Below are 70,495 nucleotides of genomic sequence, written 5' to 3' on the forward strand. Positions count from 1 at the left end.
GAGGCTGTAAAGAAGTAGAGGCAGGTGATGGAGAGATAGGAGCAGGCCAGTGAGATAGAAAGAGAGAGAGAGAGAGAGAGAGAGAGAGAGAGAGACTTGTATAGACCAGAGAAAGCATGATTTCCTAGGGCCCTTAACCTCCTTTCGTCTCCCTGTAACTTTTCTCCCTTCAGCTTTGAACCCCCCTAGTCGAAACCCCATGGCTCCGAGGAAACTTGATTCTTCTTTACCTAATGTGACTTATTACATTTAAGCTTAGATTCACATAAATAGCACTAAATATTTCTATATACATACAAAAATATTAAAATACATCAATGAATCTGTCAATAATTATAAATATAGAAAACATACGTGTGTATATGTACACACACGTAGACTCTACAAACCCCCACCCAGCCAGGGCTCGTACAGAACGGACAGTGAGGCGTTACTGGTCTCGGATGCACACGTGGCCCATAACACACACCTCATCCGCTCTCTTTGTGTTTCCTGCCCCCTGTTGACCCGCTGGCTGGCTTCCCTTCCTGTGGCTTCACTGAGCCCTCAAGACCACGAGGATGGAGCCACCCAGGAGAAGGCCATGGCCATGGTTGGACTGAGGACAGGCATGGGGGAGAGTAGGGGTGGGAGTGTCGCGTTGAAAGCAGAGCCAGCAATGCTTGGTGATGGGAAGCTCCAGAGAGGACGGGAACGCCAGCCCGTGTGCTCTACTGTTCGCAGGTGCGCTGGGCGCGCGCAGCCCCTGGCCGCCCCTCTCCTGCTTCCTTAGGTCTTAGCACAACCATAGATGGCGTTGGGAGGCGGGAGTCTCTGGAAGGTGCCCCAGTTGACAGCTGGTGTTTGTCTCTCAGGGGAAGTGCCCAGGGGAGAAATATTTCCATGGAGATTTTCCTGCCTTTTGCTGCTGTGTTGCCTTCATGGCCACAAAGTGGAAATGGGCTTTTATTGATAAAACTACAGGAAAGAGAGAGGAAAGATAACTGTCGTTACACCTGGTGGGTCAAGCCTACCTCCAGCCTCTGTCTGGTCACTGCTTAGGGGCAGGGAGCATTCCTGAAAGACAAAGTGCACATGAGGTTGTCCCACCCATGCCCCAAACCAGATGTCCTGAGGAGGCAGGCCTTGCTGGTCTGGGCTGCGACCAGGGCACTCTCGGGCTGGTGGCCGTGGGACTTGTGAGAACCAAATTGAAGGTCTGGTTGACTGAACTCTACAATAACCGCTGGACGCGTTTCAATGGTGTGTGTCTGGGTTTCACTAGCATTGGCCTCTGGGGTGTAAAGTGCATAGTCATGTGGTCAAAAGTGTCCAAGTTTGTCAGACTTCCTAGAGGGACGTCCAGTAGTGACGTCAATATTTCTGTCTGGAGGAGCAGGCTTTTAGGGCACCAGTTGGAAGGGTTTTGTTTTGAAACCCTGTGCGTGTCGGTCTTGCTAAGGCTGAGACAACCTCAGTTGCCCGTATCAAAGAAAGATGGTGGTGGTTGTCAGTTTGTGGAGACTTGGGGTGTGTATGACTAAGGTACCTTAATTCTCTAGCCACCCTTGTTGCCAGGGGAGTCAGGCAACCTTCAATTCTGGGGAGATTCCTAATATCCAGATTTGGGGGACAAATCCCATGGTCAGTTTTAAGGAGAGGATTGTGGCCACTGTCTAGCTTCATTTGTAAAAAGTTCTGGCTCAAAGTTTTCTTTCTCTTCTCTCCTCTTTTCTACATTCTTTGGGATGTGACACTCATACCACCAGTGCTGTCCATTCTTCTGAATTTTCACCATAATCCGGCCAATGGCATTTGTTTTGACTCATTTTCTTCACACAAGACTGATGCTGATGGACAGAACACAGTCTTCTGCCAACTCTTGTCACCATCCTCGTGTCCTCAGCCACCACAGACAGCGACCCTCAGAGTCCTTTGTAACTCATCAGTAGTTTATTCTTGTCTGAGCTACTTCTAAACTGAAAATTCTTACCAGGTTCAACCTTTTCATTTTTATTTGGGGAAACTGCTTGTGAGGGAGGTTAGGTGACTTTCTCTCAGAAACACAGCCATTTAGGGAGGACAGCCTTTTATATTAATATAAGAAATTATATGACAATGTACTCTGGGACCTCATTATTTTCCATTACATGGAATGTGGTAAGAAGTGGGAAGTGGGCATGAGTTTGCCTGCCCAACCCCCTTTCCCTTTCTTGTGGTAGTGCTGCCCAGATTCCCTGGGGGGCTTCCCTTTTCCTCAGTGCACGCTGGTTTCTTGGGGCTGTCAATCACACTTCACACCCAATCCTGAACAAGGAATGGGTACATGATCTGGGCTGGGCTGTCAGACGCTCTTTGGGAACCCTGAATCCTGAGTGGGAGTGACACAAGAAGGAAAAGGGTTTGGGTTTCATACTTATCTCAGCAGCAGAGCCACGATGGATTGTTAATTACCCCCAGCCCCCCCAACTAGTCCAGAGTCTGGTTTCGACTTCCGGGTCTGATGCTTCAGCTCTGTGTTCCATCCTGCAAGCCAGCCAGTGTCTTCCCAACAGATCCCCGTTTTGTGCAAGAGAGGAAGTTTTGGTTGTTTGCACCAAGAACGCTAACTGGTACAGTGGTTACCCGAGGTAACGGACTTTTTAAATGAAGGGTTGTGTTTCGTCGTGGCATTCAAGGGCAAGGTGGCTGAACATGGAGAGAGCCTGATTCAAGGTCTGTGTCATGCATTCGAATATGCTGGGCTGTCCTGACTTCTTTCAGTACTTACTGTCTCTAAAGATAATGCTCTACCCAGCACCCCACTTTTAGCTAACACAGAGCCCGTGATGCATGAAAAAATGCCCAAGTTAATTTTCTCACCATCTACCTGTGGCTTCCTCAGATAGCAAAGCCATTCCCTGCTTTATAATTCCTTTAGCTAAATTTAAATTTCAGCTTTGATTTTGTTTGCTTCCACCCTTTTCTGGTCACTTGGTTAGGTAACTCAATCACTTACGGCTGAAAGCCCTCATTTGCCTGCTCAGAAGGCTTGGGATGAGGGGAGAGATGAATGAGTCCAGAAACAGTTTGTGACAGATATTAGACCTCTGAGCTGTGAGGTTTCACATTGTTCCGAGTAATACAAATGTGGCTGACTGGTCCAGAGGCAGCAGGGTAATCCTGACCTTCTGGAGTGGGGATTAATGACTCGGGAGGAGGCCTGGGTCTGGCAGCATAAGGCAGAGCTCGTGATCCTGGATGATTTTGTCAGTTGCCTGCTCCTGGGAATGCACCGAGGGGCATCTGCTCAAAATAATACCAGATTCAAGAAGCAAGGGACTGGAGAGAGGGCTTTATCCCACTTGCACCCTAATATGGAGACGCCCTCAGAAGCTACCTTGACTCTTCTCTCTTCTTCTTGAACCCACGAGAGATTGGTTGATGGCAGGGCTGGTCTTATCCCTGAGCCCCGTAGGGCAGGAGACCCTGCGAGTCCCGGGGGTCCCAGCCTGCTACCTTGGAGGGGTCAGACAGAAAAGGGAGTGCCAATATAAGTGACAGAAGGGTTCTGTGTGGGTAGTGGCCTTTGGGGACAGGTAGAATTCAGGCCCACCAAGAGAGGTGGGAAAAGTTATTCCAGACAGAGATGGATGCCGGCTAGTTATGTGGGTACTTAGTTGGACTGTCTCACGTTGTTCTTTCTAATTTTCTATATTCCTCAAAAATTTGAAGGCAGAGGACTCAGAATGACCCTTTCTCAGTGTCTTCCAGCGCGGTGATGAATATATAGAATATGCTAGATAAACATGTGGACATGATTGGCTGGGCTTCTCTGTATTCAGATGGTGAAACGTCCTTCCCTCTACTTATAATTCACCTTAACTTTGACCTGTAGGGACCAAGCTGCAGCCCGGAACACCGCTAATTGATTGCTTTTCACTCCAACAGCTCCTATGAGATGGGCCGGGAGCATTTGGCCTATTATAACCCAGTGTAGAATTCTGCTGCTTTTCAACTTCAGCCACTGAGCAGCTGTCAGGCACCACTGACTCTGAGCCTCTTTATTGGGTGAGTCGTTGGCGACCTCTGCGTGATTCCCAGTGAGCCAGCCACCTGGAACGTGATTTTTGAATTAAAAGTTCATGTGTTTCTTAAAAGGAACATGGCAGCTATTGGCATGGAGGCAGAGAGGGGGCAATGGTAGAGGCAGGCTTCTGGAAGCAGCCAGGGAGGGGCAGGAAACGGAAATATCTCCAGCTAGGTGGGAGAGCAAAGCTCAGAACATACATATTTGACTCCGATGATCGTCTAAGATCAAGCTGCAGCGTGGGCTCAGATTCTGCGATGAGCTAGCGGGCGGCTAGTACGCGCTTCAGTGTCGATGTGTTTGATTTAGAAGGGAGATGGAAACAAACCCTGCCGTGTTGTGGGCTGGTGGGCAGATCTGAGTCCTCCCCAAATCACCCTTGCGATTCACACATTTGCTGGGCCTCGTGCTTTGGGGCCCGGCACCAAGGAAACACAAACTTCTCCCGGAATGCAGAAATGCCCCTTATTGCAGATTCATTTCTTAAGGGTTGCCCTCTCTGGAAAGCCTCTCTGAGGAGACAGGAGGATTAAAGTTGTTATCAGTGCTTAGTATCTTCAAGTGAATGAACTTAAATCACTTTCAGTCCTTTGCCGGGCAGGGAGATGGTGGGAAGTGAGTGGAATGGAGGGAAATGAACGTTTGTAAAAGACCTCTGGCGGGCCAGGCGGTGTGCCAGGAATGGCACCCACAGAACTCACGTGACCCTCTCCACTGTGTGAAAGAACATTTTTGACCTCAGAAGCAGAGGACTGAGTTAATGACACGTCACTGTGGATCAGCACGATGTCCCTTTCCAGGGCCACCTACTTTTATATGCTTTTATCTTATTCTCTAGGTCCATTCCCCAGTCTTTCTAATGGCAATCATTCTGATACATCTGACACGTGTCCTTTCATTTGTATTTTTTGTGTTTGTACATTTTAAATTTACATAAATAGTATGGTAGATATCCTGTGTCCTTTTTTTTTTTCCACTCACCACTATTTTAAAAAGTTTATCATGCAAGGATTTTGAACATTTTCAAAAGTAGAGTGGTGTCATGAGCGCCAATGTACCCGTCACTCAAAGTCAAATGTAAACCGAAGGCCAGTGTTATCTCATCTGTACCCCCACCCATTCCCAGTCTTCACAGATTACTTTGCAGTAAGTCCCAGCATCATACTCTTTCATCAATCAATAATTTAGTATTCACCTCTAAAATATAAATCCTCTTTATTTAAAATACATAATCATATCACATTATCATACCTAAAAATTATACTCCCTTAATAACATCAACTGTTCTGTCAGTGCTTAAATTTTCCAAATTGTCTCATAACTTTTTCACTTGTTTGAATCAAGATTCAAATAAAATTCATACACTGGGATTGGTTGATATGTCTTCTAAGTCTCTTGTACCCTGTGGGTCTGTCCTCCATTCCTGTACATGGATTGAAGATCACATCATTATCTTCATGACGTTTTCCACAGTTTGGATTTTGCTGACCGTATTCCTGTGGTGTTAACATGTTTCTCTGCCCTCTGTGTTTCTGGTAAATGGAAGGCACAGGAAGAATGTATTTCAAGAAGGGGATCTCGCTCTACTGAGAGAGAGAGAGAGAGAGAGAGAGAGAGAGAGAGAGAGAGAGAGGTCAGGAAAGATGAGGAATGAACAATGTCCGTTACATTCAGCAATGTGGCATCATGACTAAGCTTAGAAATAACAGTTTCAGGGAAGCGACGGACCAGAGACCTGGTGGGGGTTAAGGAGACTGGGCAGTGAGGAGATAGAGACGTTGGGGGGCTTGTGGGAAGGTGCGTAGGGGGATGGATGATGGTGAGGCGTGTCCTTTTGCCTCCTCCTGCTTCCAGCGGGGAATTTGAATGTGATGGCTCACCCACAGCGTGACCACCTGGGGACCACGAGGAGGACCCTAACCTAGAAACCTCAGTCCTTGAGCCTCTGAACCAGTGTCAGCTATCACCCACCTCTGGATACTTCTTTACTCAGGAAAAATGTAACCTTACATGTTGTTTGCAGCTGAAGATAATTTGTATCTTCATGTAGTGTGTCTTACAATTTACTGCTAATGAACTTTTGCAAACTGTTACATTATAACATAGGACACACAAACTGCATGTTTCTGCAGCTGACTTGACACTAATGGCTACTTGCTGGTCACTTCTAGTCTGTTTTGCTTCTAGTGCCTTGTGCAGTGGGAGGACTCAGTTTCCCACGTTGGTCCCTGTACTCCGACTACTTCAAAGACCTGCATATGTGCTGTGCCTTTATGTCACAGAGCACACACCTGGACGCTCAAATCTTGCAGTAGCTCTCTTATAAAGGGTGACCAGATAATGTATAATAGTCATATTTTTGGTGACCTTCACATTGAAAATGCAAAGAAAAATAAATTCTCATGCAGAACCGGTGGATCCCTGAGATGTCGTCAGTAGACCCCCGTTTGAGAAACACTGGCTAGAAAATGAAACCATCTGCCCCCTTAGGAAAGACACAGATGAAGTGACCTCTTTCTTTTTCATGTCTCCAAATTCCCGAGAGACTATCAGGCTGTGAAGATTCTGACAGGAAGGAAGCAGCAGGAGCCTGTGTAAGGAGGGGAGGGTACCAGCCTGGATGGGTTAAGAGGAGCTAGGCGATACTTTCTCCCTTCAGGTCAGCTGAGACTCCTCTAGCTGTCGCCCTGAAGGCAAAGGGAGGGGGCAAAGGGAATTAAGCCCTTGCAGTTGACAATCGCTAGATTAGGGTGACTGTTTGGAAAGACCCAGTGCGGCAATTAAGAGCTGCAGAGCAACTAACCCAGGGCCCTAAGGCAGAGCTTCTCAACCTGGTTGCCTGTGAGAATCACCAGGGGAGCACTTTGAAGGAGCTGACGCACAGACCTATCTCTGGAGGTTGGAGTTAATCGGTCTGGGTTGGGCATCAGTCTTTGTAAAAGTTCCCTGGGGGTTTCTAATGTGTTGCCACAGTGGACGACCACTGTTTTAAGGGAAGCTTTCTCTATGATTTAAGGCCACCTGCATTATTCTGCGAGGGGAAGGGAACCAATCCTTATTGAATGCACTGTGCTCTTTAACTAATAACAATAAATATTGTTATTAGCAGCTAACATTTACTGAAAGCTTGTTATATGCCTGTTGTTATGTTAACCCCTTTCCATCCATTTACTCTTTACAATGTGTATGAAATAAATATGATTGTCTCCGTTTTACAAATGAGGAAATGGAGGCTCAGTGAGACCAACAAGTCTGCCTTAAATCCTTCTAGGAGAAACAGATACATACATAAGAGAAAGTAATAACTGCCCCCCAGGGTCAGACAGGAAGGACACAGGACGTGAACCATGGCCTTCAGCCGTCGTGATGAACACAGTGAGGAAATATGTATAGACTGCGGGCCATATGTATGCCTGACACTAGGTTGGAAGCTGGGGACGTGAAGATGAGCGAGGCAGGATTTCTGCTCTCCAGGCTTCTCAGAAAGCCAGCTAATTCCAGAACGATGTGGTCCGTACCGTTAGGGGGACCCAAACGCCCCTGCTCGCCCAGACTCCCTGGTTTTAGTGCTAAAATCCCACATTCTGGGCATCTCATCAGGCCTGGGGGAGCTGGGACAGTTCGTCACCCTGGCTGTTGCAGAGGAATGCGTGTGGGCAGGGGTAAGTGTACATGGGACGGCAGGGAGAGGTGGGGAGATCAGGAAAAACTTCACAAAGGAGCGCCTGTCTTACTTGTCTAAAGGTTAGGAATTCTTTAGGTGAAAAACGGAGCGAACTCTACAGGCAGAGTTCCTCCCTTAAGGGTTTTCTGCAAGGGAGTATTAAGTTTGTTTAGCATTTGAAAAGGCCACTCTGGTTAGGATAGTAGGGTGGGGATTGAGCTGAGGGGAGGAGTCTGGAGTCTAAGAGAACAGCTGGGAGGATGTGATAACACACAGGTGGCCCCAAGGACAGGAAGAATGAGGAAAACACCAATAATATGATAATATCTGACCCCTACTGATTACTTGATATGTACCCGGCACTGTGCTGAGCTCTTTACACGTATTATCGAATCCTAACAGATGAGGAGATTCAGACCTCGGTTAATTTAGTTAAAAAGTCACACAGAGAGGAAATAGAGTCAAGACGCAAGCTCTTGCCTTCTGACTTGAAATGTGTATGCTTAACCACTGTTGTTACCTGGTGTAAATTAGGCAGTGTGTCGTTTTCCACTCAGCTGAGAAGTTCATGAAGCACTGACTATGTGCCAGATACATTTCTAGCTGATGAGGACACAGTGATGAACAGCAGACGGAACGTCTGCCTTGATGGACATTGTGTGTGTGTGTGTGTGCGTGCGTGCGTGCTGGGAAGACGGATAAGCGAATGAATGTGGATGGCTCTGCATTCCATTTCAAGGGAGAAGAGCAAGGACTTGGCCATGTGGGAGTGAGGAGGGGAGGAGAATGGGGGACCCCCAGGTTTCTGGCTCTGCCACCTGGTGTGGGGCGGTCAGCAGAACAGGGAGCTCAGGAGGCAGAGCAGGTTTGGGGCGAGGACGAGAGTCCAGTGTTGGGTAGGTTGAGTTTGAGGTTCCTTGGGGATAGCCATGGGGCAACCTGAGGAAGTTACTGAAAGCTGTGCCTTGGTTGAGGGCCCAGGGAGAGGGGGCAGAGTGAGATGCGGTCTCAGGTGGCAATCCTGGGGACTGAGCTGCAGCTCTGGGCCAGCTCTGGAGAGGGAGACAGGTCGACGGGAGATGAGAAACTTGCAGAGAAAGAGGTCCGGACCCTCCAGGCGGCAGAGTTCCCAGCCAGGAAGCCCCAGCATTGTTAGATGCCGCCTAGCTATTCTGGGAAGGGGCAGCTAGAAATATTGGGGGCCAGGAGGGAGACACACAATGTTGAAGGGATTTTTTTTTTTTTTTTTTTTAAGTAATGAGAGACCAGAATGGGAAGTATCCAGGAGAGGATTGAAGGTACAGGAAAAAGAGGAAGCAAGTCATGGATCAAAGCCTTAGCGGAGCCTGGGGAGACAGATCCAGAGTGAGGGTGCAGGGCATGGTCCTGAACCAGAGGCACACCCCTGAGCCCAGAGGGGAACAAGGAAACGGGCAGGGAGGGGAAGATAGAAAGGTCTGGAGAGGGGCTAGGAGGCATCCACAGAAAGGTAAGGGTTTGGAATTCACACTGGGGGCGACGAGAGAACGGGCCACCTGGGGCCATCTGAAAAGTTATCATTTCTGTGTCCGAGTCCTTCAAAAAAATTCTGCTTAGAAATTTGAACATGAATTCGTGCAAATGTGGAAACCAAACTTGGGCCTTCTCTGAGAGGCTGGGGACACCATTTGTGGGAATCCCAGTGGGGCAGGCATGGAGGGGAAGCCCCTGGGCATGGGGGTGACTCGGCCTGGATCTGCAAACCCCGAAACATGCAGAGACAACAGCTGGCATGTCTTCATCAGGCAGGCAAGAGTCTGCCTCACAATTGCTATTTATTTTGCAAACAGCCACCCGGAGGGTGAATTGTACCCCCACCCTCAGCTTTTCTGGAGAAAGAAGTCTGTAGCCTGTTTAGTTCTGCCCAGCTGGTCTTTGCCTCTGAAAATCTGCATTTTGAGAAGAAAATGAATGTGACTTTGATATGTATGAGACCGCCTGCAAAAGGTTCTGGACAGCTGGTCCACTCGCAGCTCAGAGGTTGGGGCCCCCCTCACGTGATGCACTTGAGGATGCTGAGTCCTATTGAAAACCCAGCAAAGCTTTCTCTGTGGGAGGCACTTTTCGCTGCACTGTGATTGGCTGGGAGGGCTCTGTCAGCCAATATTATGTCATCCCCGGTTGTTGGCGGGCTCTCCTAGGGAACACTTGAGAAACTTTGATAGAAATATTTCTCTTTGGCAACAGCCCGCTGTTTCCATGGTTGAACAATACTAACCAGATGTGAAGTAGGCCAGCAGGGGAGGGGCCTGCCCTGGGGAGAGAAGACCCGTCACATGCTCATGTCCAACCCTGGGCCAGTCAGATAACCTCATGAGGTCTCCTTTTCCTAATCTTTGAACTGGAACAACAGTCTGAGCCCCATTCATCTTACGGTGTTGTGAGAATCGGAGTTCAAGAACTTGGCAAAATTTTGAGTTCTTTTGGTGAATTTCTGTCAAGTCCTTTGGAGGATACATCTCGGAAACGAATGAAATAACAAACAAAGCAGAACTTAAATGTAATGATGTTATTTCCACATAGGTCGAATAAACTATTATTTGCCATACTTGGAGCCCTACGAATTTAAATAAATAGTTCTCTCATCCGATACGGGCAGGACATTTTTAACCTATTTTTTTGAGCAGGTAATAAAGTTATATGGTTAAATATGCTAAATGTGTGAAAGGATATAGTCAACATTTTTTCCCGGCCTCTGTCCCAGCCATGCAGAGTCCCTCCCTGTATGCAGGGTGACCAATGGGTCCTGATTTTCTTGGGACTTGCTGGTTTAGCACTGCAAGTCCCACGTCCTGGGAAAAACCTCAGCCCCTAGAAGACTCGTTGGTTCCCCCACCTCATATAGAACCAACATTACAAATTTGCTGTGCATCCTTTTGGAGATGATTGGATAGAAGCAATCATAATATTTAAAAAATCATCACAAGTGATGAAGTAAAGGTCTCATAAAAAACTAGTGCATGACATGGGGGTCAGGGGACCCATAATAACACAGAGACCCACATCTGATTGTCTGACATTGTTTTTGCGTCTTTCCAGCTCTGGGATTGCTGTCCTTCTGTAAAAGAAATCTCACCGTCAGGCTTGGGGAAAAGTCATGTACGTGTTCACAAGCTGTGGTCCCATTTCCCACAGCCGTGCTTTCAGACTCCATTATCCTTTTGTGTATCATTTATTTTTGTAGAGTTAAAAAAAGCATTTGTGTACTGGGGGCTTGGAGTTCGTAGATGTGCTTATTTGCCAAGTTATCTTTTAGAGTTCCCTGTGCGAATGTAACTGATTTGGGAAAGCCCAGTTTCAGAGAAAGCATAACACTGCCCTTTATCAAGTGTGAACTGAGAAAGACATCGGAAAGCCTTTTCCAGGCTAAAAATAGACCTAGAACTCTGTGTATTTTAGCTCTGGGACGTTCACAAACTGCCTGGCAAACCGGCTGCATTATTATTTTATGAATCAGGCACCCATGTTCCTTTTAAATGTTCTAGCTTCAGGCTATTTTACTTTTGTGCAAAAAAAGATGAATTATTTATAAAAATAGGCATGAATATTATATGGTAATACCCTGGTTTCTAGCGGGGAGTAAAGTGAGCTGCAGCTGGTGCTCAGCAGCCGGGGAGCTGAGCAGGAGCAAGCTGAGGATGGGAGGGGGTGCACCCTGGGGGGGGGCTGGCACTGAGAGCAGCATGTGCTCTGGGAGGATGTTCAGGTCTCCCCTCGCTCATCCTCCCTCCCTCTCTTCTCTGGCAAACTTCAGGAAGCAGAGTCGGAGACCCTTTCTAAACTCCAGTGTGGGCTGCTTTTATGGAACTATTTGTACACAAGTTATTTAACCTCTAAGCCTCACTTCCTTCATCTATGGAAGGAGGTGATCACTGCATTTTCTTGCCGGGCCTGTGCTGAGGATTAAACGAGACAAGTATGTGAAGTACCTGGCACCGAGGGAGCACTTATAAACACTAGCTGTTATGAAAGCCTGTCGGCTGGGGCACACACGGGGGACGCACACATGGGCTGAGGGGGGACAAGAGCCAGAGGCCACATTACCTGAGCGCAGAGAGGTTGGCTGGGTAAGGGCACCCACTCTTCCGGCTTTGTCTGGGACTCGCCTGGTTTTCAAATGGGAAGTCCTGCATCCCGGGAACCCCGCTCAGACTCAGGCACATTGGAGGGCTGCTCACTCTTCTGAGTTAGACTGGCTTGAATTTGCCCTCCTCAGCCGGAGACTGAATTTCAAGCAAGCGATGCAATGTGAGGGCAGTTTAGAGGTTTGCTCTTTCAACAGGGCTGATGGCAGTGGCATCTCCGGTCCAAAGCCAGAGGAGGCAGTGGTGACTCTGGAGTCGGAAGAACATCTGCTGGACAGGGCCGCCGCTTAGTAGTTTCCTACCAGAAGCCTTCCTGGGTCTCATGTTGGCTTTGGTTCTAAAAGCCCAACCAGACTCAGCTCCCTATTTCCTGCCTGTTGGAGCGGAAGTTGTAGCCTATACAACATCCATTTTTTCCTTTCCTCCTCTCTAATAGAACCTGCCTTCTCCTTTAATTTTCCTCAGGGGGCTCCCCAAACCCTTTTCCAAGGCAGGTGCAGTCCAGTCAGTGTGTGGGGTGTTGGTCAGGATGGACCAGTCAGACTGAGAGGTGGGAAGACTTTTTCTCTCTCACCTGTTGTATGTGTACAAAAACGCGTACCACCCCGATTGCCACTGCAGTGATCCGGTCACCCTCCTACGGTTAAAGCCAAAGCTGCGGGCAGCAGAGCAGAGAGGTGGGAAGACCCAGGGTCCTCGACATCATGTAGCTGCTGAACCAGCCAACCCGGGGCCTCCCCACCTGGGCCTCCCTTCATGAGAGAGAAGAGGCGTCCTTTTCATTTAAGTCAATTCAAGTTGGGTTTTCTGTTTCCCATAGCAGAAAGTATCCTAATGGATTTGCTGCTTTTTTCCCCAAGCCTAATTCTCTAAGGTCAGCATTTTTCAAAGTACTTTTTAGTCTCAGGAACTTTTTGGTCTCTTTTTGATTTCCAGTCTTAAGAAAGATGGAGGACCTCAAAGAACTTTGTTTATGTGTGTATACCTGATTGATATTTATTGTATTCGAAATTTAAAATTTAAGCACAAAATAAGAAACACATTAACGTATTTAACATGAATAGCATACTGTTATGAAAAATAACTATATTTCCCCCCAAAATTAGAGAAAAGAGTAGCATTGTTTAGCATTTTTTTTTTTGCACATCTATTTAATGTCTGGCTTAATAGAAGATAGCTAGCTTTTCCTACCTGTTTTTGCATTCAGGGTGTTTGAGTTGTTGTTTTGGTTGAAGAATATGAAGAAAGTTCAGCCTCACCCAGATATTCATTCAGAAAAGGGAGGAGATTTTAAGAGTCTTTTCAGGTAGTGTGGGTATTCTTCTTTGATGCCACATGAAACCTTTCAAGTAGTAGTTTCTTAAAGATTAGTTGCAATGTAACATCTGGAACTATACCGATCAACTTTTGTTCTTTCTTTCTTTCTTTTTTTTTTTTTTTTTAGGGAGGGCACAACTCACAATGGCCCATGCGGGGATCAAGCTGGCAACCTTGGTGTTATTCTCACCGTGCTCTAACCAACTGAGCTAACCAGCTGCCCCCCCGATGAACTTTTGTACTTCGTTTCATCAAAAGCCATTTGTCTGTCTTGCACTTTAAATGGATCTTTTACCCAAGTGTGATTTTGTAACATTGTGCATTGGCCATTGGGAAAAATTTGTTTGTTGATTTATACAGATCTTCCAAATTTTATTATATTTTATTACACAATATCCAAACCCCACACTTTTAAGTATCACTATCAAGCTCATCAGAAAGGTCTTGAAGTATTAGAAAGCAGTCCAGCTCATGGCAGAAAGCATCCAAATTGACAGGTTGTCAAAAATTCAAATTTTCCCTTGAAGGTTTGAATTTTTTCATTGACTACAAAACTGTCAGTTGTTATCCTTGAATTGACAGGCTCATCTTGTGCATTTTTGAGAAAATGCCTGCCAAAGACCAGGTCTGAAGTTTGATAGGCACTCTTCTAATTAAAAATGGTGTTCCATGAAAAAAGGGGCGAGTTCAGTTTGCAACTCTAAGAGCTACACATGTGCTTGTTTTGGAGACAAGCATCACGCGTAGTGTGCCACAGAAGTGACTTATTCATGCTTCCCATTTCATCACATAAAATATTAAAATGATCTGCTGTTTTCAAGGGTCAAGATTTAATAATATCATGGATATATCAATGACATTCTAAAGTGAAACTGGCTCTTTTTCCCTTTTCTTTTTTAAATTTTCTGTAGTGTATGGTCATGAAGAGTACAGTTGCTGTGAGTACGGCCTGGCTTGACTTATGCTAAGGTGCAATCAGTTTTTCATCACTATTGCTTTTGCACCATCAGTGCAAATGTTAACTCAGTGAAAACATCAAATAACATCTTAGTATTATTACGGAATTAGTTTTGACTTTGTAGCTTCCTTGAAAGGGTCTCAGCGACCCCAGGAGTCCACAGACCACACTTAGAGAATTTCTGCTGTAACTTACAGTTGATTCCAGAAGCAACCCAACATGCTTCTGATAAACTCGCTTTTTCTGAAATCAGCCAGAATTGGTTTCTGTTGCCTGTCAACTGTGGTCCATGTCAAAAATGTCACTGTTTGTGGTTGGTTGAAACGAAATGTCTAAGGAACTCTAATTTAGGGCAATTTATAAGTAAGTCCTTTGTTGTGATAATTTGCACAGCAAATAATCAGGAAAAATGAAAGATTCTGAAGTTTCACTTTAAAAAGACAATCTAACATTTATGCCTTCTGCATTCTTGGTGTTAAGTTAGCATTACATTGTGAAACAAACCTGGGCCAGTCCATGACTGTGGCAAAGAAGGATAAGGACACTAATATTTTCTTCTTTCTTATGGATGCTTCCAGTGACCTTATTGAGCTAAATATTATTGTCCTCATCTTAGACATTAAAAAAAAACACAAAAAAAACAACACACAAAACCTTGGATTTGGTGGTCAAGTCTGTGGCCACGGCCTCAGTGTTCAGACTTCTCATCCTGGGTGAGGCTCCAAAGCCCAGGACCTCTTGGCTCTACCATGCAAGAATTTCTGAGAAGGGCAAAAATGTGCACCTATGATGTCTGAGGGTCACGCATGGAGGGCAGGGCTGCAAAATCATGGATGTTAGAGGTGGTTCTTTAAGGAATTTCTTTCGTAAATTCTATTATAATTATATAATAGGCTGGCTTTGTACCAAAGTGACATTTTTGACATAGCATACAGTGGTATTTTAGAGTTGGAAGCCACTTGAATCATGTGATCTGTCCAAATTTCTTACCACTGGTGTGACTGGAATAGTCATCATGCATTTCAAGTAGTGCTTCCTGGGTGATGACTTCTGATAACTTGATTACTGTTCATTCCATGAACTCGAAATGTGTCACACACAGTGGCAGAAATCTTTCTAGATGGCCTGAATAATCCTTATCTCCTGATATTCACACCCTTGTGTCATCCATCCCCTTGAGTGTGGACAAGATCTGTGACTTGCCTCTTACTAACAGAATATAGCAGGTGTTGGGATGTCACATCTGCGATTGGGTTTCAGAAGAATAGTGACGTCTGTCTTGCTAGCGCACTTTCTCTTTTGCCTTCTAGACTTGCACATCGGAAAAACCCACATGATAAGGAGCTGAGGAGAGCCTGTGGCCAACAGCCCACCATTGGGGAACTGAGGCGCTCCATCCCACAGCCGGTGAGGAGCTGAGTCTGCCCAACAACCACTGACTGGGCTTGCAAGCAGGTCCTTCCCCACTCCAGGCTTCAGGGGAGACCCCAGCCCCAGCTGGCTCCTTGACTGCACCCTTGTGAGAAACTCAGAGGAGCTCTGCTCAGAGTTCTGACCCACACACATTGTGAGAGAATATACATATGTGTGCTCTTCTAAGCTGCAAAGTTTTGGGGTAGTTTGTCAGACAACAATAGCTCACGAATAGACTCTCCTGTCTTTATTGGTCTGTCTCTTTTCTCTAGCAGGCCGCGGTGTGAGCTGTATAAGGTCACTGTGTCCTTGTCACGAGTGTTTATCTGTTTCCCCAACACTGGAGAGTTTCCTGCCAGAATGCATCCTCTAGGTGAAAGGAGGGACCGAGGCCTTCAGTGAACATGGTTCCTAGAGCTCCAGGAAAGCCCTCAGTGCCAAGTCCCGCCTTTGGGCCTCACACTGGACCCTCTGTAATTGTCTTTTCTCACTTACGCATCATTTATCTTGCAAAGCAGAGGCCTCAAGCCAGTTACTTCCTGGGGTTTGAAACTTCAGCCCAGGAGGGAGACTGTTAATCCCCGACTGCCTGCCGGCCACAGGGAAGTTGTGAATGCAGAGGCGCACATCCCAACCCAGTTCATGAGCAGAGGTGCAAAGATGTCTGAATAGTTGAAGCCATGAGACAAACTCTTTACAAGAGAAAGAGAGAAATTGGGGAAATATATGCAACGCACAGACAGTGGGCAGCCCATTTCACTGTAGAGGCTTCAGGTTCCCCATGTGTGAAATGGGGGTTTATTCCCAAATCCCATAGTCTTGGATTCTTAGTCTGGCACAATCTGGGCTGCTGAGAGCTGGCTCTCGGGGGCCTAAATCAACTGTTAAATGAGAATAACAGAAATACCTGTCCCCTAAGGGGCTTGCAGGATTCAATGAAATAAATAAAACGTGAACTCTACGGCACAGAACCCACACAAGAGTGAGCCTGGCCGTTTATTACTTCTTCAAGGGGGTCCCCTGGAGAATTGGGGCGGCGGAGAAGCGGAGCGCAGTCCGCAACCGGGGCTGGTGGCCTGCCCCGCCCACGTGGGGACGCGGCCCGTCGAATGACTCGGTGCAACGTGTTGGTGGCGGCGGTGGCGGCGGCGGCGGCGCGGGCTCTTCCGGGCGCCGCAGTTTCCTGCCAAGCACCGCGCAGCCGCCTGGGCCGCGGGATCCGCGGGTGCAGGCCTCAGCGCGGGTGCGGCCCCGGGGCTCCGCCGCGCTCCCTGTCCTGCCCCGCGCCGCCCGCCCGCACCATGCACGCCGCGCCGCTGCTGCAGCTGCTGCTGCTCGCGCTCCTGGCCGCGCCCGCTGCCCGCGCCAGCCGTGCCCAGTCCGCCGCGGCGCCGCGGCCCGAGCCCGAGCGCCCGCCGCCCGGCCCGGGGCCCGGGAACACCACCCGGACCGGGTCCGGGGAGGCGGTGGCGGGCAGCGGTAGCTTCAACAGCAGCGGCGACGCCCTGGTGACCCGCATCTCCAACCTGCTCCGAGACCTGCCCACCCTGAAGGCGGCCGTGATCGTGGCGTGCGCCTTCACCGCCTTCCTCATCGCCTGCCTGTTACTGCGGGTCTTCAGGTGAGTCCGGCCGCCCCTTTCCTCCCACCGCGGGTCCACCTGCACCGCCGACCTGCTGTCACCGCGCGGCCGCGCCACCTGCGCGCACAGATGCCCTGGGTGCGCGACTCTGCTCCCGGTCGGCGCCTCCGAGCGCTCCTGCCGGCCCCGCCGTTCGCTCCCCAGCCCCGCAGGGGTGCGCTTGCCTGGTTTTCCCTGGTAACACGGTAGGAATTTTCTCTCCTTTTAACTACATACGTATAAAATAAATACTGGATGCCCTTAAACTCTGTTATTGCTCAACATTAACAATAGCGCTCTGAATTTTGATAACTTTACACGAAATTTATTTTTATACCCACTTCGCAGAGGAGGAAAAGATTTCCAGCGAGGCACAGAGGCGTATCCCCACGGAGGAGGTAGAATTTGAACCCAGGTGGCTTTAACCTTAGCCGCATGACCACCCCTCCCTCCCTTCTGTGTGAGGCTCCCTCACACCCAACCGGCCTTTTTCTCATCTCCTCCCTTGTGCTTCAAAAAGCAGCAGTGTCTGGCGTGTGGGGGTGTCCCCAGGATGCCTGTGGGAGGGGCGCTTTGTGTCAGTGATTGGAGCTGGGCTCCAGGGTGCTTGGTGACTCTTGGTGGCCTCAGTGACTTTCGGTGAGTCGGGGACACAGATAACTGTCCTATGCCCATGTCTGAGCTGACCCCATGAAGATTCCAGGGATGGGAGGGGTTTTGGAGAGGCTTTTGTAGGTTGCTCAAGTTCCGGGAGAAAGTGTCTGGGAAACTAGCAAGTGGCAAGTGTCTGGCATCCCTGGAGTAGTGAGATGGAGAGAGCTGCAGTAGCTGCAAGGAGGACATTCTCCCCTAATGCCTGGGAAATCCTCTTTTTGCAAATATGTCCCGTTACGCAGGTGGGCGGTGGGGAAATATGTGTGTGTGTGGTGTGTGTGTGGTGTGTGTGTGGTCATCCACTGCTAATTCCTGCCCCTTCAAGTGCACAGGGTGTGTTTGGGTGTTTGATCAGCTGTTGGAGGTTTGGGGCCACGGGCTTGCTCTCCTGTGGCAGCAAACCAGATGTGGAAGGGCAGTGTGGGGAGTTACCTATAGGTTTGCTGCTGCTGTTTTGAGACTGAGTCAAGGTGTTTCCCTGTGGGTCTGTAGGATGAAATGCCAGTGGTGCTGAAAAAATGGGAAGGGGAATTGTGGCCCTCCGTTCACCACATGGTCGCCTTCCCTGGCTCAGGCCACGTCCTTCCTCACTGCACCGGTCCCCTCCATGTGGGAATTGAATTGCTCCCCCCTCACCCCGGTCTTCCCACTGCCCTCGCCCCTCTGCTTACAAGCTTCAGTGGCTCCCTGTAGCCATGTGGACATGGCAGGCGGGGCCCTTACAAACAGGCCCCAGTGCACCTTGCAGCCATCAGCTAGCCCTCTGCGCTTTCCCTCTGTCACTGGCTCCCCTTCTTACACGACATGGTGCTGTCTTATGCTTTCCCACTCCTAGGCAGCTTCTCGCTCCACACCTGCCCAGACTGCACGTGGCCACCGAAGCCCAGGCCCCATGCCCCTGCCCTGTGTCGTTTTCCTGGACACGGCGTGAGGCTGCGGCTTCCTTTCCGGCCTCCCATAGCCCTTCTCACGCTGTGCTCGGTGGCTGGGTATAGTGCCCACGTCCCACACACCATCACCAGTCCATTCCCGTGTCTCTGTGCCCGACACTGGCCTGGCGTTCAGTGGACACTCCATCATCCTTCACTGACTCCGGATGGGTCAGCTGGAGCGAACATTAATGCCTAGAGCAGCTCTGAGACTGGAGGTCTGAAACATTTAGCTCAAAATAGGCCGCTGAGCCCACAAGGCGGTGTACTTTTTAAAGAAGGTATTTGAACTATTTTGCCAGTCTGCTCCTTATTATCTAGGAGTAGGGGAGGAAAGCAGGCAGCATGCGGCCAGATGCGAGGGCCCTGAGCCACGTGTTTGGTGGGAGAGCCGGCCCTCAGGCCTGACAGGGTGGGTCCTCAGTGGCGTGGGTGTGGCGTGTTGCGAGAAGGTTCCAACTTCGTAGAGAAGCCTGTTATGAATTTGATCTGCCTCCTATTTCTGGGAAGGTGGTCTTGTTGGGGTGAGTTTCCAGGTGGACAGCTGTCCCCCTGGTTTCTGAGGGAGACAGGAACTTACGGCATTTTACAGCTGCCAAGGGCCTAAATGGTACCGTCCCCACGTGCTCCTTGGTAGAGGAGAAAGTTGCATCTCAGGGCGTGGTATGAGTCATCCACTCGATTCTAGAACATTGTACAAGTCTGCGGCTGGGGCAGCGCCAGCCCATCTCACTGCTTGGTGGTCTTACTGGAACTTTCCCCCTTTCCATGGTCTTCTGCAGGCTCAGTTCATCAGGTTCCCGAAGGCCTGCTGCTCTGGCTGGCGTCCTCCTTACCTTCTCCCTCTCCCAGCGCCTTAGCGGGCAGTTACCATGTCCACCCCAGCCATGCCACCCCGCAGTTTCCCTGAGGCTATCTCGTCTGCGCCCACAACCCTCTCACCACTGCAGCTTCTCCACTCTCCAGCTCTGTCCAGCCGACTCCATCCCTGGTCTCTGAGTCTCAGCAATAGCCTGCAGGCTGGTGCTTCTGCCACCAACCTCGTCCCTGCTCCCGCCAGCCTCCCTCCGGTCTCCCCATCCTGCTGCCCGTGCACGAGCTCCTCAGCAGGTGGGCTCTTCGTGGCCAGGGCCTGGCCTCCCCCTCCAGCCCCGCCGGACTTCCAGGCGTTCCCCACGTGTCATGGCCTTGGGCCTGCATGTCTTGCCCCACTTGGACCCTCTGCCGGGACTCCCTTTCGCTACCAAGAGCACACTTCCCACTCCTGTCTGTGTCACCTCCTCTGAGAAGCCCACCCCCCTCCAGGGGCCCCCAGGGCTCCCAGAGCACACGGGGATTTTGTGTGGAGTCCAGAGTGCCACTGAGCATGTCCCTTTGCCGTGCCAAGCTGAGAGTCCCCAAGAATAGGGCTGGGCCTTAGCTGCACGTCTCTAACACCTACTGTGGCTCCCAGCACAGGCTGGCATCTAACAAAGGTATTTTTAGCAAGTGAATGTTGAACTTCTAAGTGGTTTCCATGGCTGATGCTTCTCAGAATGCCCCCAGTGACTAGATGGTGATGCCGGAAACCTATGAGGGAGGAATTTGTTTGCATGGTGGCCCTCCATTTTCTTAACAATGCAGATGAGGCAGGAAGAGAGCAGTGTTATGGCTTATAAAGTGGCCGTCTTAACCCGTTTGTCTGTTTTCCCCGAAGGAGTCGCTTTGCCAGACAACAGAAAAAATGTGGATCCAAGGAAATTGTTAAAACCAAAAGCAAAGAATATATACTGTAGTGAAAAAAAAAACACAAAAAACACAACTATACATATATATGTATAGTTTTATATATATGTATCTACATATGTATATATGTGTATATATATATGCTTCTAATTTAATCAGAAGAAGCAAAGATACAGTGAAATTCAGAGCAGTTCTGTTTGGTAGCAAAAAGGTTTAAATAACCTAAGAATCCCACAGTGGGGCGTTGGTTAGTTCTGGTCATTCTTACAGTGCACTGAAACAGGTTGCAGAAAAGCATGTTTAGTAAGAGCTCATTTAAATACATATATGAACATGCAAGAAATCTGTGCACATGTGATTGTGGGTGATTATTGTGTATGTATTATTCATGATATATTTCTACATTGTCTGAATTGCCTTACGATGGTCGTTTATTTATTATTTCTCCCCCTGTCTGTGCACTCAGCTTCTTCCTTGGACACGTTTTCCTGAGGACCCGTGTAAGAGCACGTGGGGTGTTCCTCTAGGAGTGGGATTTCTGGGCCCAGGGGTACACATTCTTGATGTCCTCAAGTTTATCCTCCCACCTGCAATTCTGGCAAATCCTCAGGTCCTTCCATCATATCTTATTTTTAGCATTATCTGACTTTCTAATGTTTTCCAATCAAATGGGTATAATTTGGTATCTCTTTGTTCTGCATTTCTCCATTTTGTATTGAGGTTGAGTAGCTGTCTCTTCTCATACATACTGATCCGTCAGATATCCCCATCTGCAGAGTTATTTACACCTTTTTCATGTGTTTTAATCATTAAAGAAGACGATTTTAAGGTTGGAGACAGAATTGGAAAGAAGGAAAGGCATTTAGGAGGCAGAGCAGCCTCTGGCGAGGGGGTGTGTGTGTGTCCTGCACGTGCTGTTCTGCCCAGCTTGCAGGGGAGCCGTTCCTCGTGACACTTGACATACTTGTGAGAGCTGAAAGGGGATCGACGAAGAGGCTGTGCCTCAGAAGTAGGAAATTTGATGTTGGGAAGCATCTGCTGGGGTTGCAAGGATTTGGGCATGACACACACGGGCCCCAGGCCGTGATTCTCAGCACCTGTTGCCCCACGTGCTCTCTTAGGTCTAACTTTACCCACTGAGATGGGTGGGGGTCAGCTTTACTCTCTGGTGTCTTATGAGGAAGGAGGCGACAAGTCAGAAACTGCCACCTGAAACCACGACTTTCTTTTCCTCCGGGGGATCCTGTCCCCGTCCTGGCGAGTCCCCCAGCTCCCCTGTCCAGGCCACCTTCCTCCCGGATTTCGGTTGGCTGCATGCCCAGCCACCTCTTATTTCAAAAACTCTATAAAATCCTTTTATCTGAAAGGAGGGTTGGTTTTGGTGCTTCCTGGGGGGTGGGGAGGAAGATGAATTCTAGGAGATGTGACATCACCCAGCTGTCACACTTGCATCAGTAGCAAAGGTACATGCTGCCATGTCCTGAGATGTTGGGTCCGGAGAAGCTTAGTTAATCTATTCAACCAGATCTTTAAAAAGGAACAAAAACTTTCCTGCTTAGCCTGGAATTCCCAGATTTCCCATTGTCTGTGTACTGACATTTGTAAAAAGAATAAAAGTTAAGAGAAATAGAAAAGCTTAATCCTTGTAGGATTTAGGGAATGTTAACTGTTCTGAAATGTTCTTAGTTATGGCTCATTACTATATCAATATTAATTTAATAAGTTGGAGCGTTGGGCAGAGGCAGGGTTACAAGGGCCGGTGTCTTTTTATGACTGTGGTGTTTGTTTGACATTGTGAGGTCTTTTTTGATTATTCGACCAAAGTTTTGAATTGGGGGAAAAACTAGGTTAAGTGAAACATACTCATCTTAATTTACTTTAACATTTTTAGTGGATTTTCCTTTTCTTCAGGTTTACTGAGCTATAATTGACATGTAACACTGTATAAGTGTAAGGCATACAGCAGAATGACTTGACTTACATATATTGTGAAATAAGTTTAGTGAACATTCATCGTCTCCTATAGCTACAAAAAAGAAAGATTTTTGGGATGAGAACCTTCGGAATTTACTCCTAGCAACTTTCAAATACACCATACAGCACTGTAAGCTGTGGTCATCATGTTGTACCTTCCATCCCCAGTACTTAATTGTCTGACAGGTGGAAGTGTGTACCTTTTGACCCCCTTCATCCAATTCCCCCCTTGTTTAATTTTATGTGTCACAGTGAAAGGTGTTAAATAAATCAAATACAGCAAAAATCCAGAATTTAAAAAAAAGAAGTAGAGAGCTTGCCCTTGACGTAGCTCTCTACCAGGTTACAAAAACGTCACGGCTCATGGGAAGAACAAGGTCCCTTCACTGCTTCTCAGATGGGCAGGAATCGGCCCCCTTGGGATCATTTCACAGTGTGCGGGGACATTTTTGACGTGTCATGACTTGGGGAGGAGAATCCTGGCATCGTGTGTTCAGAGACTGGGGCCGCTCGCTGCTGAACACCCTGCCAGGTGGTCGGCCCCTTCCCAAGGCCGTCCCAACATGTCAGCAGAGCCGAGCTGGGGACGCGCTGGGAGTGCCAGCCGCTCAGCCTGAGGGTCAGCTGATGTGGGCCGGTTACGGAACCTTCCTGGGCATCCGTTTCCCATCACTAATTAGTACACGCTTCCTTCCAGGGGCGCTGGGATGGTCAGAGGGAGATGGAGTCACCCAAGTCCTGGGCTCCCCTCGAAGCAGCCAGATGTCCTCCTGTATTTAACAAAACGGATGCAATTTATACCCAACCTTTTGCTTGTAAATGAGGATACAGCCATATGGCCAAACTGCTTGGGAAGGTGTGTCAGCTTCTGAGCCGTGTTAGAAATGAAACTGGTGACTCAGTAGCCTGCCTGAGCCTCCTGGATGCGTAGGGCCCTGACTACTGAATTCCCAGGTGGAGGAGGTGCCTCATGGCTGCCCTTACCGACAGGCCTGTGAGGACTCAGGACCGGCACTGATTCCTTCTGTCAACTTGGAAAGGGAGGAAAATCCCTTTTTATTGTAACCCTGAGCCCTCAGCCTTATCTGGCTTTACCTGGACCCTCTTATGCCCACGTGCCCATTGCGATCAGGGACTTTGCAAATGTAGGTCCTCCTTGAGACACGAGGCACATCCAGGGAGAGGAGGGGGAAACCTAGTGTCGGTGTCTGCATAGCATTCCGGTATCTGGCACTGTGTCATGGGAGGGAATCCCTCCCGGATTTAAGCAGAGAAGGCTTCGTGGTTTGTGTCTGGTATTTTAGTTTTATGGCTGGTGTTTTGATTCTAACCATTTGCAAAGGGGATTTCTGGGACCATGAATTTAGAATCACATTGCCATGGTTGCACTTTAAAATGCTGTATTTAATCTAAGGGCGATCTGCCAGGGATCCAGACGTGATATTTATTTTCCTGGGCACAGAGGGAGGAGGAAATCCACCCTCATTGGCAGGTGTGGAGCAGAGGAGGGGCTGTGGCAAACAGCCCGAGGGCCTTGTAACCTCTCGGGTGTGGGATTTCCTCGCGTTCAGAGCTCCCCTGACTTTCTTCCCTCCACCCATGGTCCAAGTGAGGAAACTGAGCCCCAGAAGTGGGAAAGGTTTGTTAGCTCACCCAGTGAGTTTGTAGGAGAAAGCAGCATTTAAGCCCAGGGTTCTGAGGCTCAGCTCGGTCCTTTCTGGGACTCTTACGATGTGGCGGGTTGGGTTTTGAGCTGGTCCAGCGGGGTCTCTCCTACACCCAGCCATGTCCCAGGAGAAAACATGGCTGGATGGCTGGCTCTTCCCAGTGTATTTAATGAGACCTACTGTGAGCACAGAGGGTGCCGTGGTGAACACAGAGGCAAAGGAGCTTCCCGTTCAACCTGGGAGGTCGGGTGATGCCCTTGGATGCTGCTACTTGGCACATCGGAAGCAATCTGATTCAATAGAGGAGTGAGGTGTTAAAAGCCAGCCTTGGAAAGTTGCAGCAAGAAGGCCCTGGGCTTTGACCGGGGACAGAGTGGCCTGGGAAGGCAGGAGGAGGATCAGGACTTGAGAGGGTTGGAGGAGGAAGAGGTTCTTCCAGGACCCAGTGGGCCAAGCCGGTGAGGCTGTGGGTCGGGTTTGCAAAATTGATCTCTTGGAATCTTGATAATGTCAGTAACAATAGCAGCCACTATTTATTAAGCCCTTACTGTGTACCAGGCTCTGCGCTAAGCATTTTACCCATGTTTCCTCATTCCTCTGACAGGGGCGCTGTGGGAGTGCCCATTTCACAGATAAGTAAACCAAGGTACAGAGTGATGAAGTGTCTGGCTCAAGGCCAGAGTCTGACTTCCCATCCAATGTTCCCTGTCGCAGCCAGGTTTTGAAAGACTCGAGTTCCAGCTGGAGGATTTTGGGGTTTGTAGTGGGTCAGCGGAGCAAATGGAAAATTTGAATTCAGGAGTGAAATGATCAAAGGGCTGCTTTAGAAATGCTGACCTATATTAGATGCTTAATGAGTATTGGCTGAGTGATGGATGTAGTGGGGGCAGTGATGGCAAGGACTGACGTTCCCACGCTTCCCCTACCATGTGGCAGGGACAAGGGGATGATGAAAGGGTCACTTCTGATGCGTGTCTCAAAGCACAGAGTTTCCAGGCTACATTGGGTCCTCTAGGTCCACCCATGAGTCCTTCTTGGTCATCTTGCTGCTGCCCTTGAAACACTGGAGCTGCCCCCAGAGGCTGCCTTCCTTGCTTTAAGCCTCACTTCCCTCTGCTGGCACCTCCCATCAAAACGGACTGGACCCTGCCCTTGGCAAACACACTTGAGAGCTGGAGGAACAGGTCTTGGGGCATCTGCTGTTGCCATGTTTCATGGCTCCTCACACAGGTCAAACCCAGGGCACACTTATTTTGTCTTGGAAGAATGAGAGCTGGGTCTGTCCCCTGGGCATTGAGAGAGGGAAAGAGAAACATGGGCGGGGAGCAGATGGAGGCGAAACGCTGTCGTGTTATGAAGAAAAGCCCTCAGAATTGTAACTGAGCCCTTCGTGGTCACCTGGCCTGTGTTGTGTGACCCTATATGAAGCATAAGCCCCACGGGCACACTGTGTAGTGTGCCAGATGCAGGCGTCGGAATCAATCGGTGTAGGACGCCGTTGTTAATCCTGAGGGGACAGCGCCCCAGAGGGGAGGGAAGGAGCTGGGTTGTGTAAATCATGGCCGGTACCCCATGATCGTGATCGAACTGCTGGGGAACAGGTATCAGGGAGACCGCGGGTGAAGCTGTCTGTCATTCTCTCTGGGCTCATGACTTTTAGCTGAATTATTCACTGTCACTCATGACCAAACCATGTCCAGGGAACTGAGTCGGAGGTCGATAAGGTTTTTTTGGTTTTGTTTTGATCTGCACGGTGCTTTTTTAACAACTGAGGTAGTTGAGAACAATTAAAAGTTGAGAGTCTTTGTATCAAAATCTAGATGTCTTGCTTTCCATGACAGATGGGACCACCTGGAGATACAGGGCTTCTGTTCCATGGGGCCGTATGGGCGGGGGCTGCATGGCTGCTGCCCACTCTCTGGGTCTGCGAGCGCCAGTCACATGTTGTGTCTCCTTGACTCAAAGACAGAGCGATGGCTGCCACATGGTCAACTATCGGCCACGCTGGTTCTAATGTCTTTGTCCCACCCGGCCTGCTCCCCTGGTTTTCTATGCTTGTGGGGCTCTGGGGCGTTTGAGCTTTTGATGTGGTGCATTGAGTCACTGGCTTGACTGCTGCTGGTACTGGGCCCCGTGGTGTGGTGGGGAGGGACAGGGGGAGCCCCAGGACAGCCCCAAGACTGGCTACCTGTGGGGTGCATCTGGAAGGCTCTGGGGACCCGTGTGTTCAGTTAGGCTTGGCCAGAGCCGTGTTGGAGCTGGGCTGTTGTAGCTCTTGCTGCACTAGAGGGAAATGCTGGTGTCTCATGTAACTGAGTGTTGGTCTCAAGTCGCCTGTCTGGAGCGGAGGGAGACGAGATTCATGTGGCTTGTTTACACTGCTCTAGTAGGAGGGTGTTGAGTGGACGCAGGGACCCTGCCCAAGGCATGAAGGCTGGTACTTGGGAATGGTACCCTGGCCGCCTGCCTTGGCGGTAGGCAGTGGTGGCTTTGCCAGCTGAGCCCAGGGGACACACCAGCTTCCCTACCGGGGGAGGCTGGAAAGTGGGTCTGGAGTCGTGTTCTTTCTGTCTTTAAGCTTCCTTGGCTGTCTCGGGCAGGCTGTGATGCCTTATGTCCCGAGGAAGAATGTGCAGGGTGGGGCTCAGAGGTTACAAGTGGGAACCGTGTGTCCTCAGAGGATGCGAGATTTACTGGGTCTTGAGGCAGCCCGCAGACTCCCATCTAATCACAGCAGCTGCCTGGTGCTGTCCCTCCCCCACACTTCATTTTCATTTTCTGTATTAATTTTTCTAAATGTCAAAGGTAGGTAACACATACTCTTTGTAACAAGCAGTGTGGTTTTGGCAGGAAGCTGGTCTTGAGCTACTTAGTGGGCTTAGAAATGAAACTGGTGAAGGTGGAGGGGAGGTTTGAGGGGCTGCGTTTGGCTCCTGAGGTCCCCAGATGGGCAGAGGCAAAGCCACACCGAGGCAGTGACCAGCAGTCTCTGGGCAGAACCGGGAGGCCCAGGAGAAGGGTCTCCTTCCCGAGAGGCAGGTCTGTCTCACAGTTAGTCCATTTAAAACTTTATTAGAATTACTTACCTTGAATTTTATTTGTTTGTTTGTTTTAAAAATAGGTTATATGTTCACAGGATTCGCAATTCCTGAGCAGCCAAAGTGTGTAGTAACCAACCCTCACCCCTCAGCTGCCGGCTTCCTTCTCTGGATGCTGCCAATTTGTTGTGACTCTTTCCAGAGAGATTTTATAAGTATAGAAATGAAAGTAATATATACACGTACGTGTAGAAACATATACCCTTCCTTATTTTTATAATAGCTTTATATTCAGATATAATTCACATACCATACAATCTGCCCATTTAAAATGTCCAATTCATGGTTTTCAGTACATTTGCAGAGTTATGCGTCATCAACCCATTCAATTTCAGAAGATTTTCATCACCCCAGAAAGAAACCCTGAGCCCAGCAGTCACCCCCCCCCCATCTCCCTCCCAACGTCCAGCCTTAGGCAAACACTAATTAGGATCCGCTTCCCTTCATTACTCCTCTTTCCCAGAATTCTCCTGGCTATTCTTGCTGCCTTTCCCCACCCTTCTCTGAATTTGGAATCAACTTGTTTAGATTCCCCAACAAAAATCTGTCAGTATTTTACGGGATTTCATTAAACTTGTGGATTGATTTAGGAGACTTGACATCGTTATGGAGGTTGGAACTTTCTAGTCAGAAGTGCCGTGTGCCCTCCTTTTGTTGACACATTCATCCTTGTTGGAGCCAGAGGTGGCTGGCAACCAAAAGAACTTGTAGTGCATGAGAGGTTTCTGCTGCGAGCCGCTCCGAGGGCGTGGGGATACCAGATGTCCGAGGTGAGATTCCCGCCTCCTGGTCGGAGTGTGAAGAGCTCGGGAGTCTGATAGATCAGGATTTCAGTTCTGCTTACTTGGCAGGTGATGCTCTGTCTCCCGGTTCTGTTTCCTTGCCTCCATAATGCCCACTGGCTGAAGGCTGTGATGAGACCATGTATGCAGTGCCCGGCACGGAGGCCATGCCAGTGGGGCGATGGTGCAGGAGGGCCGCGTGTGTTTCCGAGTCCCCCCTCGACGCTGCCCTGGGGATGGAGATGACAGGAGTCTGAAGAAGGGGAGTCCTGGCCTGGCTGGGTGTCCGGGGAGGGCTGAGTCAGGGGAAACGGGAAGCTGTGGCCCCATGGAGTGCACAGGGTGGGAGGTACATGAGGCTCTATCACCAGCGTCCCAGCTAACCCGGCAAGCAGGAGAAGCGGACACGAAATTCAGGTTAAGGGTGAGTGATTTGCCCAGAGGCACATGGACGAAGGACTGCAGGGCTGAGATATGAGCCACCATCTCGGGATGTGCCCCCTATGGTGTGCCGTCACACGCCACACTGGACTTACGACAACAAACACCCTTTCGGGCTTGTTTTGCCTTGTTTCTCTCGTGGGGAGGGCAGGGAAGGAGGCCTCTCTCCCCATTGGTCAGCTGAGCCCGGCGCCCTCAGCCTCCGTGTTTGTGTGAGCCGTGTGGCCACTGTCCACCGGGAGCCGGCTGCTCACCGGCTGCCGAAAGGGCCTTGGAGTAGACAAGCCCTCCGGCTTTAGGATTGCATTTCAGAGTAAACGGATTTTGAATGCCTCCTCTGTCTTGTTAGAGATGTGTGTTTCGGCTCCCGTGGAAGGACCCTTTGTCTCTTCTAGAATGTCTCTGGTTGTGCCTGTTCCTGTGAAGCTCCACATGGACGTTTACTTAAAGCCGCCTCTTGCCCTCTCTTTGTTGAAGCTACTTGGATTAATGGGCCCTTGTTCCAGGAAAGAAAAATTGCGGCAAGGGGGCCGTGCTGTTGATTACGGCCCGAAATAGCTTTTCTCTTCTTTGTTTCCTGACTCTCCTTTTACTTTGGCAGGAAGTGCTGTGCCCATCAGTGTTGGAAAGCTGCTCTCCTGCTTGGTCCCCCCTCCTCCCCTTCTGTACAGCTGAGGGAACGGGCCTGTACTTGGAAATACTGGCTTATGAACCCAAGTCTGACTCTAAACCTGGGCTCTGTCTAGAACCCGGTGTTTCTCCCGCAAGCTGTGTGCATCTGTGAGTGAGGTGAGGACTCTGTCCACAAAGGTGACCCACTGTCCCCTGGAGAGACTCAGACGGCCATGCAGTCTTTGCCTTTTCCTCAGGCCGCTGTGCCCGTGGACAGGGCTGTGAGTGCAGCCAGCAGGATGTTTGTCTCCTTGGAGAAAACCTGCGCACGGGTCTCCCTGAGCAAAATGTTGATACCGTCACTGAGGTACTTTTATATGTTTGGTTCTTTGTTCGGAGAGCAGGGAAGACGTCGAGGGTTTTAAAGGGCTTGAGGAGATGGGAAACTTAATGTGGAAGGTTTACTATTAACATGTGGAAAAACCCCCAGATGGTGTTTATTACACGGTGGTGCTGCTCCTGCCGCTGCCGTTCCTCGGAGACCCTGTGGCACTTAGATTTCTTTAGGTCGTGTGTGACAGAAAAGCCGGCTCACACTGGCTTTGCTGAGAAAGAGAGTAGCTTTGTAGATGTCAAGGAAGGCTGGCTTCCTAGGAGGTTTGGACCTTAGTCCCTCTCTCTCTTTGGGCGTTCATGGGAGCTTTCTACGCCCTTGGGTTCACGGATTTCTCCTTTTCTGATGTTCCAGATGCTTGTTCCAGATGCGTGTTGGGGAAGCGTGGCCCCGGCACACAGTACGGTTAGCAGAAGGGCAGCTCCCACTGCTCTGCAATGCCAGGCGGAGGCTCCCTCCGAGCAGCTGTGAATCACCCGGGTGCGGAGATGGGCTGTTTTCCTGAGAAAGGTGTGGGGTGTGTGTCTGCGTGGTGGGGGAGTTTGACTCGCTTGAGGACGCGGGGATGGGTGCTTTTCCTTGTGGTTTTGTATGGGGCTCCTGGGGGCATGTGGAGCCGTTGCTGGGCTTAAATGTCCCCTATCTGGTATTGGAGATGGCATCGGTCAGGGCTTATAAATCATCTAGGGCTGGATGCAAGGGTTTATTTTACTCTTTTGGAGCAGATGGAGAGAAAACAAGACTCTGTTGTTGGTGAGAATGTGGGACCAACGGTGTCTATAAGGTTAGCGTTTACATCCCCGCACAAAACCTGCTTCCAAAATACTGTTGTCCCAGGGCCACTGAGGTGACTGGCTATACCCCTCTTATCGCCTACCACTAGGGTTGGCGTTGGCACCACGCTTCATCCCGTGTGCGAAATCTGAGCAGTCTCCCACCAGTGCCTGTGTTTGTGTGTGAGTGTGTGTGTGTGTGTGTGAGTGTGTGTGTGTACACCAGTGATGAAAGCAGGGGGGACAAATTGCTCTGTGATGACACTTGGCAATGATCAGGCTTTATAGCTGGTTTCTTCCTATCTCCCAAAGTCTCTCCCCAAAGAACGACGAGGGGCAGGTACTAGAGGTAGGACAGGTTGCTGTACGCCAAAGGTGCAGATAAATATGTGTATTTTCTACATGAATGACACTTCCACAAGTGACATTCTTGGTAAATCATACTAGATAAGACAAGAGTAAGTTGATGTTACTAAGAAACTTGCTAGGAGACTTTGAAAGTGAGTTTGTGTTATCATTGTTTTGCAAACTTATGAAAAAGTCTCTGTGTGCCAAGAACCAAGGGCTCTCACATGTGTCTTTGACATGAGCTCCCCCCTGTTCCGGCTTCCAGTCTTCAGGAAGAATGTTTAGAGAACATGATTCTTCAGTGCCCCATTTATGATTTTTGGGGGGGTTGGCTGGTTTCCCATAGACAGCACCAAGCATACTTAAAAAGGAGGGACACCAGAGAAGACAAAGCATTTGGGAAAGAGTTCAAGACAGTGGAGAAAAAAAACGCGAAGAGCATCGGTAGTCCTAGTAATAGCATGCTGACGGCATCGTGGACGCTCAGCCATGCCCTGAGAAATGTCACATCCTTCATGGAAGCTGACACCGGAGACCAAGGCTTGTCTCAGCACTTTCCCCATGGCCCACGGTGGCCTTTATTATTTCAGAGGTAAAAGCTTAGTGATATAACTCAGTAGCCTCATAAATCCTCGTGATGGATACAATATTGACTCATTTTTACAAGTCCTGCGTATACGACAGAGGCTAGAGCATTTCTATTTGCTTATTTTTTTGCTGACTGTCACTTTTGCCGAGAGCCTCCAGTGGGTAGGCTTGTTAAATGCACCGTCTCATGTCTTCCTCCCTCGCCTGTGAGGGACAAATGTTATTCTCATCCCGTTTTATTTATGAGGAGACAGGCTTACGGAGATGAACCACTTTCCTATGACCACACAGGTCGAGAGTGGCCAGGCCCTGACCCAGATGCCACCTGGTCAGCCACAGGGCAGTGCTTGGAGCGGTGACCATCCAACCCAACAGGGCCAGGACGAGGGCGAGCGGGTGTGGGCCGAGGGGACGCTGTGCGTCATGCCTGTGGAAGCGAAAGGCTGGGTCCTGTGCTCACTGAACATTTGATCTTTGCTCATCGTGTATTTTCTTGGCATTCATTTTGCTTTTTAAAAATGCTGCATTTGGGTATCACTTCCCTTGTCTCCCTTTCCCCTTGCCTGGGAACAATGGCTGCTAGCTCTGACTTTTCCCTCTCATCTAATTGGGAGAAAAGTCTTGAGAGTGATAAGAGTAAGCTCTCTCTGCTCAGCTCTGTGAAACAATTTCAGCATGTTATATATGTCCCTTAAAAGAGTTGCATACCTCACCTCAAGGACTTTCTGCTTCAGCTGTTTGAAGATCAACATAATTGGTTTGGGTTGTTTCTATAATGTGATAAGTGAGTCTCACAGACTGTGCCAGAAACACTGCTACTCCCTTGTATACTTATCAATGAAAACCTCTAGTTGGCTCAAATCTGGGCTCCAGTCTTTCAGAACTGTGAGACCCCTGGCCTTCTGAGATTTAACTGCGTTAAGTCTCTGTATGTTTCTTTCTTAAAAACTTAACCCAAAGCCGCCCTTTGTCGCACCCTCACTGCCCGTGTTGCGCTGGACGCGACAGCGTGGCTTGCCTCAGTGGAGATTGTGGGGTTCTCAGGAATGTGCTTCTTCCAGGTCGGGAAAGAGGTTGAAGAAGACCCGGAAGTATGACATCATCACCACTCCTGCTGAGCGAGTGGAAATGGCCCCGCTGAATGAAGAGGATGAGGAAGATGAGGACTCCACAGTATTTGACATCAAATACAGGTACGGGTGGGGAGGGCAGCTCCTCCTGGGCTCCGGGGCTTGGGGTGCTGGGGCGGTTCACCTCGGAAAACCCCATGAGGCCAGGTGTGGATTTTTGACCTTTGGCCACGTGTTTGACCTTGGGGGGAAATGCTCTGATTTCTTCCCAGAGCACACAACACCAAAAAAGCCAGCAGGGAGATCCTTGCAGAGAAATGGTTAGTCCCTACTTTTCCTTCATGTGAACGCTGAGAAGTCAGCTTACAGGAGGAAAAGGAGGGTTGCGTTTCAGACAAGGAGTCTCTTAGGCCCTGGCTGTGGGGATCTGGGCCAGGCAACCTCATCTGCCATGCACTGTGCACACAAATGGACCCTTCTCTTTCGCTTGTTTTCAATTGATTCCTGAGAACATGGGGTGGGAATCAGGGTTGCTCCTTGGATGGAATTTACTGATGATCTCCCAAGCCAGGTGCGTTTCCTCAAGGTAGCCTGTAGGAAAGTCAGAATGGTGTTGGGACTTCAGGAGTGTAGTGTGGTTTTTACATCCTTTTGGGATGGACTTCAGATATGTGGGATTCTGTGTGAGGGCTGGAAGTGAACGTAGAGATGAGGGCTCGGCGGCCCAGAGACGGGATGTTTCTTGCCCAAGGTCCCAGTTATTAATTGCAAAGTTGAGACGCAAATCCAGGCTGGACCCAATCCTGAGCTTCCCCCCACCCCCCACCAGGCTCTCCAGAGAAACGGACCAATAGGATGCATATCAATACACAGAAAGTGAGTTATTGGAAAGGTCCACATCTGAAGGCCTGAGAACCAGGAGAGCCGATGGTCTAAGTTCTAGTCCCAGGGCAGGAGAAGACCAATGTCCCGGCTCAAAAAGAGGCAAAAAGAGCGAATTCTCCCTTACTCAGCTTGTTGTTCTGTTCAGACCTCCCACGGATTAGGTGAGGCCCACCCACCTTGGGGAGGGCAGTCTGCTTCACAGGCTACTGATATAATTGTTAATCTCATCCAAATCTCATGCCCCACAGGCATGCCCAGAACAGTGTTTGACCAAATAATCTGGGCACCGTGTGACCCAGTCAAGCTGCCACGTAAGATTGCCCATCGCGCACAGCTTTTCCATAGCTGGGAAGGCAGGTTTTCCACACCTCCCTGACTCGTTCTGTTCCAGCACAGCCCTTCGTCTTTCTATGTAAATCAGTAGTCAGATTCAGCAAAATAGTACATGGGATTTTCATTAGAAATGCATGGACTCTGTCCGTCAATTTAGGGAGAATCAGCCCCTTTATGTTGACTTTTCCAGTGTATGAACATGAAGTGACTTCCCGTTTTTTAGATATCTTCAAAAATATCCTTCAGTTCTTTCAAAAATTTCTCCAAAAATGTATTATATATTTTGGTTAGATATATGCCCAGGTATTTTATGTTTTGAGATACATATGCTGTAACAATACTATTTTATTTATACCCATGTCTGGGGGAAAAATGGCTGTATTATCATATTTACATATATTACCGATATTGCAAACAGAGTTTGTTAGTGAATCACACCTACATTTTATAAAGAAGACAAAAAACATGAAAGCACATATTTGCTATAGATAGCAGAATGGGGGACAAAATCATTAGCTGTAATTTGCATTTTTGGTGAAGAGCAGCACCCTTCAAAAAGAATCAAAACAATTAGTAATATTCATCCATCCTGCAAGATGACATACATGCAAGCAAGTTCGCGATTGTACTGATTTTATTGCTAAGCTATTTTATCTGAGTCGCATTCAGGGCACAGAAATATAACGTGACATGAAGAAAATGATGTCCTCTTCATCACAATAAAAGGGGTTTGCTGCGTCTCACAGGCCTGGGGGTGTTGTGTGATAGAGCACTTGATGGCTTAAGTGGATCAACGTACTGTTTTGATTCTGAGCCACTGAATAGAATTTCATCCATATTTGGTGACCAAAATACCTCCTTGGGAACTGCGATACATTGAACCACTTTGCGGTAGACTCACATCTCACTAAATAAGAAAAGACCCTCAACAAAGAGATATAACCATCAGCCTGTCCGGAAACTCTATCCATTGGCTGTTTCTTGAACACTTGGATACAAGTATTACTGTTGTCTAAAGACTGCTGGATTAATATTGTGTCTGGTATAATGAAGACTCTATTGAAACCACTGTCAGATTATACAACTTCCACAACTAGTTTCAATTCTTCAAGTAATGGGGCACGTTCCTTTGGTAGGCTGACAATTAGTGCTGTATCGGCATTGCTGCTTGTTATGAAACTCACCACCAAAGGCAAATGCATTTTTGAAAAAAAATTTTCAGCTTGATTGAGATATAATTGACCTACATTACTATATAAGTTTAAGGTGTACAGCGTAATAACTTGACATACATATATTGTGAAATGATCACCACAATAAGTTTAGTTAACATTCATTATCTCATGTAGCTATGAAAAATGTTTTTCCTTATGATAACTTTTAAGATCTACTCTCTTCACAACTTTCAAATACACCATACAACACTTAACTATAGTCAGCATATTGTTCATTACATCTTCAGTTCTTATTTATGTCATAACTGGGAGTTTGTACGTTTTGACCCTCTTTACCCCATGCCCCCACCCTCAAACCCCCACCCCTGGTAACCACAAACCTGATTACTTTATCTATGAGTTCAGTCTTTTTAGATTCCACATACGTGAGACCATACAGTATTTTTCTTTTCAGTCTGACTTAATTCATTTAGGGCAAATGCCCTCAAAGTTTTCCTTCTTTCTCATGGCAGAGTAATATTTCATTGTGTTTAGGTATACACACCACATTTTCTTTTTCTTTTACCACATTTTCTTTATCCATTCAACTCTCGATGACAGTTTGTTTCCATGTCATGGCTATTGTGAATAGTGCTGCAGTGAAAATGGGGGTGCCGATATCTCTTCGAAATAGTGATTTTGTTGCCAAAGGCAAACGAATACGTTGAACCACCTGGTAGGTGTTAAGGTAACAGATAATACGTTTGTTTTTGAAAGTCTGATTTTGCTCCCTGGTCACTCGCAAGGGCAAAAGCAGGTGAGAAGCCAGTTCTTAGAGCACGCTCTGGAGCGTTTTCCTCGGCCACTTTGATAACAGGCGAGGACTCCATCTCTGGCTCACAAGGGCTGGAAGTCTTCCGCACGCGGTCATTTTTAATACGGGAATCACATGAGACCCCCGAGGCCCCTCTGTGTCTCTCGTCCCCCCGCATTCAGGACCCCGCAAATCCACTTGTCTTAGTCTTCCACCCCAGGTCATCCGCCATAATGAACCCCGTGTCCTGCAGGTCAGCTTCCATGCCTGGTTTCTGCTCCCAGGGATTCCAGCTTCTCTCTGTTGTCGCTTTGGGAATAGCTTCACAAGCCGCCATCATGTGATTCAAGACCTTGTCTCTGATATCTTTTTTTTCTTTTTCTGATATCTTTTTAAAAACATACTTTGTCACTTTTTTTCATGATCTCTAAAAATGCAATTGATTTTTTAAGAATATTGATGTTTTGAAATCCCGCAACCTTGCTAAACTCTTAATAATTCTAGTAGTATAAATAGGGATTTGGGGGCTTTTCTATGTAGGTATATCATCCGAGACTAATAAGAGATCCCCTTTCGCCAAGTCCTTCAACATTTTATCTCTCTTTTTTCCTTTTTGTCCTCATATTTGGACTTTTTGATCTTGTAGGGCTTGCTGTATCGACCACTTAGAGAACTGTTTGCTGTAGGGTTTTGTAGAATTTTTTTTTTCTCAGGAAGTTTCCCTCTATTCCTAGTTTGCTAATGTCAAATTTTATTGAATGCTTTTTCCAGCTCTGTTGAGAAGATCATAGTTTTTCCTTTAATCTGTTAAGGTGGTGAAATTATATTCATTGATTTTTCTAATATTAAACCAACTTTGAGTTCCTGAGATAAAACAAGCTTGTTCATGGTCATATTATCTTTTTATAAGCATTGCTGCATTCAGCTTGCTGATTATTTTGTTCAGGACTGTCTTGTTTCTCTTAGCAACTAAGATTGGTTTGTCATTTTCCTACTTTGTAATATCCTTGTCAGGCTTTGGTGAAAGTTTGACTAGCCTCAAAAAACAAGATGGGGTGTGTTCCTTATTTTCCTTTTCTTTGAAATAGTTTGTGTCAGATTAGAATTATTTGTTTCCTGAATGTTTAATAGAATGTGCCAAAACTGGCTTGATGCTTCCTTTGTGCAAGGATTTCAAAAAACTATTGATGTTCAATTCTTTGAACAATTATAGGACTATCTAGTATTGATTTCTTCTTGGTCAGTTTTGATGGGTTGTATTTTCCTGGGATTTTGTCCATGTCATCTTAAGTTTTCAAACGTATTGTCCTAAAATGGTTCACAACATTCTCTTAGTGTCAGCTTTTTAAATCTTTGTAACGTGTGTAGTCATAGTCTTTTCATCTTTAATATTGATTATGTTTCCCTTTTCTCTTTTTTCTTGATCCATCTTGCTGGAAGTTTTATTAGTCTACACAAAGAACTAACTTTGGCTTCTTTGATCCTCTTTATTATATTATCATTATCATTTTTAATTTCAATTGATTTCTGCTTCTCTCCCTTAAGCTTTCTTTGAGTGTGTTCTGTTCTTTTTTTCCTAATGTCTATTGAATATTAAGCTCATTCATTTTCAGCCTTCTTCCTTGGACTAAGTGTTCACTCTGCAACTTTATCTACTTCAGCTACCTCCCACAGGCTTTCCCTGTCATCGCCGGGCGCTGGCCTTCTGGGGAGAACTGGACTTCACATAGCTCATGTTAGAAGTTTGTGCTGTTCATGGTCAAAATAATATCAGGATGTGAGTGAACTTGGAGGTGAATCACTAGACCAAGACCATTCCAGCCTTCAGGCTCAAAGACGACTGACGATTTAGAGAGCTTTCCTTATTACAGGTGTAATATATGGTATAGAAATTACAGAATAGAAAAAGGGAACATGACCTGTAATCTCACTAGTTCACGATAACCACTAGAGTGTGTGTGAGTACATATGTGGAATTTTCCTTTGTACAGAAATAGGACCATGTGACACAAGCTGTTTTGGAACATTTTCCACCTGAACAACATCTCACGAACAACTTTTCAGGTCAATACGTTAAAAAAGAACAAGGACTTTAGGGCCAATTTCATGTTTGGTTTAGCGTTTTTGAGAACTTGTCTGGCTGCATGTGACAATCTTTTCACAGGTGCTTGTCTTTTCTGTTTAGACATAGCTCAACTACATTTTTTGGTTCCCTCTGGGAAACAGTACATTTAAATCAGATGCGGCTGGATCGTGTCCTTGGGTCATTTTCTGAGTGAGCGCAAATCGGAAAATCATGTTTTTGGTGTCAGGGCAGTAAGGCAAAAAGCTGGCGCTTACTATGAATGCTTGTGGTTCTGATAACGTTTGCAGCATGGATCCGGCATACATCAGCCAGGCAGGGCGAGGCTTCTGCGGACAGCCCTCTTTTTAGGCTCCCATGCAACTGGGATGTTATAATCCATGAGGTAAGACCTCCAATCTGTAGGGCCAGATGTGGGGGAAAGGGGAGAAAACGTCTGTAGAAATGACATTCCTAGTCTGTACTTAAAAAGGCTAATTAGAAGACAGAAATGATGGTTAAACGGAGTGCAGAGAAGCCTGGAGCTTTGAAATGATTCCATATTTGAAAAGGCGTTTGAATCCTGGTTGCATGTGTTTTGAGCTTGGTCGGCCTCACGTGCAATTGTGGCTGCTGTTTTGGGCTTCTATGCATCCCTGGTTTATTGCAGGAGACTTTTGTGACACCCTCTGGGCGTCCCCCAAGGCGAGGCAGATGCCGCTCTTCCTCCCGTTTTTCTGGTAGGCGGCACTGGCAGCTGTGACACATGCAGCTCAAAGGTTTGCTGCTGGGAGAACATGCTGCTCTGCCAGCCCTGCCTCCCCCAAGAGGGACGGCTCTGTTCCTCTGCTTCTTAGGTTTGGAAAAGATGTGGCCTGTGGGGGTGCAGGCATGTTCTAGAATGGCCTGCCCCCCACCCTCTTGTGGATAGCGTTTCCTGTGGGAATTTAATTAGAAACAGATGAAATTTCTGCTGCAATGCTGGGGGCCATGCCTGGCATCTTGTCTTTGGAACAAAGGGCATTTGATGGCTGTTCACAGCAAGGAGACCCTGGAAGCTGGGCTGGGAGTAGGAGACAACAGACTTGCCCTGCTCAGTGTTCCCATGAATGCCCTCTGGCAGCTGCTAAACACACTCAGGGCAGTGCCTTTGTGAGTGGTTACCCACCCCATGCTTCCTCATCTTCTGAGGAGGAGGAGCGATGCTGTTCAGAGCGTCAGTGTGTGGCCAGTGTGGAGGCAGTGGATATCATGAGCGTCCATGGCCTGGAAGGAATTGGAGGGGGACCTGATTACCTGCGGGCTCCCTGCGGATTCTGGAGCATTCTACCTGAGCCTGAAACAGCATCCGGGCTCATCCCCATACCAGTCTGAAAAAGGCTCTGCCAGCCCTCTTTCCTTGCAGAGTGCGGAGCTTATTTGTTAAAAGTGGGCATCTCACGAGGCATTTCTGTCTCTCTGAAAAGCAATGTTGGCATTCTGGGGGTTCTCAGGTATGGTAGCGTGTGCATGAAGACTATCTGGGTTTTACATCGATGAGGAGGGAGCTTATGGGAACAGGAATTTGCGTGGCAATGGAAATTTACTACTAAGCGGAACTGACTTACTTAGTTTCCTGCCTACATACATGTGCTTTCACCCTACAGCAGCAGGTTGAATTGAAAATACTTCTGTGGACTGTTACAGACAAATTTTGCTGAGACCCATTGTAAACACCTGGAGGAGTGCTAGGACGGAGGGATACAAGGGAAAAAGAGGTTGTGGACGGGTGGCCCTGCAAGCGGAGCTCGGATAGGATCCTAACCTGGGAGCTGAGGGAAGGGAAGGAGTTGCCTGGAGGAGTGGAGTGTGCCTTCCAGGCAGCAGCATGTTCAAAGGCCCTGTGGTTGGGGAATGTGGCCCACAGGAGGGAGACTATTAGGGCGGGCTCAGCGTGGGTGTGGGGCTCTGCCAGAAGGCACTGACTTGCTCTTCCTTTTTTTTTTTTTGCTTTTTTAGGTAAAGCCTGTTTTCCAGCATGTTGACGTCCTGTGGAAAGTTGGTCAGCTGCAGCCTGGGGTGTGAAGGATCTGGAAGCCGTCTTGTCCGAGGTGTTGAAACCAAAACAAACATTATTTATGAAACCCTGGCACATTTGTGTGTGTCGAACATCTGCTCAGAATGTCACTGCAAGAGAGTCATGTCTCCCACCTCTTGGATGCCCCTTTACACTGTCATTCCTTCTTTCTCCTCAAGCGGGCTATTGCTTTGCTAAGGGGCAAAGGGTAGAACCATGTTGGTTTAAAAAGTGATAATTTGAAATCAGCTGTTGACAAAAGTAAACGTGATCAGAAGTTATCAAGAACCTGAAAAAAGCCTGAAGGATATCCATCTGTATATTTAGGATCTGACATGCTACTCTTCTGGATCTGTGACGTTCTAGACGTCTGACCCTTTGGTGGTCTTTTGGGCTTGGTCAAGTTCTGGCGCTATGTTGGTGATGGCTGTGTGAAAGTTCAAAGCGAGGGCGCTTAGAGCTGGTCAGCCCCTAGTGGAAATATACACAGTTGTCACTCCATTTTTTCCCCTTTCTCAAAAAGGGTTCAGTGGAATTAGGCATGGCTAGCTCACAAAGAATTTTGAATATCAGGGAAAAATCTGTGTGTGCGTGTGCGTGCGTGTGTGTGTGTGTGTGTGTGTGTGTGTGTACATATAAAATAGTTTCTCCTCCTCTAAAGGAAAAAGAAAGCACTAGGCAGCCTTTGGTTAGTAACATCCTTTGTGTGTTTCTCTGCCTTGTCATAATTCTTACATTGTTGTCCTAGAAATCTAATTTTAAAATATCACTGTGGTAATTTAAATGAGTGGTGATTTGGTTGGCTGAAAAAGAACAGCAACAGGGACTGTGTTTGAAATTGATGTAGGCCAGGCTGGACTGGAAACCCACGGGGCCAAGGAGTGTGCTGTGCGGAGGCCCCTCCATAGGTGTGGGACAGGGGGCTTCTGGACACAGGACTTGGGCTGCCTTCTCAGGGTGACAGATGCCCATTTCACTGTTTCTTCAGGGTCGATACTTCTGCTAAATTCCACTCGTAGTACCTTTGGGGCCCTGTTCTCTTTCAAAGGCGTTTTTTATCTCCTCTTTTCTTTTCTGTCTTTCTGCAGGGTTTGTGTATCTGCCTGTTAATTGTCTGCACCGTTGCTCTGGATGAAAACTCTAGCCTTTCCCGACACACTCCTATTTTCAGATTCTTCAGGTTCCTGAGAAGGAACCAGAGCTGCAGGGTACCCCATTCCCGAGGACCCCCGGGCCTAGGTGCTCTGTGACCCTGGCTGTGAGGAAGATGCGATGGCTGCTGCAGGAAAGAGGGGGCCCCTGGGGAGACCATGCTGAGAGGAACGCTGAATGGAGCACTCACCCTGCCTACTCCTCCTTGATTTCACTTCCTTTGTTGACTTTCCTTTTCCTTTTCTCTGTCCTGTTTGCCAGAAGGGTGGGTCTGCTTTATCTCTCCCCTCCACAGTGTCCTCATGGGCCAGACTGGTGACTAAACGGGACTGGCCACCTAGCAGCTGTGTGGCCTCTGAACCTTTGAACTGGAACTGCGGGCTCACACTTGCCTTTTCGACAACTGCCGCTGAATGATCTATGGGAAAGCTGGATTCCTCCGCCTTACACGTAAACACCAGCTCCTGTCTCCAGGTGCTCACTGCTGGGCCTGGCAGAAGCGGCCAAGAATGACCTTCCAAATTCTGGAGCTTCAACACTATAGGCTCTTAAATTAAAACGAAAAACAAAACCCTTTGGCATGAACCATGTATGTATTGGTTTGGATGTTTTTTGAGATGGAAGCCAGTGAGGTGCCTTTTGGTGATCAGCGATGCTAGGAGGCAGAGGTGGGGCCAAGTGGGAGGTGCCTGGACCTGGGGGTTTAGAGAAAAGCTGAGAAATGAAATGGCCCTTGGTGGAGAGGGAGGACAAACTGTTTTTCCGTGTACACTCTAGGCCCCTCTCGTCATTTCCTGGAGGCTGCCTCTTTGGTTGGGAAGTAATGAGCCCTCATTGTTTTTGGAGAATCTAGGGGCTTCTCCAAGAATAGAGAACCAATCACGTCAAAAACTGCAGGCTTATTTTTATTTTAAAGGGATTGTTATTTCCAGGTGACAAATGAGGAAACCGAGGCCTTGGGATATTGAAGTCACTTGCATAAGGTCTCACCTTGAAGAACTGAAGTGGGGATTCAAACACAGGTCCAGCTGACAGGCCCTGGATTCCTTCTGATCCCCTAGGCCGGACCCCCCCAAGCCACCTCCTAAAAACTGCTGGCTTGTTATCGCCTCCTACCTGGCTTGGCTTAAAAAGCTTTCTAGGAGTGGGGATGATACGTTCAGACTGGGTTAAGGCGCCAATGTGTAACCTCCAGAAAGAAAAGCTTGTTGGCTTCTATCCTAAGCTGGGGGCCTTGGAAGTTATTGAGGAGCTGGTGGATGAGATCTGCCTCCAGAGTTGTGTGTTGGGGGGTTTTTTGTTGTTTTTAGGCTGTTTTTATAGTTGCCCTCTGTGCCTTTCTTCTTCTCTTGACCTCTTCCCTTATGGTTTGCTGTGTGTGTGTTTTGTTTAGGTTCCTTTCTCTTTGTTCTTTGTATATCTTTTGCAGGTTTTTGGTTTGTGGTTACTGTGAGGTTTACATATATCATTCTTTATCTATAGCAGTCTATTTTAAGCTGATAGGCATTTAAGGTCTAATATATTCTATAAGGACTACATTTTCACTCCTCCCTCCATGCTTTATGTTACGGATGTCATAGATCGTTTTGTGTTGTGTATCTCCTAACTACTGACTGTAGTTTGAGTTTGATACTTTTTTCTTTTAACCTTTGTAGTAACTTTTTAATGTCTGATTTGTTGTATTTATTGAACATTTGGCTTTAACTGTGAGGTTTTCCCCTTACTCATATTATTTCTGGGCATAGCCTTTCCTTTTCTACTTAAAGAAGACCCTTTAACATTTCTTATAAAGCTGGTTTAATGGTGATGAAGTCCTTTAGTTTTTGTTTGTCCAGGAAACTCTGTATCTCTCCTTCAATTCTAAATAATAACCTTGCTGGGTAAATTAGTCTAGGTTATAAGATTTTTTTTCTTTCAACACTTTAAAAGATGTCCTGCCACTCCTTTCTGGCTGTAAGGTTGCTGATGAGAAATCAGCTGAGAGCCTATGGGATTTGCTTTGTATGTAACTTGTTTTTCTCTTGCTTCCTTCAAGAGTGTCTCTTTAACTTTTGTCATTTCAACTACAATATGTCTTGGTGTTGGTCTCTTTGGGGGGGGTTCATCTTGTTTGTAACTCTCTGTGCTTCCTGAACTTGGATGCCTGTTTCCTTTACCAGGTTAGGAAAGTTTTCAGCCATTATTTCTTTAAACAAAATTTCTGTTCCTTTCTCTCTTTCTTCTCCTTCTGGGATCGCTATAAGGCAAATATTTGAGTGCTTGATGTTATTTCAGAAGTCCCTTAAACTATCCTTGGTTTTAATTTTTTTTTTAATTCTTTTTTTTCTTTCTGGTGTTCTTTTTTTTTGTATTTTTTTCCCATCTGTATTGAGATGTAATTGACATAACATTGTGTACGTTTAAGGTGTACAATGTATTGATTTGATACATTTATATATTGCAAAATGATTACCACCATAGCTAGCTAACACCTCCATCACATTACAAATTACCATTTCTTTACTTTTTGGTGTTCTGATGGGTTGATTTCCACTAGTCTTATCTCTAGGTCACTGCTCTATTCTTCTGTATTAACTAATCTGCTGTTGATTCCTTCTAATATGTTTTTCATTTCAGTTATTGTGTTACATTCTTTAGGCTTGGCTCTTATACTTCCTCTTTGTTCAAGTTTTCCCTAAGTTCCTCTATTCCACTCTCAAGTTTGGTGGGGATCCTTATGACTGTTTCTTTGAATTATTTATCAGGCAGATTACTTATTTCCATTTCCTTAGGATTTTTTTCCTGTGGATATATATTTTTTCCATTTGAGAGATATTCTCCTGTCTTGTCATTTTGACTTTCTATGTTTATAGGAATTAGACGAAATAGCTGTATCTGCCAGTCTTGGAGAAGTGGCCTGATGTAGAAGCGGGCTGTGTGTGGGCTGTGTGTGCAGGTGGTTTGGGGAGGCCGGTGGGAGCCAAGCAGGGGCCTAAGGCCTCCGGGGCACCGCCTACGAGCAGGAGCAGCCCCCGGTGGGAGGCCAGGTGTGTGCGGCAATGCCCTGTTGGTCCTGCTTGCTCCCTTAGTCCGGGCCGAAATGGGCTCAGGCGATGTGTCCGGAACACACTGCAGTGGCCTTGCAGGCAGGCCCGAGCCGCTGGGTAGAGCCCCCATTTGCCCTTTCGAGGTGGGAAGGGTGCAAACGGCCTCCTCCGGCTGCAGAGAGCTCCCACGGCCCCTTGTAAGGCCCCGCAGCTCCCCAGCCTTCTGTCTCCCCGGTGTGTTGCACCCACAGCGGCCCGTGTAGACGGGACCTCGGTGCGGCTCTAAGTGCCAGGTGGTTGCAGCAGCCGCTGGGCTCCGAGCATGCGCTCAGGGCGCCCGGCGCGCTGCCTGCCGGGAGGAGCCGCTCTCCTCAGGGCGCCCAGGTGCCTGAGGTGACGCCCTGCGCTTCCCGCATCTCCCTGTGTGTGGAGGCCACAGGCGCCGGGCCATGGCGCTGGGACCGCCCCGTGGGGACCTGGCAGGTAGGCCGAAGCCCCAGTAGCGCGCCCGCCGCCGCACGGAGGTGGAGGGGACGTGAGGCCTCCTCAGGCCCCGGAGAGCTCCCGCCGTCCTGGGGTTCCCGCCGCTCCCCAGCCTTCTCTCCTCGGCCTCCTTCTCTTGTTTGTTGTCAGAAGCCGGGCGTTCGGGCTCGGTTGTCGCGCAGGAGTCACTGCTGCCTGCAGGCCTGTGTATGTGGCTTTGCTCCGTGAGGGGCGAGCGGCGGCCTCCTATGCTGCTGCCGTCTTCTTTACCCCTTCTGCATTTTTTCATGCAGAAAATGGCTATTCTCACACTGCGTGGGCGTGGGGGGAGATTGGGGATGTTGTTAAAATGATGTTTTATAAAGACATTGGCACATTATCCCCCAAAAGGATTTTGGTTCTCTCCTTGGGATTCCTTTGTTTGGATACCATGTTAATGGAATCAGGAGGCCATAACCCAGAGGAGCAGGACCTGGGGGGTGGGGTGCACCAGTGTCCCAGACTTGCTAGTGAGAGACTCCAGCAACCATAGCCGTTCAAGAGAAGACAAGGGGAGGAAGGGGAAGCATCAGCAAAGAGGATTATGAGTCAGTCCCACAGAGGCAGCCTCACCACCATTCTCTGCTGTGCAGACTGGGCCTTCCTCACCCACCTGCCCTCCCTGCACTCGTCGTCCTGGAGCAGAGGCATGAATCCGCACGTCCCGATAGTGCTTGCATTTCTCGCCACTGACAGTTTCCTGGGCCTTCTGAGGATATTGGGGTTAGGTCCTGTCTTATGCAATTAGATGGTTTCATCCTTTGAAGGTGAGGGGTGAGCGAGCTCTGAGAACCTGGTGAGGTATCTGCTGCAGCCCACCAGTGCAGAAAACGGTCTGCCCCAGTGAGACCCCAGCCTGCTCCCAGGAGATGGGGAGACAGGTGGGAGCCAGCACTTCCTTTGGGCCTGGCAGTGCTGGCATCTTAAAACATCCCTGTAGATTCCAGAACGCTTGATGTGGACGTACTGTGTACAGCACACAGCTTGTGAAAGCACGGTTTACTTGCATTATTATTGGGAACCAGATAGACACGAACATTCCAGGTGGTTGTCATGAGCCACACCTGACATTGCTAACTGAGTCCTTGGTCCACAAAGTACTTGGCGTGACTCTCCTTGTAAAGTGCCTGAAAACATACCACTAGTTCACGTTCCGTCTTCTCCAGGTTTAGCTCGTTGGCTTATCGGCAACTGTTTTCCCAGGGTGGGTGTTTTGATGAGCCAAGTTGATGTGGCTGGGAACACAGGGGGCTGTGGTGCATCTGTGGGCAAAGCAGGGGGCCCACAGTGTCATGTAAATATTTAGCTGGCTGCTGTGGCGGGGGCTGCTGTGAGGGCGTCCCGCTGCAGGCAGGTAAGAGGGTGGTGAGCCAGTTAATACTGGAGCCAGCCGTGCTGAGCCTGGTGGGCACACCCTCTGTGATTCCTGGCCCCAGTGCTCACGAGCTGTGTGGGCTTGGCCTCACTTTTCTCACCTGTGATATGGGAGCAAATTTACCTCTTGGTTATTGGGATCATTAAAAGGAATAAACTAGCAAAGTAGAAACTGCCCGTGCCTGGTGTGGGGTCACTCAGGAAATTGTCACCTCTGCCACCTCCCCCACTGGTAACTTTCGAGTCCCTCCTAGGTGGCAGGTGCTTTTGCATCCACTTTCTTATTCAGTCCTTGGGAAGGTCCTTCAAGTAGGTGTCATTCCTGCATCCGGCTCAGAGTTCTGCCATCATTTCCACAGGATCTGGGCTGTTTCCAACGAGAACGGCATTGCTCTTCTGGGTTCCCCATCAGATAACAGATCTCACAGTAACGCCATCTGCGTCCCACCAACAACGTGACCACAATAGTAATTGCTTCATTTTGTACTTAGAGGACCAGGACTGGGATGGTCTCGTCACTGTGCAGTGACTCCTGGCCTGTGAGTTTCCTGTCCTCGTCAGCACTTTCCCCAGATGGGGAGGCAGGGGGCTTCCCTTCTGAGACCATAGCAACTCACTCATGGATGGTACAAGGTGTCGGAACTCCGGGTCCGTGGCGCTGAAGATCACATGTCCCGACTGGCACCCCACACTCTAGAGGGCCCCTCTCTGGCTGTGGTCTCAGGACGGGGAGGAGAATCAGCAGGAGAGAGGGGATGTGGCCCTTGCAGCCTGTGCTGTCCCTGTCCTGATCGCACCCTAGAATTCTCCGCCCGCATGGCCCCGACCTGGCTCCCAGGGCATCCTGCCGAGGGCTGCTCGTGTGCCCACACCTCGGCCAAGAGTGTCCAGCTGTCACTGGGACAGCATGTGCAGGCTGGAGTGTCCCTCGTCATGCAGACCAGGCTGGGCTGGCAGGAGAAGGGGAACGGGCTGCAGGCCAGGGGCACAGCAAACATGGGGAGCGGGTCGGCTTGCCTGGGACCTGACTAGCTGTGCAAGCGGGAAAATAGTGCCTTTGCTATCACTTTTAGCTCTGATCTCATCAGTATCATTGTACAACGGTAGAACCAAGAGCAGGCGGATAAGGAGACGCACACACGCCATGAAGAGCCCGCTCGTGTCTGTGAGGTTAGGATGGACCATTTGGCAAATTGGAGTCTGGTTCCGGCGGATTTTCCGTGTCCCCTGTTTTTCTCACAGATATGGGAGGGACGCGCTTTGAGATTGTCAGTGTTCTGAGATCGGATTGTTTTTCTTTGTATTGATTCTGTCTCTCACATTATAAGATTTTGAGACCAGTATTGATTCAGCTGGCCTTGATGTCGACCCCCATTTTCTGAGGCTTTTGCTCTCCCCTTCCTAATTCCCTGGAGGTTTTGGTGAGCGTCAGTGTACTTTTCTCTCCTTACTTTACTTGGAATCACTATCCACGGACAGTAATTAGGGGAAATGTTCTGGAATGGAAAGTGATGAACAACAGCGTTGTATACGCACCACATAAAGTAACTAATGAAATGGAATAATCTCCTTTTCGTTTGAAAGCTACCCCAGGGCACATTACACCACCTGGAGAATCAGTCGCCCTTTGTTGGAGACGCCCAGCTCAGCTACTTCCTGGCTGGGTTCCCTTGGCCCAGTGGCTGAAATTCTCAGCTGCCCACAAGGCGTGTGTGTGTTGAATGAGATAAGGTGCACCTGGTGGGCCCTCGACAAATGGGATCGTTGCATCTCACACCCAGCAGGCATTCAGGGAACCACAAGGCATGATGGGAATAGGTCAGGCACGCCTCTGCCTTCTGAGGCTGTTGGGCGTGGGGGGAGAGGAGGTCTGCAAACACAGCTCCATCAGGGCCATCCTCTGCTTTACTGAGGCATCAGCTGGTATTTGTGCTTTAAATAGTTTCCAGACACCATCCTAACGAGCTCAGGCTCTAAAGCCCAGGCTCGAATCCCGGTTCTACCATTTACTTCCTGTTGGACCTTGGGCACAGCTCCCAACCTCTCTGCGAGCCCCTCTGCTCACCTGTAAAAGGGGACTAAAAGCAGCACCCTCCTGCTCTGGGCATTGAGAACTGGATGCGTCAGTATCTTTAAAGCAAACCACCGCCAGGCACAGAGCTCTGCTCTGTTAGTGCGTCCGGCGACACTCTAAAGTAGCTTCTGGTGTCATCTCTGCTTTACAAGGAGGAAACCCAGGTTTTGCTAATGGACCCTGGCAGGCCCACAGCCCAGGGTGCTGTGCACAGTGCCGCCCAGTGCTGGGGCTCGGTCCAAGCTCGGAGGCCAGGTCCCAACCAGGCCTCTCTGCCTCTAGGCCCTGCCCGAGCTACAAAGTTCACTGGGATTCCAGGGGTGCAGAGAGAGTGCTGGGGTGTGTGGACTCCCTTGAGGCAGTTGTTTGCCCCTGGGTGAGGTGTTTGTGGCGACTGGTGCTCGGGGGAGTGGGCTCTAGGGATGTAGAAGGGCCTTCCTTTACCTGGATAGTCCAGCTCCTCTTCTGGGAAGACAAGATCCATATGAGTTCCTCCCCAGGGAAGCAAAGTGGGGCTGGACGGAGTATCGGACCTGGTAGGGTATCTGTCTCCTTTACGTCTCCCTCTTTCCACCCTTATTACGGACCTTTTAGAGGGGCCAACTTCAGGTGAATTGGGCCCACTGTCCGAAGGGTTTCCACACCCCCAGCAGTACTGCCTTCCTCCTTAAGTGGGGTGCCTGTTCCTCAGATGTGGGAGTCTTGCTCGGATTGGTGGGCACCCTGATTCCAAACACTGGGTTCCATTTCTTTCACGAGCATTTAGGAACCTGTCAGATGATGTGTCCCAATATTGGCTCTGGTAGATGTGACCACTACATATAGACATGATCTAAGAAAAGACGAAATTATGAGAAAACATTTCAGACTGGTTTAAATAGCAGAATTTTGGTAAAAAGTGAATTTATTATAAAAGCAATTTTTCATCGGTGAAATTTTAGAAGATAATTATAAAGAAGATAAAATAAATTATCTAGATATTAATAACCCTTAACATTTTGATGTGTTTCCCCCTGAACTCACTCCCTCCCTCCCTTCCTCCCTCCGCCCTCTCTCCCTTCCTCCCTTCCTTCTTACTTTCTTCCTTCTTTCCCCTTCCTTCCTTCCTTCCTTCCTCCCTCCGTCCCTCCTCCCCCCCCCCCCCCCGTCATTTATCCACTCATTATTTGCAAACACTTATTGAATGTCCTCTTGTGCCAGGCGTTGTGTTAATTTATAGGCTCAAGAAGTTGAGTCTTGGGGAGGGTCAGACACATGACTTCCAGGAATGACAGAGAATACAGGTCTGTGACAGTGACACGGGAGCCTCCGAAGCCCTGACAAGGGAGGGACTAGCTCTGCTTGGACGATGAGCTAGCCCTGCACTTCTAAGTGGATTTCCATGTTTTTCTCTACAAAATGGGGTTATATACCCTGTCTTTCACTTCCTATTATGAGCGTTTCCTGATGTCCATAACATTTAAAACAGTTTTTTCAAAGAGAGCCTTAGAACTGTATCTTGTGGGATCACATCACTGAGTGGCCCCATCTCTAACCCTGTTGGCAAAAGCTATGGGTATGAGAGGCCTCCTGGTACAGGACAGGGAGTGAGGCCCCCAGGGTCTGAACTGGCCCCAACTGGAGCTCAGATACCCGTTAGTTTCCTTTCCTCCTCCTTCCTCCACCCTTATGCCCTTCTCAGTCTTTCAGTCTGAAACCTGGAGAAGGAGGAAGGCTGCCTGAGTGCAGATCTCAGCGCACCAGGATCCATAGTTACCTCCGTGCGACCAGGGCGCTTCTGCTCGCTGCCGGGCTCAGCCGTCACCACACGGCTGTGTGCACTGCTGACCCTCTGCTGTCACGTCTTTGGCAGAGCAGCTCAGTGACCATCTGCCTGTCGTTGAGTAGAGCCCACGAGTGGCAGCTGTTCCTTGTAGAACCTGTCCAGTGAGTGCTTACCTGACGCTGCTCGCCCCGGGCAGACCCATCAAAGCCTGAGTCCAGCCCCTGTGGGCATCGCGGCCCTGAGACCCCGGGGGTCCCAATGTGTGGAGAGGATTCAGAACCACTGCTCGCCCTGCGTCCAGTCCCTGAAGCCGCTGTCATGGGAGGTGTGGATTCAGCTTGATTTCTTCTCAGATGGCCATCCACTGTCGTGGTACCACTGACTTGAGATGCTACTTCTATCATATACTGAGTTCTGTATCAGAGTTTTATGTTTAAAGCTTCTGCATCTTATCTTTACAGCTTTGTCAGTTATCCTTGGGACTAGTTTCTAGAGCCCGGGAAGTTCCAACACAAAGTCCGTACCTGAGGGCTGGGCGCTTTGGAGCAGGACGACCCGCGGGACTTGTGTGTCTGTGTTCAGGCTGGAGGGGCACTTGGGGGATCACGGAACCCAGTGTCCTCATTCTACCCTGGAGAAAATGCACGGTCACAGAGTTTATGGAAATCTGCACTTTCCTCCTCAGGAGGCTAAGTTCCCTCAGGGGGGCCCGTGTGTGTGTGTGTGTGTGTGTGTGTGTGTGTGTGTGTGTGTACACCCAGAGCCCTAAGCAAGACTCAGCTGGAGGCCTGTGGCTTCCGCTTCCTCCAGTTCTCCCTTCTACCCCGTGCCTCGTGGCTTCCCTGCCCTGCTCAAGGGACGGTTCTGAGGGGTGTGTCAGGGGCGCCCCTTGCCCAGGTCCAGACTGAAGAGCGTGTGACCACACGTGGGGCAGAGAATGGATTTGGACCTATCTATAAAGCAGTATCAGCTCCGACTGAAGGCGAGCCCTATAAGGTATTTCCCCAAAGCAGTCAGCTCAGTGACCGAGGGACTCAGGAATCTGAAAGCCGGGGACTTCACTGACAGGGACCAGAAAGCTCTAGGATGAGTGGTGACCCCAACTCTTTGGCCGTGGCAAACTTCAACTTCTGTTGCTGGGGCTTCAGCTGCGTGTTTCTCAGTCTGGAGGCCATGCCAGAACGTCCCTGGGCGGGGTGAGGGGTGCCAGGGTTGGGTGTTCTGTGAGGGGGTGCTGGGGCCCGGCAGGAGGAGGCAGCACCCAGGCCTTGGAGCGCCCAGAGGCAGGAGCCCGGTCCCCCCCACCCCGGGGCTCAGTGTGAGACCCACTCAGGCCCAGGCCACATGGGAAGACGCAGGAAGACTCCCCACAGGAGCCCAGGTAGATTCCGCTGGCTGATGGCCTGAGACTCTGCATTTCCAACAAGCTCCCAGGAGGCCCGTGCTCCTGGTCCAGGGAACCACATCTTGAAGAGCCCGACTTGAGGTGCCTTCTTCTTGTACCCCGCTTTTGTCACCACTCCTTGGCTTTCTGCATCCTAGCCCCAGAGGTTTAGGCCACAGCCTCACGGTCACTGCTGACCCGTCCCCCCTTTTTGCCACAGCCCTCAGATACCATGACACCTCTTGGATGTCCTGCCCCAAAAGTGACACGTGGTGACTCCATAGAGCACCCCACATAGCTGCGGCCAGGAGGCCAGGATGAGGCTATCACTTGTGCCCTGGAGGACAGTGGGGAGCAGGGACTTGGATGGGGTGACAGTTCCCTCCCTGTGCCCAAGAGAACCACCCTGTTGGGAAGATCAGGGTTTCCAGGATGGCTGGTGCCGGGGAGAAGGCTGTGATGTCTAAGGAAGGGCCAGTCTGCCTGATGGGAAGACTGGTTGTCCACCTGCGAGGGTATCTGCTTCGTCCTGGTTAGCAGAAAAGACTTCAAAAAGCGCCGCAGAGTTTCCTTTCCTTCTCAGCAACCTACGGATTAACAAACTCCGAGAGGGTCCAGTCCTTGATGTCCCCTGCAGGCCAGGCTGTCTGGAAATCTTGTGGTGCTGTGTCAGCTGGTGTCCTCGTGCCCTCCAAGTGCAGCAGGGGCAGGCCCCAGGTGACACAGGCCACGCCTGGGACCCCCAGTAATTAGCACAGCACGGACAGACCAGAGCTCTGGGTGGTGGTGGTGGTAGGGGGACAGGTAAACTAGGGTTCACGGTGTGGGAGTTCATTCTGAGGTTAGAGAAAGATGGACGTGGTGCAATTATCGGGTCGTAGGCCGAAGAGTCATGTCTCAGCGCTGATTAGCGTGCAGACCGGAAACACAGCAAGGTCTTTGGAAACTAGCCAAGCAGTGAGGCCGATTGGCCTGAGGAAGAAACAATGCAGGGGAGAGAACGAGAAAACACCCCAGAACCTTTGATTACAACATGCAAGAAATGTCAAGTTCAGACTTTGCAAGTAGAAAGAAGGAACATGTAGGTGGGACATTTTAAGTGTCTTGAAGAATTTCAGACATTTGCTCATGGGATACTTCTAATATGTTCAGGGCTTTTAACATTTTTTTATTATTTTTGTACAGGAGGGTCTACATGGTGTAAGAGACAAAGCTAGTGGGTGGACGGGTGGTTGTGTGTGTGTACTCAGAGAAGAGACAGAAGGACAACCGGGGTTGGTCGTTTGGCCTGACTTCCAGAGCAGCAGGCAGAGAGGACCCGTGGCCCCTGAGAGCTGTCTTGCTAAGGCTCACTTGTCACCGCTGTACTCAGGGCTGTGTGAATGGCTGCCTGGTGGGTGTTTTGGAGTGGCATGTTTCTCTGCCCAGTGAGACAGCGATGCCTCTCTTAGTACAAGGCAAGATGGTGCGAAGCTTCTGCACACTTGAGAAGACAGAGGAAATTTGCATTTGAGAAAAGTAGCGTGAAAGTAAAAAAGTTCTCTCACCTCCCCCCCCAAATGAGCTCATCTGGCCTATTTCCCAGTGGGTGCGCCCTGAGCCCCACCTGCCTCTTTCCAGGGCCCCCTGGGGTCCCCACCCTTCTCCCAGGCACACTGTCATCCACGCCCTCCTTGGCCCAATGTCTGTCCTCCTCGTCTCCCATCCCTACGTCTAAGCAGCTGCTCACCAGCTCTTGTCATTTCTCCAGCCACCATAAGCCTCAGCGCCTCCTTCCCCGCAGCCCCTGCTCCTGTCCCGGCCCTCCCGCCAGCCTGACCCTCTGCAGCTTCCCAGCTGGTCTCTGGTCGCCAAGCGGCTCCGGGCGCTGGCCCAGGGCCATCAGGGGCGTCATCTCAAGGACTCTGACCCAGGTGCCCCTTTGGTCAGTAAGCTTTCAGTGGCTCCCCATTGCCAACAGATTAAAAGTCCAAACTCTTTAACTTAGCTTAGGGGGGCTCTGTGTAGCCTGCGCCTGGCTTCTCCTGCCTCTTCCTCCACTGGGGGCCGGCGTAGCCCTTTTGTTCGTGTCCAGCTCATCTCCTCAGTTGTTCCTGGACACGACACATACCATCCCTGTCAAGATCCAGTTAGAGCCCCACTTTTATGTGGTGACGTGTCTCCCACTAGGACCGTGGCGACCCTCTCCAGAGGGGTTCATTCTCCATGGTTGCCAGGCCCCGTGGAGATTTGAGATCTGGGGATCTCAGATGCAGTCCCACTCTGTGCGGTGGCCTCGGAGGCCTGGGGGCTTTTGACCGTTAGGTCATCTAGGCCCCCTGCTTCCTGCCTCTGTCCGTCTGCTCTCCCTGTTTACCAAGTCACTTGGGTATGAGATGCAAGCAAAACCCAATCACGTGATGTGTTTGGGGACAGTCTTCTGACTTACGTGGGGAGGCCTAAGCTTGGGTACTGCAAACACACGCGCACACACTTTGACAGGGGGCCTTAGACTGTACTGTTTCCACACATTCTTTCGGCCCCCTTGCCGCTGGAATGTTCCTCTGGCCCCAGGTCAGCGTCCAGCCTCACACTCTTGCGGGCTCCTCTTTTTGCCCACCCTCTCTTGCCTCAGCCTGTTTACTCCTCCCATCCCTTCCCCTCAACCAAAAAGAAAAATTCCAGATTCCCCTGCTTGTTGCGTGCGGTTCAGTCACTCTTTTCTCCGAGCCGTCGAGAGGTGCCTGCCGTTCAGGCTCTCCGGACCCCGCCGTCTGCTGTAACTAAGTGCGGGTCAAACTCACCTCCACCCTGCCCCACGCACGTAGTAGTCTTCCTCTCGGAAGTGCCAGCTATTCAGAGTCCCCGGGCATGTTTCTGCGCCCTCACCAGAGCACTCACTGCTCCAGCCTTCCCCATGACGCCACAGACTCGGGGTGACGTGGACTGTTCCTTCTTCCTGTGCTGCGTCTGGGGAGTCGCCCGTGGCAGTGGCGCAGTGATCACTTTTGATGGTGACAATGATGGTGGTATGAGGACTTGCCGGGTGGGAAGTGACTCTGGGAACAGAAAATAGAGTCAAGCAGCACTTTCCTGTAAGAGTACCCTACGTGCCCGGTGATCCCGGCACTGAAAAGTCCTGCATGAAAGGGGGAGACGAGGGGAAGCGGAGAATGAAGGAAGGAGGAGCTCTCCCTGGATTCCTGACGGGAGGAGAGGTGGGCACTGAAGCAAAAGGAAGGGGACGCCCCCGGACCAGCGGTCCCGAGTCGCTGGGCTGCATAGAAATGTGTGCCTTCAGTCATGCCATCCGTGTAGGCGTTAGGCGAGCTTTCCTTTGTAGCAGACACTGTTCTAGGAACTGGGAACACCCGAGGGGACAATACACACTCGGCCTTAGTGTCCGTGGAATTTACTGTAAGGAAAGGACAGGCAGCAAGCAGATAAAATGCTGTCATCGTGCTGAGAGCTCGAAGGGGTGACAGCGTGGTTGCCTCCTGCCGAGGGTTGACCACAAGCTCAGGTGGTGGTCGACCCTGCAGCTACATTGAAGAGTCAGGATCGGGTGTGGGCTCAGGAGAAACGGCCACCAGGTAGGATGCGTCCTGTCTATCACGGGCTGATTTCCTAGCGAAGGGCCTGGAGCTCATTGCCCAGGGCCAGGCTCCTTCGGGGCTCAGCTGCCCCACTCCCAAGAGATCCTCAAGGCTCCTCGCAAAGATATGTGGGAGAAGAGGGTGATGGGTTTAATGCTTCTAAAGACTTTGGATTTTGTAGTTCGCTTAGCAAGAAGAGGCCTCCAGCATAAACACATCTCATTTCATCGAGAACCTGCCTCTGGGTCCAGGTTCATCCCAGAAAAGGGCACAGTGAGGGCTCCTTGCAGCACAAGGAGGGGTCAAGTTTGTGCCTGCACCATGGCTCCTGCTCCCATGAAGCTTTTTAGGAAGGGTGACCTGTCAGGAGTTCCCGGTGAGGAAGGACTTATAGGATGGCTCGCTCTTCGTAGGAACAGCTTGAGGCCTAGGGTGATACTATCTCCTCCCAGAGAAGACTTTTCTCTGCTTCTGGCAGTGCCAGGCTGGGGCCACCACGGTCCGAGTTCACAACCACGTGACAGCAAGTCCACTGAGAGTTGGCTGAATGATTCTCTGTTACTCTGAGAGTGCCACCCTGCAGGGTTAGGACAAAAGAAGCGGGGGAAGGCTCATGAGGGTCCCCAACTTTGGTGGACTCCGGTGTGTGACCCTGGTCTACCGGGCTGTTGGAAGCTCAATGTCCAAGCAGATTCGTCTGGACCCCCCAGTGCCCTCAAGGCCAAAGCAGCTTTGAGAGCTGGGTTTACTCTTGTGGCTTCTCTTGTCTACGACTCTGCACAGTAATTCCTCACTATCTTGTCATCTCTTTGATGCCTTTGAGAAGATTGTTCATTTTATAACATCCCACCTTTAAATACAAGAAGCCGTCTTCAGGGGATGGTTTCAGTGGCCTAGTGGGCCGTTGCCAGAAGCAGAAGTCTTCTCACTTCTCTCGGCCCCCTCCTTGCCAGGGGGCTTCTCACCAGCTTCAGAGATGCCCGCTCTGGGAAAATGGAGTCCAGCAGAGTACGTGGGGTGGGGAGGGCAGAGGGAGGCTGGCTGGGCCCTGCCGTGAGGGGGTGGTGCTTCTGGGCCCTTGGGGCAAGAACTGCTCAGAAATACAGCCTCAAGCCAGAGACCAACCCACCTTCCCTGGAGGGTTGGGAGGACCCAACATCCGGACCAACCAACGGAGCTTCCAGACCTGGCGTCTTCAGTCCTCAGCTGCCAGTCCCTATTTCGCTAAGGGGCTTTGGGACAGGGACAGCCCAGAGGGAGGGAGGTGGGATCTGCAGTGCTGGAGGGGCCTGCAGACCGTGGGGGATCAGTGAGGAGGGACCCCATTGCCTGCAGATATAATGAACAGACCTATTTCTAGGTGACTGTCACCTAAGCCTTTAGGTAGGGTATTCTGTTTTATTTCCAAGTAGAAATGAAATTCCACTTTTTCAAATTCACGCCACTGTTTTCGTGTATTTATATGTATATGTATATATATGTATTTATGTTTTTGGGGTAGCTTGTACCTACTCTCTGTGTCCTACTTCTGCCGTGTCACAGTTTTCTGTGCCAATGGCCCCTTATTTGGCACAGGGTGCATTGTATTTAGGTCTCTTTTCATAAATCTCTAATAAGGAGGAAAAGAGAAGCAATGGGGAATGCTAAATCCAGAGGGTCTAGATGACAGGTGGGTGCTCAGAAGGCTGCAGATGAGCCCAGGGAGACACTGGGACACGAGCTGAGTACAGACATTTCTTCTGTGTGAAGTAAAGTGCTGTGCGCGCTGCAATGTATGTCATCTCCACAAACCCCTACACTTCCTGCAAATTTACAAAATCCTTTGTGGATGTGGTTTGAATTTGAGATCCCTACCATGTCTCGGCCCTACCATGTTGCTGAGGGCATGTGTGGGTTTCCCGAGGAACGTACGCTCATGTGTGTAGCCATTCTCCTATCCTGGGACGGTTATGTGGCTCCCAGGTTTTCACCGTTGTTGTCAATGCTTTGAAAAAACATCCTTTTACAGGCGTGTCAGGATTACCTTCTTTTATTTTCTAAGGACAGATTCCTGAAAATGGGATTGCGGGGGCAAAGGTCTTGGTATATATAATCATTGCTTTTGATTATTCTGGAGAGTTGGTGCAAGCTTGTGCTCTGGGAACTCACATGCAATCACGTGAGCCTCGCCAAGTGCCCCCCATTCATGTGCCTTGTCCTGGTTCCCCACTCCCCAACCCTAATGTGAACCCTGGTTTGTCCTGGAGATAGCCCAGGAGGAGAGAGAAAGCAGGGCTGTTGGAGGGGCCTGCAGATCTCAGGATCAGAGAGAAGGCCAGGTAACCGGGCAGGTGTGCCTGAAGGGAACGCCAGTGGCCGCTGGGATAGGTGCTGGCCTTGGCCTTGGAGTTGATCAGTTTTGGGTACCAAGTAGAACCAGGCTTCTGAGCTTGCAAAGGCTGAATGGAGGCCCTCACGCCTCCTGTGGTTCTCCATGTCCTCTAGGGAGAGGCAAGCCCTTTGGCAGGAAGCCAGCTGGCCTTCTTGGTCGGTAACTGCCTTGGGTAGTTCCGCTGGCATGGACCCTTTTGAAATTTGTCATTTCACAGGTCTGCTTTCAGTTTGTAAGGAACCAGTCTTGATTCATTTATTCATTCATTCATTTCACAAATATTTACTGAGCACCTACTCCATGCCAAGTCCTCTGTGGGGCTTCGGGGGCACACCAGCCTACACAACAGACCAAAAAAAGCCCTGCCTGTGTCGATTTCACATTCTCTGGAAAATTTTCCTGCCTTTAGGAATCTTCCATTCTCCTAAGTCTCCACAGTAGGAGTTCCCTCTCCTTGTGTTATAGACCCTCCCCCCCCACCCCCAAACCAGGTTTCCTTGTTTCTGAACACCGATGGTTCCCTAATAGGACTTGGTTGGCCAGCAGCCCACGGTACATTGACTTTCTTTAGCTTCTATCACTAGCTGTCGGGGGTTTGGCGGATCCCTCAGTGAAGGGTATACCTGTGGGCGGGGCAAGTGGCAGGACAGACCAGAGTTCGTGTCCGCACCAGCAGGCTTTCTTGGGGGGGGGGGGGAGCGGGGACCCAGGGGCGTGCTGGGGTCGGCTGCAAGCCAGTCAGATGTAGCATGTGGCACATGGGCCAGTCGGCCCACATGTCCGCTAAGAGAGTTACAACAGTTTATTTAGCGGAAACGACGTTGCTGGGCTTTAGATGTCCGTCTTCAGAAGACTGCAGCGATTGCAAACAGACGTGATCCCGTCACGGTGTCTGGGTACGTTCATCTGAGTACGTTTCTTTCCATTATATATGGATTAAGAAATAGGATGTGTACTGTATTCGCATGATTGCGATTTAGCACTTCTCAAAGCATGCAGGAGACGGAGCTCCGGGGAGATGCGCCTGTCACCAGCACGGCTGCAGTGCAGGAGGGGATGGTCTGCTGGCTGGGCCCCTGGGGCGGGGGCGATGGGGGGGCATGTCCTCTGCAGCTCGTGAGACCACATCAGCCAGTGCTCCAGGCCCCTGTTCTGCAGGAGGCCAAAGCACACCCACATATCCCGCCAGTTTCCAGCAAGGACCCTCACTGTCCCTGGCCTCAGACTCCTGTGTGAAATCATGCTGCCTGTGTTAACACATGTGAGTCACAGCCCCGTCACCATTTTCCTCAAACACACCAATCCCAGCAGGCATTTCTGGGTCTCTTCTGTAGACTTGGCTGATTCAGAGGGGCCGAGGGTCATGCTGAGCCACAGTCCGTTTTCGGAAATGTCACCTGTGCCCTTCCCCACAACCACCACTGCTTCTCCTCCCCTTCGGTTCTGTTAGGAGGTGAACACACGCTCCTGGGTGGGCTAAGCTGGCATGTTTGAACCCCTTTCCTTCTCAGTGAAGTTAAGGGCTTCCCATTCACCTAGCTGGCCCCCCTGAACAGGTGATGGTTAGAACTTTGGGGGTGAGGAGGGAAAAGGCAGCCCGGGTGTTCCTGTCTGGAATATCTTTCCCAGAATGCAGTTGCCTGACCCTAACCACTTGCTGAATCTGGGTGTGAGCCCATCAGCAGTTGTTCTCTGAATTGATGGGGGGAGTCGGCTCTGATGAGGGCACGGCTGGGGCACCGTCCTCCCCACTCAAGACAGTTTCTGGGAGGAGGGAGGAGCCCCCTCAGGTCTGGCGACGTGCCTCTGTCCCCAAGATAGGTCTGGATGGGTAAGGCAAGGTGTCCTCTTCGAGATAAGAGGGCAGTTGCTACATCTGGAGGGACATGCATCTCCTGCCACCATGAATAAAGCAGTTAGTGAGGGCTCCCCCAGGTAGGGGCATATTTCAGGATATTATAACGGGGACTAGGGGCAGAGTATAATAACATCAGGTCCTGCAGTGTGCAACACACCATACACACTTGAAGTGCGTTTTAAAATGTAAGCTCTGCAGGCATCCCAGAGGGTTCAGAGGACAGCTGAGCAGCTCACGGAGGGGAAGTGTCTCTCTCTCTCCCGAGCCCACGTACCCACCCCCTTGCATTCCTACTGGTCATGGATGGTGCTGTGCTGACAACAGTAGTTTTCTTCCAAAGACACAATTCTCCAGAAGAGAATTCCAGTGCAGAAGAAAAACACCGCCCCTGCTTCCAGAACCCGCTGGTTTTTCTCTTTTCTGCCCCGCCTTGCCACCAGGTCTGTCTCCGGGACCTGGAGGAGGAGCCTGGCAGGCAAGAGCCAGCTGGATCACTATTTGATTGCCTTTTCTGAGCCCAATAAAGGGTACCGTTGTTTCTAGGCGGGTCACTTGAAACATACACTGGGCTCCCTGGCAACCACAAAGTCAAGACCAGCATGAGGCCGGCATCCTGGAGCCCTGCTCTGTCCCCTGCAACCTCAAGCTCCGTAGACATCTGTTAAGGGCCTCAGTCAGAAGCAAACAATCGGTGCCCAGAGCCGAGAGGCAGCTGAGTCAAACAGGAAGAGAGGGCAGCGTCCTCCAATAAATGGTGGGTACTTGTCTATGAGTCTGTGGCAGGTTTGCTGGGGAAGGACTGGCTGCTTCCTCTGTTTTGTGCCCAGCACCCTTTCCAGGAGTTGTTCTGCCTGCAAGAGTCTTGGGAGATGTTTGTTCAGTTGAAAAACAGCCCTCAAGTAGATGCCTCCTTAGAATGAATTTCTGAATCTGCCTTTCAGTTCAAATGGAGATACACAAAGCTAAGGTTGACCCCTCCAGAAGATTTCAGAAGAAGTTTATGGACGTGTAACCCTTCACTTACATCACTACCTAGTTTTCTCTGTCCCTTGGTTGTCAATACCCAGAATAGTAAGTAATCGAGTATTTAGTCACCTAGTTGACTGATAAGAAAAACTCAGGACTTCCAGATTATGTTAGGGTAGGCCAAACGGCTATACCAAATGGACCCAAAATATAATGGCTCAAACACAATAGACGTTTATTTCTTCCTCACATAAAAAGTCCAGGACAGATTGTCCAGCCCACGGGGTACCACTCATCTCCTAGGGCCGCGCTCCTCAAACTGCCAGCTGTCCCCCAACAGCGAGCTGTGAAATAATTTGGTGGGTCTTGAACAACGTTAAAATAGTAATAGAAAACACCAGAGTGCATTGCACACAGTAGGGGAAGGGTCGTTTTGTGAAACTTGTTTCATCTTTTGAGGACACCAGTGGGTGCCCATGGAAGATAATTTCTCACTGTGGTCCTCAATGACTCTCCTAGAGTATCTCAGCAGATCCCAACGAATCCTGGAATTAGGCAGAGTGAGAGTGAAGCCCAGAATGGGGGGGGGGAGGGGTTTCAGAAATGGGTGAGCCTTTTTATCTGCTTTCCGGACTAGATCTGGAACACCTCCTCCTCCCCTGAGGGGCCTAAGGTCCTTGGACCCAGCCCTTTTGGGCCTGGGGGACCACCCACCATGGCCTCGTGCCCCACCACTTCCTGGAGCAGGCCCTGCCAAGAAAACTTGGGTAGAAGGAGCTGCCCTTTGGGAATTGAAAAGGATTCAACAGTAAATGACATGTCCAGGCTTTTCTCATCCCTACAATCCCTGTGAATTTCTGAGATGCACAGACTGGAAGAAGAGAGCCTGCTGAGCTTGGAAGAAGGGACAGGTCGTCCTGCCCCCCCCTTCCATTCTTAAACACCCCCTTTCTGCAGAGGGGGTACATGGCAGGTCAGACTCACCGTGGCCTGGGAAGACTATGGGGCAGAGAACTGTGTTGGGGGGGCAGGAGCAGCTCTCCAGGACGGGACCTCATGGTTTAGGTCTAGGAGTGACAGGTGAGGCTTTGCTTCAGGAGTAAAAGAGGAAAACGCAAAGAAGAGTGGACAGAGGTTGTCCTCAAGGGAGGGGGGCTCTTTGGAATCCGTAAGGACAAGAGGACCAATAAGAGAGGCCTGCCCAGCGAGGGAGGGCTTCTGAACGCAAGCCTTTCAGTGGGACCCAGGGCTTGGTTACGATTTTTCCAAACGGAAGCTTTGTTAGAAGGCCAGCTGTCATACTTTGCCCAAACTACAGGGTAAAACACGGCTAAAGAACCCTGCCTGATGTGCCTTCCAGAAGTGGTCTTCCTCCGCATCTTCAAGGTCGGGGCTGAGGATTGGTTTTCTGTCTTCCTTTTGGTTTACTCACTTTTGAGCTAGAAGAGGTCCCTCCAGGCCCAGTGTTTATGAGAAGATGGGGGAAGTGGAAATGTCCTCAGCCCCCTCTCAGATTTCTTCCGAGGGCACACTGAGGAGACCTGCCGGGGGTGGGGACGGGTCCCTCCCCACTTGTCCCCGTGAGGGAGTGAGGGTGTGCTAGCAGAGAGCTCTCCAAGAGGTTAGCGCCCAGCTGTGCATCTCTACGGGCTCTGTTTATCAGGACCCCCCCCCAATATTTCTTAGGGTTACGACACACTCCAGAACATAAGGACGTGCCTGCCGCCTCCCTGCATGTGTGTATTCATGACTACCACATAATCTACGCCAATGGAACCTTTCCCAGACACCTCCTTTCAAAACCGAAACACAGAGTAAGCAAAAGAAAGGAAAAACAAATCCTAAGAAGTAGTTTCTTCAAAAGAAGCCCGTCCTCCCCGGATGGCACGGAGGGGACGGTGCTGTGACCCTGTTTCCTTTCGCCCTGAGGCCTGTGGCCGCCTAGGCTCTCTTCCAGATGGGTGCCATCGAGTCAGGTAGAAGCGCCCCATGATGGCCAAGACCAGCCTGCTTCTGACGACTTAAGGGTGTGAGTGTTTGCTCGGGGGACTGAGAGGCGAGCCGGGGAGAAAAGCAGCATCCCTCAGCTGGCATTGCCCAGAAACCTTCAGCAGTTTCCATCGGCTGCGTAGTTGAGCATTTGGAGACTGTTCACTTGCAGCACTTGTGATTTGCACCTGTCTCTCAGTGTTTCCTGTTTTTTGAAAAGGCCTCGCCCCTATTGGTGGTTCAGGTCAGGCCCTTTTCATAACAGTTTCCTCCCTGTGTCCACTGCCACGCCAGTCATCTGAGTGTCCCCCCTTCCATCCAGCCCAGCCAGTGGCCCTCTGGCCTTTCCCATCCATTACAGTGGCTTCTGGGCTCCGCTCCTATCGCTAGCTACCTCTTGTTGTGGCTTAGGTTACAATTTTTTCTTTTTTTTTTAAAGCAACAGCTTCTGATTATGAAATAATTTATGCTTTCTACAGAAAGCATGATAAATACAGAAAAGTATATGGAGACTAAAAGTCATTCATAATTCCATCCTCGGAGATAGCCACCGTGCATAGCTTGGTAGCGGTGCCTGCCACCTGTCTTTTTTCGGTATATGTATCCATTATATGTGACGGGTTATGCAGTTGATACCGTGCTGTCAGTAAAGTTTCCCCCTTTACCCAGCTAAGATCATAAGTATTTACCCCGTGAGGCATCTTCCCAAATACTGCCCATGCCCTACACCCCATTGAATGAAGGAGTCTCATAATTTCATTCATAGTTTCCAGAGAGGTTGTGCTCATTTCCACTCCCATTAGCAGTGTATGCGACTGCCCGTGTCAGTGTGGTGGCAGCAGTCAGAAACCTTCAGACATTTGTGAAGGCAAGAGAAGAAAGGATTGGACAAGAGTCACAGATGGCTGCCCGATTCGAAGGAAGTTTTGGGCAGGGGCTCGGGAATCCCCAACCAAAATTTCTCGAAGGAGGAATTTGGAGACAGGCAGGAAGGGAGCCAGGTATGAGGGGGAGGGCAGCTGGAGCTGTCAGTCAACTCTGCTTCCCAAGGGCAGGTTTTTCTGAAGGAGACCTGAGCAGCACCCCACCCCCATCCATGGCCCCCCAACTTCACTGCTCAGCTGTGAATATTCAACACACTGCAAAAATGGTCTCGTTTTGCTCCTGTGCCTTTTTCTGATTAACCTTGAGATCAAACAGTTCTCATGAATTTGTATGCTTGTATTTCTTCTAAGAATTGTGTGTCTAGCTTCTGTGTTTGCCCATGATTTTTGTTATTGACACAATAGAAGTATTTACCACATTAAGCCTGTGAACTCTGTTCATTTCCTTCAAATATTTTTTCAACCCATTTGTCGTTTCCCTTTCTATTTTGCGTAGGATGTTTTTGATACATTTTTAAATAACTCACTTTTCTGTTATAATCACTTTCACTTCATGTTCAGAAAGCATTTGCTAATCTAGGTTTTAGTTAAATATACACCAATATTTTCTTCTAGATATCTTTGGATTCATTTTTAAAAATTATTTTATTTTTTTACATTTAATATGCCGGGGTTTTGTTTTGGTGTGTAGTATGAGAGACGGATCACATCTGATTCCCCACCCACCCCACACAGCCACAATTTCCAGTTTTACTTTTTAGATAATTCAACCATTAGCCATTGCTTTTTGGTATTTTCTTTCTCAGATTTAAGCTTTTAAAATCTATGTGACAGATTCCAGGACTGTCTGATTCTACTTCATTGATTGTTCTGCTGAGTCTTACGTCCGCACCACACCATTTTAATTACTGTATCAACAGTAACAGGGTTGGGTATCTCTTAAGGGAAAGCACTTCCTTGATATTCTTTAAACAGTTCTTAGCTCTTCTTACCCTTTTTTCCCTTCCAGATGAGCTGTAGAGTCTTTCATCAAGTTAAAAAAAAAAAAAAGAAATCTCACTGGGATTTAATTAGGATGGCATTTTGCCTAAAAATTACTTTGGCAAAGATTAACAGCATGAATATATCTAACATTTCAATCCAAGGTTATAGCTTCCCATTAACTTTTCTCTTTTATCAAGCTCTGTGAAAAGTTTGTTCTTCACATCGGTCTTGGACATTTCTCATTAGTGTAAATTTTTTCAGTACTCCTATGAATGCAATTTCCCCCCTCTGTTTCCTGCTTGTTGTTGGAAGGTATTGATTCGGGAGATTTTGACATATTTATCTTGTGTCGAACTAAGAATGTTCCAGTTGAGGCTCTGATGTTACCGTGGTGTGTACTCATGTCTACAGATAATCAAACATTTTGTTTCCTCCTCGCTAACAGATACAGCGATCGAAACAGAGATACAGCGATTGATCGTCGAGTTTGAAAACAAGTGGGCATGTTGTCCTTTTGCCTCGGGGACTCTATTCCCAAGCAAGGGGCTGAATTTATTTTGCACCTGCAGACAACCCTAAAGGACAGTGTGTGATTTTGGGGTGTAGCAAAATGAAGCCTGGGTTTAAAAAGCTTGAACACTGCTGCTCGGAGTGCCCCAGGAGCAGGCCGGCCCCTATTTCCGGGTAGTCCCCGTACTGTTCTCGGCTGTTTGCGTGCGTGGCTGCTGTGACTCCCAGGACTGTGGTTGCTCCCTGGTGTTGGGATGGTGGGTGAACAGGCAGTACGGCTGGCGTAGGGGTGAGGTGGGCCGGGAAAGCTGGCACACTCACCGGCCCACGGGCGGAAGGAGCACAGGGTTGGGGAGGCACACCCAGGCCAGCAGGAACTGTGTCCCCCCCCAACAAGCCAACCCACAAAAATGCACCCCCAAACAAACCCCTTTGAGACTTTTCTTAGTCCGAGTCGTCGTGCCTTTCCAGCAGCTGCTCCAGGAGCCGTTTCCTAAGTGTTGGTTCCGGAACTGAGAGGCTTGTGGAAGGGTGGAAGGAGGTCACTATCTAACTTTAAAAATCTGCACATCATTTTCAAACAGTTCCTCTTGCAAAGCGAAATGTGGGTGCGCTGGGCATGTGTGGGCTGCCTCTGTGGGGTCGCTAGGGAGACTGTCTCTGAGCGTCGTCAGGATTCAAGTTGTGGAGGGGCTGGGTGCTCAGTAGACCCCTGCCAGCTGCCAGGGAGCTTTCTGACAACCAGACAGGTTTCACTCTTTGCCTGGGTCCTCCGTTCCTTGCTTTCGACCCATGATGGGCTTGTTCAAAGTAGGAAGCCAGAGGAATCCTGGTGTTGGATTACAAATTTAATGCAGAGCACAAACATAAAAATAATTTCACATCATCCTAATTTAGTGTCTCAAAAGTTAAATGAAGACTGAGAAACGGAGCCCAGTGGGACATAATCTTATGAGTAGAAACGAGGTTAGTTTTTTTCCTTCTTTTTTTCAGATTTATGCTGTGTACCTCATTGAATGCCATCGGTATTATTTCTGAGTAAGTGGGTCCAGGGGTTTTCTGTGTAGGTTCATAATCTGTTTCTAGAGGAATAGCCCACAGGGAAGTATTCTTTTTTCCAAGGCTACAGAGAGAGGGCCCATTGCCTATGGTAGAAAAATCTTAGAATTTAGATATTTAACTCATTAGTGAAATATATAGAATCAGGGGAAGCTCATCAAAGGGCGAATGAATGGCGCACACGTACAGGAGAAGCGTAAAATGCTGCTGGCTTCATTTTTTTTTTTTTTTAAATGAAGAGAAGCTAAGCTCTCCCCTTTAAAAACCCAGTTGAGCATCAACCAATTAATATTAATTATGCAGACACAGAACGAACACTCATTTTTTAGAAATCGATTTAGAGTGTTGCAGAACCTTCTGTGACTTGTCCCAAGTTTCCTAAATGCAAAGCTAATTAGGTGAGGAGATGGGCCCGTGCACACAGGAGCTGGGGCTTCCGGGAAGGACTCTAACCTCTATAGTTCCGATGCCCACAGAGTCGTGCAGTCTTTGGGGATGGATAAGGGTGGGCCAAACTCAGGCACAAAATATGACCTTGAGAAAAGACTGGTGACTGGGGCTCAATATAAGCCAGGTGCAAGGAGGGTGTGAGTTGGGGGAGAGGGTGAGATGTAGCATAGTGTGTGGGTAAGGGTGGCAGCAACATTTGACCCAGCCATTCAGGCACATTAGCTGTGCCTTGGAAATAGCAAGTGTGTGTGCGTGTGTGTGTGTGTGTGTGTTCGTTCGTGTTTGTGCGCACGTGCTCCAAAGCGGAGCACCCTGGATTGAATTTAAAACCAAGGAAGTGGAGTCATCTTCCCTTGAAGCAGCCTGTGCCCTGAAGGGCATGGTCATTGCAGGAGTAGCAGGTCCGGGGGAGCCACACGCGGTCGGTGCTCAGCAGTGACACCATGTGGCAGTGAGTCCCAACGGCGACTCCAGTCCTCTTCCTAGGCGACCTTTGAAAGAGCCCAACCAGTTCCTCCCCCAGGACCCCAGTCAGCCAGACCAGGGCAAACCAAAGTGACACTTGTTGAATCAGTTCCCGGAGGCCAGACTTTCCAGCCTCCTCCTTTCCTGTCAAATGACACGCTTCTCCAAGCCTGTCCCTGGAGAAAGGGTGTTGAGCAAGAAGTGAGAACAGCCTGCAGACTAGTGTTAGCTCTATGCGTTCTGAGAGGTGAGCCCGCGGGGGTCCAGGCAGGCTGCATGACAGATTTGGCAGAGGGTTATGGGGGGGGGGGCAAACTCGCATTTACCTCCATCCCAGGGAGCATCCCTTCCTGCTGTCAATTAACCTGCAGATTAGCAACAAAGAGGTGGGTCTGCTTTTGGTTGTGCAGCCACAGGTAAGTGGGATAAGCTGTAAACTGGACACCCAGATGGGACTTACCTCTCTGGAGGGGTTTCTGAGCACCCCCTTCCTTAGAGAGGAAGGCCTGGGAAGAAGGGTGCCAGGGGCAGGTACAATGTGGGTTACGTTTCCTTTTCTGGAATCAGGCACAAAATCATTGGGCCTTTCCCAAAACAAATGATAGAATGTAGAACAGAGAAGGGCCAAAACTACCCCACCAGTCTGGGGACGAACCTTCCTACAAGTCAGGTGGTGGCAGTGTTTCTGCCTGTTTCGTCTGGGGCCCGTGGAAGTGGGCAGCTCTCTCCAGTCACTGGAAGGCCAGTGACTATTCAAACCCTAATGGTTGCTTCTGGCTGGGGTCCCCGTCAAAGTTCTTAGCAGGAGAGCCCTTTAGGAGAGTTCTCGCAGATTGGGGCAAAAACATCATCAACCAATTGGTCAAGTTATTGACAAGTCAAATTCAGCTAGAAAAAGAAGGAACTGGAATTTTCTAGAGGCGCTTCTTCCTCCAACTTTGATGTTCAGTCCTGATCACCCTGGGCGTTTTCTTCCCAGCACTTAGAATTGTAAATGTGAACTCGGGTGACTATTTGATTAACGTCTGTCTCCTCTCTCTAGACTACTGGTTTCCTGGGGGCAGAGATTCAGTCTGTTTGCTCATCACTTTATCCGCAAGGCACAGGAGGTTGAAGTGTCCACAAAAGATTTGGGGGATGTCACCACCTGTCTCCAGGTGCACCCCCCTCCAGGTGGGGGGTTAGGACCCGGGGGCTGTTGGGAGCCGTTTTGCTGTGGGTCAGGCTGCTGCTCTGAGTCAGGGCATGTGCTCAGCGGCAGCTCCAAAGCTATGTGTGGGGGGACCCCCACCCCAGCCGACACACATCTGTGCTAGTTATCGACTGTCATACTCCTATGTCTTCCTGTCGAGATTGACGGGAGCAGGTAGATAGATGGAGAGGAAGGAAGGTGGGGTCTTTCGGGGCCCAGGAGAGTTAGGGCAAGTGGGGAGAGCAGGTGCCAAGCCTTAAAAATGTCACCCAAAGATATAAGTTTGGCATCTGGTTGGGAGGAAAACTGGCTGAAGAGAAGGCCAAAGAATAAAGGAGAAACTGGCACTCGCTTGGGAGGTCCTGGGCTGAGGGCTGCGCCAATGGGTGGGAAGTCTCTGCCGCCACCTCGCTGCTATATCCCCGTTTTACCAGGGCTGAGAGCCCCTGGGGAAGAGCTGCTTAGACCAGGCTGCGCCCCTGTTCAGGAGCTGGGGCTCCGAGGGGCCAGTGCCCATCGGGAAATGGGCCCAAGCTGCCAGGCGCAGATGCTGTCCAGTTGAATTGAGGAGAACATTATCACCTTCTCGCTACTGCTGGATGCGAAAGTCCATTGTCCAATGTTAATTTGGGAGAAGGCGGGGCCTGGGCCTGGCTCTGATCCACCAGGGAGGGCTGCATGGTTCCGATGGGTGCTTATTTGTCTGTCTCTCCTACCCAAACGGGAGCGTCCGGGTGCCGGCTCTGCCTTGTGCAGTTTGCGTTCCCTGGGCTGGTGGCCTGTCCACACCAGAAGCATTTCATCAATGCTTAGGGAGTGAAATTACTTTTTAAGTGAAAGTGGTTCTGTCATGTGGCTTCTATTCAGGCAAATGTTAATTTGATCGCAGTCGAATCATAGGGACGTGGAGCAGGGTTACCTCGTGCTGACCCCTACCTGCGTCCTCGACCTGTAGGAGGCAGGAAAAATTGACTTGGGGTGAACTGAAAAAAGCTGGTGGGGTTTCAGAAAATGATGGGCTACTAGTGTTTGGAAAGTCACTACCGGTCCCCTGAGTCCAAAGACCTCATTTTACATCCGAGGCAACGGGAGTCTGAGGGCCCTGTGTATTTCCTTTGCTTTGGGCCCGCCTTTCTGAGGCTGGGCCCAGTGTGCCTCCACAGGAGCTGTCTTTGCGACCAGATGGTCACACGCCACAATGGCTTTTGTGGCTCGGTGGCTGCCGCTCATGACCACCCCTTGGTGGGTTTGGCTGCGAGGGCCTCGGCATAAGGGACTTGGGATCCAGCGTCAGCAGCGCAGCTCATCTTTGGTGGCCTGAAGCGTAGCATCAGGACAAAGTACAGAGGGAAAGACACAGGAGGGCCTACTCCAGAGCGCTTTCCTCTCCGAGGAACGAGGCCTGACGGGGAAAGCCCTCAGAGGGCGGTGGGCTGGACTTCTCCCCTCCGATTACCTTCTGGAGCAACCCCTACCTGCTCCCCATCCCCCGCCTCCCGTGGTGCCAGGGACCAGAATGCCCCCCCAGGGAGGTGTCCTAACTGCTGAGCCCCGGGGCTCTCCCAGAGGCAGAGGCCCAGGGCTCCGGACGGTCTGGCAATATCAGAGGAGAGGAGAACAAAGGCCTCCCCTCGCCATCGAGTGTGAGTAGAGGTGGCATCTCAGGGGAGGGAAGCAGCCAGACGTGGGCACCAGAAGTGGCCCTGATGTCTGGGCAAAGGGAGAGTTGGCTTTGTGCGTCGTGACCAACAGAGTAAATAGCCTTGTTCCTGGTCACACCACACTTTCCTGAAGAGATCACTGTCACTCTTCCTAATGGTCCAGAAGTCAGTGCCAAACCACAGGAAGTGGAACTGGTGGGACTCATGCCCACTCCACTGAGCCCCCAGAAAGGGAGGTGGCACTGTTTTTCCCCAGGGATGAGGCAGTGGAGGGGCCCAGGCCGCACACCAGCCGTTCTTGGTGAGCTGCCAGGCCCTGCCAGGCAGGTGGGTCTCCCCCTCGGCTCAGCTGCCTGGGGGGGGGGGTCAGTTGGCCGAAATATTTCCCCTGAGAAATGCCAGCACTGCTCGGGGCAGAATGACACCCAGGTCCAAGGAAAACATTCCGTAATGCCTGCAGGGGGGCGGGAGAGCCGAGAGAACACGAGTACACGTCTGAGTGATCCCTCCGGGACGAGATCTGTGATGCTGCGTGTGGGATGTAGCACTTCCCTGTATCGCGGCTCGGCTACTGCTCCTGCAAGCGAACGCCCCTGCCTGTGCTCTCGAATAACGGCACATCCTCCACTGTGCCATGGCAGACGCTTCTCCCAGGCAGGACAGCCTGGGTGTCACGTGTGGCCCCAGCAGTCAGGCAGGAAACCGTGCCAGTTACCACGTCCTCCCACTCGTGCATTCCCACAGCCTCCAGATGAGTGCGGCCCTGGGCTGCCAGTCACCAGAACTCCTGCATATCCCCCACTGGTCTCCCAGGCTCCGGGCTCACCCCTTCCAGTCCTTTCCACGCACCACCTACAGTGGATTGTCCCCTGACACTGCTTAGCACCCTGTTCCTTCCTGGCTCACAAAACCTTCAACAGCTTCCCACTGCCCACAGATTCGAGTTCAAACGCTCTAACTTGCTTTGTGCAACTGGACCCTCCGTGGCCTGGCGCCTGACTCTCTTGCTTTGTTGCTTACTCTTCTTCTGGAGGCATCCTCCATTCTTGTCCAGATGTTTCCTCGGTTGTTCCCGAGCACTTCCCGCATACCTGACCCCCTACCCCCATCCTTTCCCCATGGAGAGCCTCAAATTTCACTCTGATTCCGGCTCCCATGCCCTCTCTGCAGTTGCCCGGCATCTTTAGGAATCTTGTGAGCTGGTGTTGCTCCCAGCGCCTTGGATGCTGCATTTGCGTGTCTTTCTCTGCAAAGACACTGTAAATTCCTGAGGACACGGGTTGTGTTTTATGGATCTCTGAAGCGTGAATCTTACACGAGGGGCCGGAAGACTGTTCCTGCTCATCCTGCTGGCCTGTGGGTTACAGGTCTTCCCACGTCCCCAAGGACCAGGTGTAGGGAATTCAGTTGAAGCATTCAATTGGAGAGATGCGTCCTTTGACTCAGCACTCATGTCCAGGGTGGACTGGAAGACAGCTGGACTGAGGTGAAAGGAGCAGGGAGAAAGGGAGAGAGGAAGGAGGAGGCTGGAGGCGGCTCCTGTGTTCCCAAGGGGGGAGGGGAAGCTCTGTGCGCGTCAGCAGGGAATACCAACGCCCTGGCGTTTATTGCGCTGCGGGTCGCAAACCATTAGTGGGTTGTGACACCAATTTAGTGGTTTATAGCCAGCAGTTTAAAACAGCAGATTAAAAACAAAAGCTTTAGTGTATATCACTTACAGCAAAGGTGTT

At 49.7% G+C, this 70,495-nt stretch overlaps 1 protein-coding gene across 3 annotated transcripts; it reads left to right on the forward strand.

Moving 5' to 3' along the window:
* The first annotated feature begins 16,618 nt into the window (after nucleotides 1-16,618).
* On the forward strand, nucleotides 16,619-41,242 carry FAM174B (family with sequence similarity 174 member B). Of its 3 annotated transcripts, XR_012491158.1 has the most exons (4): nucleotides 16,619-17,145; nucleotides 32,192-32,323; nucleotides 39,447-39,538; nucleotides 40,593-41,242. XR_012491158.1 is itself a non-coding variant. In XM_019726757.2 (3 exons), the coding sequence occupies exons 1-3, from the start codon at nucleotides 16,634-16,636 to the stop codon at nucleotides 39,448-39,450; spliced, it is 648 nt and encodes a 215-aa protein (XP_019582316.2). In that variant the 5' UTR covers nucleotides 16,619-16,633; the 3' UTR covers nucleotides 39,451-41,242. The 3 variants fall into 3 exon arrangements, 2 of the variants coding, with proteins under 2 accessions (XP_019582316.2, XP_074173612.1); XM_019726757.2 differs by having other exon boundaries at nucleotides 39,447-41,242; XM_074317511.1 differs by lacking the exon at nucleotides 39,447-39,538.
* Nucleotides 41,243-70,495: the final 29,253 nt, after the last annotated feature.

Source organism: Rhinolophus sinicus, linkage group LG13 (assembly GCF_036562045.2).
Source record: "Rhinolophus sinicus isolate RSC01 linkage group LG13, ASM3656204v1, whole genome shotgun sequence".
Lineage (NCBI taxonomy): Eukaryota > Metazoa > Chordata > Mammalia > Chiroptera > Rhinolophidae > Rhinolophus > Rhinolophus sinicus.

What these genes read in the sequence shown, in the direction of transcription:
- FAM174B (XM_074317511.1), top strand. Translation starts at nt 16,634, where the DNA reads ATGACTCGGTGCAACGTGTTGGTGGCGGCGGTGGCGGCGGCGGCGGCG. An exon ending in CTGTTACTGCGGGTCTTCAG is followed by an intron (nt 17,146 to 32,191) that starts GTGAGTCCGGCC and finishes TGCTTCTTCCAG; the next exon opens with GTCGGGAAAGAGGTTGAAGA. An exon ending in GTATTTGACATCAAATACAG is followed by an intron (nt 32,324 to 40,592) that starts GTACGGGTGGGG and finishes GTCTTTCTGCAG; the next exon opens with GGTTTGTGTATCTGCCTGTT.